The sequence below is a fragment of the Heterocephalus glaber genome, unplaced genomic scaffold (assembly GCF_053883595.1).
Source record: "Heterocephalus glaber isolate CG9 unplaced genomic scaffold, H.glaber_assembly_v1.0 deba00001608, whole genome shotgun sequence".
In the NCBI taxonomy this organism is placed as follows: domain Eukaryota; kingdom Metazoa; phylum Chordata; class Mammalia; order Rodentia; family Bathyergidae; genus Heterocephalus; species Heterocephalus glaber.
Genome location: NW_028258379.1, coordinates 27,203,712 through 27,275,800, shown reverse-complemented (window position 1 = coordinate 27,275,800; position 72,089 = coordinate 27,203,712). Strand labels below are relative to the sequence as shown.

Here is a 72,089-nt window from a genome sequence, read left to right as displayed (position 1 = left end):
AATCGCGATGATATAATGTCATCTTCTTTAAACCCCTCCCCTCCAATTCTTTATTCTATTCGAGGACATCTAATTCAATAGTATCCCTTGTAGACACTGAAAGTATGCATTTTCTTTGTGATTTATTGCATTTCCCAGTACAGAATTTTAATACATTCCACATATCAGATCTCCCTGTTTCAGTTACAAAACAGTACAGAATTGGATCAGCAACACAATTGAGACTTGTTAATGCAACAGTGATTCTATACATTGTGTAGGTCTGTTTTCCAGACTTGTGGTCATCAAAGGTGACATCACGCTCTAAAATGCAGCGGATCAACAACATCACATGAAAGGGAGTAAAGCACAGGACAAAGGTCAATGTGATGCTGATAAGTAGTTTTATGATTCTTATCTTTTCAGTGTTTTCCGTGGCTTGATTATGCCGTACAGCTTTGTAGACTTTCTGGTTGCAAATCAGGATGATAACCAAAGGTGCTACGTAGCCTGTACATGTCCTAAACAGGTTGAGGTAGATTTGCCATTTCTCCAAAGGGTATTTGTCATAACATAAAGTAAAATTAGACTTTTTTTCATTACAATATTCAATAGAGGTTTCATCTTTCCACAAAATGACAGAATTAAAGATAGATTCCATTACCCAGATGGATAGGCTGACCACGAATGCAAATTTTCTTGTCCTTAATAAAAGAAACTTCAAAGGGTAAACTACTGCTAAATATCGATCCACGGTGATGCAGGTGAGAAACGCTGTGCTGCTGTAAAAATTCAAGTACATGAAGAAAGCACTCGCTTTGCACAAGTCAGATGAGAAAGTCCAGTTGTCTTTATTCCAAGTATAATGAACCCACAGAGGGAGAGTTAATGAATATAACAAATCTGACAGCGATAAGCTGAAGAGGTAAATTCCTAGTTCATTTTCCTTCTTTGCTTGCAGAAAAGACACACACAGAGATCCAATATTGGCTGGGACACTGATTACAATCACAAAGATGTAGACGATTGGGAACAAATAATGGTCCACATCATGCTGTTCTTCAGTGCACGTGCTGTTCATTGTTTCTTTTTTAAGGTAGCAATAACATTAGTGCCTAGAAGGTAAACAGGAAAATAAGTGTTGCCTCATTGTAGTTTATTTTCAACATCAAATTTTCTCTTACTTGGAAATTTTTTCAATTTTCCTGTGCTTTCTAAAGTTCTAATTAATTCATCAATGCTTTGAAAGGGTAGTAGTACATCATACAGATTATTAGTAGTTGGAAATCAGAGCCCAGGCTCCTGGAAGTTAGCTAAAATGATCAGTTGAATTTAATGAACAGAAGTCCATGTGTTAATTCTCACAGATCATGGATACAGAACCCTCCAGGATGAACTGCGGAATGCCTTAGCTTCCCTGGAGTGTTGTCCCAATGTAATTTTCTTCACGAATCTCACAAGAGGTTGGTGCAAACATGAATAGATCTAAGGCTTTGTTTTCACAGAGATTGGTATCTTTTAAAAGTACTTTCCTTTCTGTAATGAAACATAAACTAGAACAGAATAGATGTTTATAAGATATGTAACCTCATTGCAATAATGATTTTAAGCAATCTTATTGCATTTATTGAAGATATTTTAAAATGTATTAAATTACAATGATAGTACTTAAAATGGAAAAATAATTTAACTGACTTTAATAGACAAAACCGAGCAGCGATACTTTACCTATTTCAAATAAGAATTGCCCAAGGGATGCTAGATTAGAGGGAATTATATTTCTTACCAGACACAAGCTAACATCCAAAAACTAAAGTTAAAATCATTTTAGCAGCTAATCAGAAAATTCAATTATTTAGTAAGTGCTTTCAGTGTGTGATAAACTCTATGGTCATATAATTTTAAATGTTTAATTTCAAATACAAGCTAGGTAAAAGGCACTTTCAAAATCACCTTATTACCCAGGAAAATATTTTTATTAAAAATGATAAAGTTGACTTTTAAAATATAGTAGCTTGAGAGCCTTAATACATAGACAACCCTACCTCTTCTGTTTATCTTTTGCTACCTTTGTGGGCTAACTCATTTTTGTCTTTCTTACACTTTCATAAGTAGGATATTTTCATTTCTAGGTAAAATCTTGTGATCATCAAATTCCACTTTCATTAGGTGTTTACTTTTAAAGCCATGATATCAAAAATTCACACCAGAGTGGAGTATTCATATTTCTCTGCAACTTGGAGTAGAGAAATGCTTCTGCACTCCTTTGTAAGTGGGGGCTTTTGAACATTTGGATAATTTACTTGATGGGACCTACATGGAAAACTTTGCAGGGCCATTATGCAGTACATCAGAACAATTCCCTTCTAAGTCTGATAGATTTTAAGCACAAAAGAAATTTGCCATGACAAGGTGCAGGATTCTGCTGGTAGAGCAAGTCATATACAGAGTACATATTATATCCACTCTTGAAACAAAATGGAGAACATAAATTACTAAGATCTTGTTCTGTCACCCAAAAATATAAAGGAAATTTGAAAAACAGCCTTTTAATTCAATAGAGAGCCTTCTAGGGAGGAAAAAGTTGTGATGGATAAAGGGAAGTGGGAGCTGAGATGAGGGACGGAAGTGAACACGAAAGCTCTGGATATTCTGGAGGCAAATTGGCATCTGGAGAAAGTAAGAGAGGCTCTAGATCAGAAAAAATGCAAACCTTAGTACTGTATGTAGCAGGACAGTGTCCTCTATGGTTCCACACACATTAGAATCCAGGAGCCTCTGCCTTTAGCCAAAGGTAGAAAGAAAGAAGATAAGATAAGATAAAATATCAAACCCCATTGACATTAGCAGACAGCAGAGAAAAGTTGGCAAGTCCCATATCTCAGTTTGGTTTCTGTGAGGAGCCATTAAAAAAAAAGTTCACTGAATATGCACGGCCTCTAGCAGGTCTTCACTTGGAAAGAATTTTACAGTAATCCTCTTGCTCAATTTTATTAGTCATCAAGGAAATACAAAGTAAAACCACAAGGAGATACTACTACACACCCACCAGAATAAATGGAATGGAAGTTATAAAATACCAAGTACTGGTGAGGAGGTAGAATATCTGCACTATCATATACCGTTGGCTGGAAAACTGGTATTTAGGCATACCACAAGCTTCAGCAATTCCACTTCTAGTTATATGTTCAATATAAATACACACATGTTTACTAAACAGTGTGTACTAAAATTAGTGTTCACAATAACACAATAGTGCTACTATTTGTAATATCCCACAACTAAAATGCCCATTAGGATAAATAAGTATGGTATATTTGATTTCTACATTCCAATAAAAATGAACAAATTATTTCTACACGCAATTACATGGCTAAAGCTCACAAATGTAATGCTGAGTGATAGAAAAGACAAAAACAAAAGAGTTTGTACTGATTAAAACCACAGAAGTTAATCTGTGCTGTGAGGAGCTGGATCCCAGGGAGGGGGCAGGAAATGCCGAGAAGGGCACAAGGGGAACTTCTGAGATTTTGGTAATGTTCTGTTTCTTGGTATGGGGGCTGGTTGCACGAGCCATACCCACTTTGTAAAAATATGTCAAGCTGTATACTTAGGATATATGCATTTTTTCTGCATAAATAATTGTACTACAACTAAAAAGTTAAAAAGTGGAATCTAAAGACTGTGAAAGTTGTAAAGCATTTTGACAAACAGTATCTGTTTGACATACAGATGGACCATATATGCCTTCCTAAGAAATATTACATTAATTTTTTATTATTATATAAAAAGCAATTCAGAAAAATAATACATAATCCAAATAGTTAAAGAAATTCTTCTAAAATTTAGAGGTACTGTATGAAAAACAAGTAAGTTCTAGGCACATGGAAGAAATAAACACAAATCTTCCCTTGAGAAAGGCTTTCTCACCTTAGACTTCAAAGAATCCCACAGATAGAGTTCTAACAAATATGGCTGTGTTAGAACACATTTACACATGCACGCGTGCGCGCGCACACACACACACACACAGACACTCACACAGAGAGAAATAAGCCACTATGTGTGAGACTGAGCAGGAACAAGAGAGAGGAGAACTAGATCTACAAGAGCTTTAGAGATATATTAATACATACCTAATAAGTGTATTTGATATATTTAAAGAAATAAAAGAGGGGATTGGAACACATGAGTAAGGAGCAAGAGAATATAAAAAATGACAAGGCATATTTTTAAAAGATTGAAATGGACTCTCTAGAAATAAACAACATAATAATTTAAACTTTTAAACTGAACCAACTGATTAAACCCAGCTGAAGAAAGAATTAGTGAATTGTAAGACAGAACTAAAGAACTAAGGCATAATTGTCAGTGTTAAAGAAATGGTAAAATACCAAAGGGTCATAGAGAAAAAGTGAGAAGGTTGACATATGTATAATTGAAATTCCATAAACGTAGAAAAGAGAGAGTAAGGAAAAGGCAATATTTACAAAGGTAATGGTCGAGTGTTTTCCGGAACTGATGAAGGACATAGAATCCTCAGATACCTGAAGCCTAGCAAATCTCAAATAGGATAAAAAACAAACAAAAATGGAAACCTATACCTAGATACGTTGCAATCAAATTGCACATCAGTAAAGCCAGAGAAAACAGATGGAGTACCTACAAAAGATAAAATTTAGACTGACAAAGGATTTATCACCAACAATAATAGAATCCAGAGACAGAAGACTAATATTCCCAGATGTCTAAGAAAATAAATGTCATCCTGTAGTTGTATACCCAACAGAAGCAAATTGCAAAGACCAGAGCAAAAATTAGAATATTTTCAGAGACCCTGCCACTGAGAAAATTCACTCCGCAATTTCTCACATTAGAAACTTTTAAAGAATGTAAATGAAGAAGAAAAATGACATGAGAATAAAATATGAGACTCAGAAAGGAACAGCTAAGCAGCTGATGAGTGTACCCCGTGTCCAGCTTCAGTTTACACACTTGAACCCTGAACGTTAAGACCAAGAAGAAGAAAATGAGAGAATGGGCAAGGCACTCCTTTCTTCTTTATCAGTATTACTCAATGCGTATGCATCGCTTCCTCATAAAAAAAGATTAGAAGTGTAAAATGGAAAAAATGATTTGGGAAGGTTCATAAAGTTCTCAGTGGAATGAACTGCAGCTGTGAAAGTCTCTTGCCTTGCTGAGAACAACCACAAGCCCGGACAGCTTGATGAAGCAGATACCAGATCTCTTCTCTGTTAGGCAACAGGGGCAGTAGAACCTTGTGGTTATGAGGGTGGGTTCTGGAGATGGTTTGGAAGCTTCACAGTCCTCAGGAGCTCTGTGGTTCTGTGTCTTTCTCTGCCTCTCCAAGTTCCAGCTTTCACATGTGTTAGTACCCACGTTATAGTGGTGTTGTGAGATAATACAGGGGCAAAGTGCCAAGCACATGGTAAGCCTTCACTGTATTGTAGCTGATGCTGCTGTTTCAATGACAACATCAGTAATCTGCTATCTTTTCTGGTGTTCCCTGCATTTCCTACAAGGGGATTATCTTTAGCCACCTGTTCACAGAGCATAGGAGAGGAGCCAGAGGCACTGTGTGATTTGTACAGTAACACTTCATGGATGATACCACGCACCGCCAATAACACTTGTTAATTCAATGGGTGTGGATCTAAAATTTTATGGGATATATACTTCCGATTATCCAAATATCTTTTCAAATGTCATTTTGGCTACTTTCGTCAGTGTTTGAGAAAACTGCTTTTGGAATCAGCACTGCCTAGTTTTAATTGTAATTTCTACCAAGAGGCACAGGAAGACGAGCTATGCTATGTTAAATTACATGTATTCTTAGCCAGCTCTTGGCTGGATTCGTTGGGCTATTACCCAAACAGGAGCTTATCACCAGTAAAGGAGAAAGATCTGTTCAGTAATAACCAAAGACCATACAAATAAATACAAAAGGAAACTGTTTTCCTATCATGTTATAAGAGATGCTTCCTTTCATTTTCCAGTTTAATAACCACTTATGCAAACTGTATGTTTCAGGCACTGTGATACTCACTTGTTAACAAATAACTCCTAAGTAATACTCACTGCTCCTGGAAACCTATTCTAACTTCACATCATTTCTGATGGGTGCAAAACATGTTTTAGACCGCTGTATGATGAGGAAATGGTGCCAGATAGCTCTACAGACAGGAGGTGGTAGGATTCTTCCTACACCCAAAGTGTTTTTTTTGGTACTGGGGATTGAACTTGGGTCCGTGCGCTTGCAAGGCAGGTGGCGGAACCACTGAGCTAAATCCCCGGCCCCTGGGATTCTTCCTAAACAATGCAGTTTGACAAAACACACCATTTCCTGAAGAGGATGTGGACCACAAACATTTCCCTTTTGAATAACCAGGGCTTTATCTAACTACCGGTAGTTCTAAATTTAAAAACTGCCAGCCCCTGACTACTGCTTGAAGTGGAGGAAACCATGTATCTTCCTCACTTCTCCTTTTCTGTAATGCTCTGTATTACTACATTTATATTGCCTGAACCAGATAAACCATCCCAACTGTTGCTAACAATCACACCAACATATGTTATCTATTTTAAAATTTTGTTTTGTTATCTTATACTTACCCGGCTTCTTAGACTGATGATTTTTGTCCACAGAGGTGCGTGATAAGTCTGCTTGCATCAAGAAGAGAAAGCAGCACTGCTGAGGGGACAGGAAATTGCACTCATATTTCATCACAACCAATGAGAAAGCAGCATCTTAATGGGAAGCCTCACATTATCCAAGTTTCAACAAAAAAGTCTCTTAAGTACTTTAAAAGATGTTTTATTATTTACTGTACTATAATTTTATAACTTACTTTTCCCATTGCATCTTAATTGGAAGGGCATACTGTCTATGGGCTTTACTTAATAGAATATTTACTAGGTAAATTCATTCATTTGTTCATTCCGTCAATAAATCCATCTATTATATTCTTAAAACACTGTGCCGGGAGACATATAGGGCCTGGCTATTACAGAACAGGAGCTTCTCAGCCTGTAAAGGAGAAAAAACTGTTCATTAATAACCAGGATGCAATGGCAACATTGATAAGTACCACAAGAGGTGTAAAGTAGGGTAGGATGAATAATTGGGATGTATAAGTTAGGAGAGGGTGTTGTAGACCTATCTAGTCAGGGCAACCAAGTTCTTGGGAACAATACAGAAGAAGGAGAATGGGGAAGGGGTGTTTAATGGTGAACACTGTGTGGTTTAATACCAATAAGAGGAGTGGGAAGGGTGGGTGTAAAAGTAGCTAACTTTGTAAAGTTTGTTTTTTGAGAAAGTAATGGGGTTAGATATATAATATTTGACTCTAGAACCATTTTCTCTTTTAGTTCCCCTCTGAGAACAGAAAACAGATGGCTAAAATCAATTGAATTAGCTGGCCTAGACAAATAAATAATTTTATGAAACTTGGAAACTCATTAGAGAATGATATAGATTGTTATAAAAACTCATGTAGTACTTTAACAAGTTAAAAGTTATTACTAAGTCTGTAAGCGGCTTAATGTGAAGTGAAATTAGCTCATAGAACTTCCTACTTTTGAGATATAAAGCAGTTAAACATCATTTTTGAAACCTGTCCTCCTAAACTTTTATTTGAGATGAAAGTAAGACTATTACTCTACAGAGGTGGAGTTAATTTGGAATGAGATATTTTAATTTTAAAGACTACAGGCCGAACATGCTGAGTTAGGATTTGTTAAAGGACATTAAATGTTGTTGGTGGTGGATTTTCTTTCTACCTAGAGATGGAAAAGGTGATCTTGTGATTAATCAGGACTTTTCATCTTGAAATTAATCAGGATATGTCAGAAATGTAGAGGTTTTTAATATTTCTTTTGTAGGTCTTTCAATAAGAATAATAAAAGTAATACATTTCTAAAGTACACAAGAGTTGGCAAAGTAAGTTAACAAACAGTAACTAAAAAATTTGGAATAATTTATATTGTTACTAAAATGATGAAAACTTACACAATATGAAAAATTAATAAAAATCTCAAGGCCTTATAAAAATGAAAGTAATTAATTCAGTTTATTCATGACTACAGTCCAAAATTCTCATTTTTGCTTGGTTTTGTACATCTGCATATTGGTGGTTTCTATATATTTCAAGATTTTCATAATCTCTTATCTACATAGACTATACTTCTGCTTTTAGGGAGAGAGTACTTTCATATCTGTAGCAAATATCTATATGTTTTGTTCTTCAAAACATAAAAAAGGATATAGTTAAAGAACATGAGAAACATAAACTTTCACTTCTGGTTAGATATATAAAAAAATCATAGCTGACTTATGCCAGAATGTGGCCAAATGTAAGAAATTTACATTTCATCCACAGGACTATCTAATGAATAGTTGAAAATATCAGAGCATTGAGTCACTGGGATGTTTTAACATGAAAATGAGACAAAGCCAGTTAGCAGGAACTGGGTTTTATGGGGTCAGCAATCCTGGACAGTCAGTTATCTGGTTTTCTGGAGTAAATTCGACATTCTACACTGGCCAGTGTCAGAACACTTGGGCTACACAACAGAAAAGGGGAACTGCCTGGTTCCAACTTCTCAGGGAGGAGACAGTGCAGTTTATTCTGCTGATGAAGGGTGCCTTGTGGGACATATCATCTATCTGGTACAATTTTACTAATAAATCTGCAACTAAATATGTCAAGGTAATACTGAGAAATACTCCTATATTTTCCCAGCCTATTTTATTTTTTATCCCAGCCTTACCCTTAAAAATTCAGTTTGATATTTTGTGTTTATTGCCTTGAGGAAAGGGATTATTGGGAGGAAGGAGATAAAGGGGGGGGCAAGAAGGAAGGAAAGAAAGATGAGTCTTTATTTCTTTTATTCTCTGGCTTTAGTGTCGTGATAATACTGGCTCCATAAAATCAATTTGGAAGTATTCCCCCTGCTTCAATTTTTTGAGAGTTTGAAAGGGATTGGTGGTAGCCTGGACTTTACCCTGCAGGTGAGGCACAGGCCTACTCTCTTCCCCATATAACCCAGTTCATCGGGGTATTTGACACCCATCCATCTTGGTTTCCTACAGATGGGGGACAGGTATTGTAGTCAGGATGCAGGGCTGCTTCTTCAGAGACTTACCACATTTAAGCTCTCATTACTTCCTCTCTCACAACCCTGAGCCCCACCTTTACTGAGCAGGAAATTTTCTTTATATTCTTGAGGCCCAGAAGCTTTGCTTCATCTGAACAGATTCCTCCCAAGCATATTGTCTGTACCTCACATCTTTCCATTACCTCTCATTGCCTCTACCTTTTGAAACTCTGAACTCATCCTTTCATGATAAAAGCTTTCAATAAATTAGGTGTAGAAAGAATGTACCTTAACACAATAGAGACCATATATGAGAATTTCACATGTGACATCATACTAAATTATGAAAATTTGCAAGCTTTCCCTCTAAACTCAGGAACAAGACAATGATGCTCCTTGTCATTTCTATTCAACAGACCAATGTAGTGTTAGCCAGAGCAATTAGGCAAGAGAAAGAAAAAGTATCCAAATCAGAAAGAAAAAAGTTAAATTGTCCTTTTTTTGCACATAGCATGATATTATATATCTATAGAAAATCCTAAAGATTTCATCAAAAAACTGTTAGAACTAGTATCTTTGTAGAGTCACAGGATACATAATCAGTGGCATTTCTATGTGCTGAAAATGTGCTATCTGAAAAAAAAGAAAAAAGAAATCTACAGAAGAATTCTATTTATAGTAGTATAAAGAAAGAAAGAAATTTAATCGGAGATAAAAGACCTGTAGAGGACTTCTGGGAAGATGGTGGAATGGTAAACAGCAACAAATAGACATCTCCAAGATTCGAAATCCAGACACTGGAAAATAACAACTTGGGGAAGAAAAAGAGGGAGGTGGATCCCTGGGACCCAGGAAGGATCAGAAGGGAAAATTAGAGCCCAAAGAGAAATCAAAGAGACAGACCACAGGCTGGGGAATTAGCTCAGTGGTGCTACTCATGGGGAGAGAGAGAGAGAGAGAGAGAGAGAGAGAGAGAGAGAGAGAGAGAGAGAGAGAGAGAGAGAGAGAGAAAGAGAAAGAGAAAGACAGAGAGAGAGAGAGAGAGACAGAGAGAGACCACAACACAGAAAAAGGAGGGGGCAAACTGCATTTCTCCCTGGTTCACAGTGTGAGAAAGGAGAATCAAATCAACAGAGATATAGTGAAAGCAGGTGGCTCTAGACATTTTCAGGGACGCTGTGCACTACAACAGCTAGTCAGTGACTCTAGTCCAAATGACTGCAGTGTCCCCTGGAGACAGTACTCAGTCAGATGCCATTTTAGGGAGGGGCCAATTGAACCCAGAACCCAGAGCAGCACTGGGTTGGCTGTATCTCAGGACTCCCAGTGTTAAACGCCACAGTGACTTGGTGAAGGACAACCACAGGAGATGTCCAGGGTCAAGGAGCCATGGTCAGGGCAGCAAGAGAAACTCAGAGTGCTATAAGCTAAATGCTTCAGGCTCCAACCCCACAACCAGAGGCCAGGCTCAGTCTGAAGTTCTGTGGATTTGAAAGTTCCAGAAATGTCACTCTGCCCTAAACCTACTGCTGTGTGCTGGGATTATCCAGCAAAGATCTGGGCTCTGACTGCCTCCTTTGTCTACCAGTGAGAACAGATTCATGACCTGATTTGGACACTTTCACAGAACTGTAGACCCTAGGAGATAATCTTAGGCTTGAAATCTCAGAGAAATTTCTTCTTATCTTTTCCTTTTTCTTTCTGTTCATTTGGTTTATTGTTTGCTTGTCTTTATTTTTTATTTTTTGGTGAGTGTGAACATTCGTTTTAGCTTTTTTGTTTTGTTTAGTGCTTGTTTTTGCTTTTTCCTTCTTTCTTTTCCACCTGACTCCTTCATCAGTTTCCTGAGGCTTAGATAATCTTCCTTTGTCCTTCAGCCTTGCTTCTAGTCTCTCTTCTTTTATTTTTCTATTTTTCCTCTTATCCCTTTTAAATTTTCTACCCTCGGAGTAAAATTGCTCTATCAAGTGGCTATTTACTGTATATAATTGTCTGATTTGCCTTAGAGTTTGTTATATAACTATATATCTTGTCCCTGTGCTTAAAGGCAGCAAATTAATAGTTATCACAGTTTGTCATTTTCCAGTTTGTGGTTGATGCTATTGTTATTACTGATTTTATTACTTTAGCCAAGAGACACAGTTGTTGTGATCATCTGATCTTCCTTGTATGCCAATACATAGATTGTCTGGGGGTCATATATAATACTATAGTCCAGAATAAAAGAACTGGGTGATAGGCCAAATAGATTGCAACCTTTAATCCCTAATAAATTGAAAAGGAAGGATCCTGGGACAGATCCAAAATCCAAAGCCAGCTATGCCTAGAAGACATCTCTGAAAAGTAGTCATTTCATAAAGAGGTCTCAATACTAGTAATAAAGCTACCTACCAGAAACAATTTACAAGCCTCTATGCAGAAAACAAACAAACAAACAGAAAATGAGAAAAAAAAACAACACCAAGGAATATAACAGTCAAGATTCCAGAAATTCAACACAAGAACAGAATATTAAAAGCTGTTAGAGAAAAGCTGTTAGAGAAACAAATTGCCCATAAAGCCAAACCCATCAGAATCACAGCAAACTTCTCAGCACAAACCCTTAAGTCAAGGAGATCTTGGAGTGAAGAATTTCAAGCCCTAAAAGAAAACAACCTCTAACCCAGACTGATGTACCCCATAAAATTATCTTTCAAACTTGATGGAGAAATAAGATCCTTCCATGAAAAAGAACACCTGAAGAAGTTCATGACCACCAAACCAAGATTCTAAAAAGTTCTGAAGGATATTTTATAAAAAGACAATGAAGACAACAATTCCAAGAATTCTAATAGAATGAATCTACCAGGCAAAGCAAGCAATTAAATATAAAAGAAAGAAAGAGAACCAATATCAGGAAAATAATATGACAAGGATAAGTCAGTATGTGTCAGTTATAGCCATCAACGTGAATGGTCTCAGTTCACCAATCCAAAGAAATGGATTGGCAGAATGGATCAAGAAACAAGGTCCAACAATATGCTGCATACAAGAAACATTTAATTCAAAAAGAAATTCATAGACTGAAAGTCAAAGGATGAAAAATAATACTCCATGGGATAGAAACCCAGAAAAAAGCTGAAGGGTAGCTATTCTATTTGCAGACAAAGTGGATTTCAAGACAAGACTGATCAGAAGAGACAAAGAAGGTCACTATATACTTATTAAGGGAACAAATCCAAGAGGAAGAGATAGCAATCATAAGTACATATTCACCAAATAGCGGTATACCCAACTATATAAAAGAAGCATGAATAGATATAAAAAATCATATCCAAGCACTAATGCAATTGTAATGGGGGACATCAATACCCTACTTTCACAAATAGAACACCTAGACAAAAGATCAATGATGAAATATCAAATCTGAACCAAACCTTTGAACAAATGGACTTAGTAGATAACTGCAGAGTGTTCCAGCCAACAATTACAAAATACATATTCTTCTCAGCCGCACATAGGACTTTCTCCAAAATAGACCACATAGTAGCTCATAGAACATGCCTAAGTAAATGCAAAGGAATTGAAATTATCTCATCCATATTTTCATATCATAGTGAAATGAAATTTGAAATCAATAACAAAAGAAACCACAAAACTATATAAGCACATGGAAATTAAATAGCATCCTCCCAAACAACCAATGGGTCACATATAAAATTAAAGAAGAAATTAGACCGTTTCTACAATTAAATGGTAATGCCAATACAATATACCAGAACTTATGAGACACAATAAAAACAGTCCTATGAGGGAAATTTATAGTGGTGAATTCTCACATCAGATAAGCGGAATGAGGTCAAATAAATAGCGTAATGTTGAACCCCAAGTTTCTAGAAAAACAAGAGCAAGTTAAACCCAAAGTTCATATGAGGGAGGAGTTTATAAAGATCAGGGTAGAAATTAATGCAATTGAGACTAAGAAAACAATACAAAGAAAAAAATGAATTGAAGAGTTAATTCTTTGAAAGAATAAATAAAATAGACAAACTCCTAGCCAACTTTATGAAAAAGGGAAAGAAAAGACTAAATCCACACAATTAGAAATGAAAACGGCAACATTACTACAGAACCAGCAGATCTCCAGAAAATCATCAATACCTACTTTGAGAACTTGTACTTTCATAAGATGGAAAATACAGAAGACATGAACAGACAAAAGGACTAAATATCTTCACTGGGAGAAAGATAGCCTCTTAAATAAATGATGCTGGAAAAACTGGCTTTCCACATGCCAAAAATTGAACCTAGACCCATATCTCTCATCATGCACTAAACTAAAATTGAAATGGATCAAAAATCTAAACATTAAAACAGAAACGCTTAATCACCTGAAAGACAGAATAAATAAAACTCTTGAAGACAGGTGTAGTCAAACGCTTTATGAACAAAATCTGGATTGCATAGGAAATATTACAAAGAATCTGGGATCACATCAAATTGAAAAGCTTTTGCGCAGCAAAATAAACCACTAACAGAGGGAAGACATGATTCATGGAATGGGAAAAAAATTTTTCTTGCTACTCTTCAGACAAAGGACTACCATCTAAAATATTTAAGGAACTCAAAAAAATTGGATCCCCAAATCTAAAGACCCGATCCAAAACTGAGCATCCAAAATGAATAGACATTTCTAAGATGAAGAAATGCAAACAGCAAGTAAATATATGAAAAAATGTTCAACATTACTGGTCATTCAAGAACTACAAATTAAAACAATAATGAGATTACATCTCACTTTGGAAAGAATGGCTATCATCAAGAAATCAAACAATAACAAATTCTGGGAAGGCTGTGGGGGAAAAAACCCCTTTCTCCATTGCTAGTGGGAGTGTAAATTGATACAACCACTATGGAAATCAGTGTGGAGAATACTTTAAAAACTAAAACTAGAGGTTCCATTTGACCCAGATTTTCTCCCTCTGGATATCTTCCCCAAAGCGTTAAAAGCATCACACTATGGTGATATATGCATGTTCATGTTTATATCAGCACAACTTATAACAGCTAAATCTTGGAAACAGCCCACATGTCCATCAATAGATGAATGGATAAAGAAAATGTGGTATTTATATACAATGGAGTATTACTCTGATATAAAGAAGGATAAACTTGAGTTGTTTTTAGGTTAATGGATGCATCTTGAGACAATAATCTTAAGAGAAATAAATCAGAAACAAAAGTTTAAATATCACATTGTTTCTCTAGTGTGAGAAAGCCAAAGGGTAAATAAGGAGCATAATAGAGGGTAAATATTGTGAAGTAGGAAGAACATGTTCAAATGGGAAGGGGAACAAGAAGGGGGAAGGAAAAGGGAAGGAAAGGAAAAGGAAAAAGAAACAAATGGAAAGAAATAAATGGAAATAAAGCTTTTGTAAATGGGAAGAGAAGAAGGGTTAAGGGAGGGGAGGGGAATGGGAATAAAAGAAGAATTAAAATATATTAGGTACAGGTAAAAATTCCCTACAATGTATGTGATCATTGTGTTTGACAAATATGTACTAATTTAACAAAATAAATTAAAAATAATGGATTAAAAAGATCTGTAAACTAAAAGCTATAAAACATTAATAAAAGAAATTGAAGAAGACAGACAGGAAAGAAAAAATATCCCATATTCATAGACTAAAAGAATTAATATTGTTAAAATGTCCATACAACCCAAAGAAATCTGCATATGAAATGTGACCCTTATCAAAATCCCAATAACATTTTTCATAGAAATAAGAAAAAAATAATTCTATAATTTTATGGAATTACAAGACACTGAATATGTAAAGCAATTTTGAACAAAAAGAATAGCACTGGAAGCATCGCAATACCTGACTTTAAAATCTACTAATTAGGTAATTAAAACAACATGGTACTAGCATAAAAACAGAAACACAGATAAATGGAACAGACCATGGAGACCAGAAATAAATCCAGCATTTATAGTCAACTGACTTTTGACAAAGGTACCAAGAACACACAGTGAGGAAATATGTGTAGTTTGGCAGAACTGGATATTTACACACAAAAAATTAGATTGTTTTTTCACACCATACACAAAAATAAACACAAAATGGAATAAAGTTTAAATGAAAGACTTGAAATTATACATCTACAAGAAGAAAACATAAAAGACATTGTAATGTGCAATGATTTTTGGAAGTTGACCACAAGTGTACGAGCAAAAAAATCAAAATAGGCAAATAGAATTACGTAAAATAAAAAGAATCTGCACATCCAAGTAAACAATCAGTAGAGTGAAGAGACAACCTACAGAATGAGAGAAAATATTTAAAAATATTTGCAAACCATATATCTACATGGTAATACCTTAATACATAGAAGGAACTATGCTCAATAGCAAGATAATTTTTAAAAATCTGTTTTTAAAATGGGGAGTGGACCTAAATGAGCATTTCTCAAAGGAAGGCATACAGATGCAAAAGGGCAACAGGCAAAAAAGCAAAACAAAAACAAACAAACCAGCACAACATCAGTAATCACCAGGAAAAGGAAAATTAAATGCACAATGAGATGTCATTTCATACTTTTAGAATGACTATTCCCTAAAATAAGGAAAATAAATGTTGGCAAGGATGTGGAGGGAAAGGAACCATATATACTACTGGTGGGAATATAAATTAATATAATCATTACAGAAAACTATGGAAGTTTATCAAAAAATTACAAATACCCCATCAAAATACTAATAACATTCTCCAAAAAATCTACAAAAACAATTCTAAAGTTAATATGGAAGCATACAAATCCCAGAATAGCCAAAGCACTCATGAACATAAAGAGCAATGCTGGGGATATGACAATAACAGACTTCAAAATAAACTTACAAAGCCGTAATAACAAAAATGGCATGGTACTTGCACAAAAACAGACAGACCAATGGAGTAGCATAGAGGATGCAGAAACAAACCCACACAACTACAGCCACCTGATTTTTGATAAAGGTGTCAAAAACTTTCATTGGAGAAAAGATAGCCTCTTTAAGAAATAGTGCTGGAAAAATTAGATATTCATATGGAATATTGAAAAAAGATCCCTGTCTCTCATCCTCCCCAGCAAACTACTAAAAATGGATCAAAGACCTAAATATAAGACCTGAAACTCTGAAACTGCTCAAAGAAAAATAGGGTACACAGGCACAGGCAATGACAGAAGATGTTCAACATCTTTAGTCATCAGGGGAATTCAAATAAAAACAACACTGTGATTCCATTGCAACCCAGTCAAAATGACTATTACCAAGAATATAATAAACAAAAATTCTGGTGAAGATGTAAGTAAAAAGGAATGGTTCTATACTTTTGGTGGGAATGTAAATTAGTACAGCCACTAAGTAAATAAGTATGGAGGTTCCTCAAGAAACTAAAACTAGAACTACCATATGACCCAGCTATACCACTTCTTGGTACATACCTGAAAGAATTAAAATAAGCATATTACAGTGATATCTGCATACTCATGTTTATTGTGGCAAAATTCATAAATAGCCAAAGTATGGAAACAGCCTCAGTGCCAATCAACATGAATCAAAACAATGTGTTATATATATAGGATGGAGTATCATTTGCCCATCCATAGAAAAACAATATCATGCTGTTTGCAGGGAAGTTTTCTCTCATAAGTAGAATCTAGGGGAAAAAGTAAGTTGGCATCAAAGTTTAAGGGAAACTAGAAGAGAAGAAAAAAGGAACTGGGAATGTAGAGGGAAGGGCAAAGGGAGTAATGGGGTTGGAAATGATCAAAATGTGGTAAATGCATTAAAAATATGCCAAAATGAAACTCATTGTTCAGTAACCTAATGTGCCCTAACAAAAAATTTCAAATGGAACTATCATATTGCTCCAGTTATCCCACTATATATCCAAAGGAAATAGAATTTATCTTAAATTAATAAGTCAAAGAGATATCTGCATTGTTATGTTCATTGCTGCAATATACACAATAGCCAAGCATTGAGTCAAAATGTCCATCAGAGGATGAACAGGTCAAGAGAATGTGATACACATACATAATGAAATACTATTAGGCCTTTAAAAGGATGAACGTTGTGGACATAAAGTGGACCAGGTCCGACATAGAATAATACTGCACGATCCCATTTACATGTAAATCTAGAAGAAATTGAACTCAAAAAAGTGGAAAGTACCACAGTGGTTAACAGAAGCTGTGGAAGTGGTGGTTTGGCAATGTGCCAATTAAATGATAGATATAGTGACGGAGATGAAACCCAGGGGCTCGTGCATGCTAGGCAAGTGCTCTGGTTTTAGCTGCTCCCTCAGCCGAGGTTGTGGTATTTCATTGTGCAGCCCTAGCAAACCAATGCAGATCCTGAGAGAATGTTCAACTTTAGCTTTGGCCACCAGGACTGGGCATTTAGTGAGTGTGCCTAGTCTAGGACCTGGCATATCACAGATCTTCTCAGTCCAATACAGGCAGGACCGCTTGGCATGATGACTGTGTATTCAACATGTTGCTAATCAAATTCAGATATAAAATATAACCTAGATCTTTGAAAATTCAGTATGACAAGAACACAAGATAAATGTTGAAGTCAATTATATATTGTGGTTGAGAATATTTTGGTTATTTAGGGTTAAATAAAATATATACCACCTACTTTTTAATGTGGCTACTAGAAAATTTCAAATTTAACATGTCCTTTGATTTATATTTCTGTTGGATAGGATTGTATTAGATGTTTAAAAAAATCTTTTCCGTGGTGAGACTCTCTCAACTGTCATTATCCTCATAACAAGGACCTAGAGACAGGTGGATTCTAAAATTCTTCTGTGACAGCAGTGAAAAAAAAAAGAAAAGGGAAAAGAAAAGAAAAAAAGGAAAGTATACTGATAATCGAAAGGAGACTAAACATATATATTAAAGGTGTGGCACATAAAGAGGACAAAACTTTCCACAGTTCCATTATTTGAAAAAAAATCTATTCAGTAACAATTACCAACAAAACTACAGGTGAAGAATGCAGTTTTTAAAGTAGGGAAAAGCAGACACAGAAACTGAGAATGCTTTGCAATGATCACATTAGCCCTGGATTGTAACTTGGCAGATCAGTCATGTTCTTCTGCTGAAGATTAACAGAAAACATCTTGGCTATTCTCAGCAGAAAATAGATGATTTAGAAAGAAATCAGGAAGAGGTATAGAGCTGATATAGAGGCTTCAGCACCTGGCTCATAAAATTTGCTTGAGCCAAAGGATCATGAGACAGGCATGTCACCTTTCCTCGGCATTCATGCTAGGATGGCCCTGTTGACTCCACTCTGCCTGACTCCTGAAGCCACCTCTGATGGAGGCTTTATGCCTCTACACATTCTGGACCTTGTCACAGCTCTGGTGTGATTTCTCAACTGCTGGTACATCTGGTCAACCCCAAGGTCTAAGTTGCAGGTTCAAGGAACTGTCAGAGCTTGCACTGCTGAGGGCAGGAAGAGGGAGGACCTGGCTCCTTCATTTGTCTCATGGAGGGGATCTGCTACATTGAACATGGGTTTGGATGATTACATCCCCCACTCCCCGCAAAACCAAACCAAAACAAAGGCAAAACAAATGCACCCAATTCCATGCCTTCCAATAAATAAATAAAAAAAATCAGACCAATGCCAAGTTAGTAATAAGTTAGTAATAATCCCTGGGTCACCTTAGAGATGAGAAATAAACTCAAAAGTTATGATACTGTTAAATTTCTATGTCATTCATATAACACATAGTATCATTTTTCTAAGTTCTATATGAATATTAACCTGACTAAACTACATGTTAATACATTGCCATCATCATTTCTATTTTATAGATGGGTAAACTGAAATCCAGACAAGTTCAATAATTTAGCAATAATCACTCACTAGTAGGTAATAGGAGAAAAATTTAAAGTCAAGTGCTCTGGAGCTTCAGGGTCAATATTATAACCACTACGCCTTGCTATAGTGGTTTTTATTTGTATGTACTCTTTCGAAAATGTTCGGTGAGCAACATATAATTTATTGTATGAGGTAGATTTCTGTTCCCTGAACAATTTTCATTGTCTTTGTTAACAAAAATCTTTCACATATTTTAGAGAGGATGTCACTGAACAGGATGATGTTATTAACAGTTGCAATCAAGCAATTTATAGCCACAGTTGAAAAACAAGATCAAAAGCAGATGTTGCAGGATAGATCATGCAAGGAAAATAGCTGACATCCTCTAAGCTCTGGGCGACTCCTCAAGGAATGCCTCCAACTCTTTCTTAAAATACTCCATTCATGTTATCTTCGTATGTGGACATTTGTAATATTTTAAAGTTCAAATCAAGTAATATACACAGAGTATATGGTTTAGACCTTGTGGTTAATATTTACAAATAGAAAAAAGACTTGGCCTCTCCCTTTGAATTCCTGAAGCCTACTTCAGATTTCTAGAAGCAAAGCCATTTCTTTAAGTGAGACAACAGATGATCAAACTTTTTCTACATTTTCCTTAAAAGGCAAGATCACTCATCTTTCCCAAAAGATCATCTAATTTTAATCACTTTTTTTGGCTTTAGAAAATGGAGAAATTTGTGGTAACTGAAGTATAGTTGTGATCTCAGAAAAAATTCTGATCTAAAAGGAAAACTGTCATTATTTTTAAAACTTATTTGAAATGTGATAACTGGGACACTTCTCTTAGTACCTGATCATGGTAGCCCGAAACCACAAGATGCAAGGGAAACCAAGCACATGATCACTTTTCTGGTAACCATTTCCTCTTATCTCACATGTTGAGCAAATTTTCTTTTTCAACTTTTATTTATTGTCTTTTTTATTAGAAACTTTATTGCTTAATGGTCTCCTGAGTACAGATTCGAAATTAGAAACAAAAAATATTTTTCAAGTAAACAATTACTTTGGTGTATGAGGTAATAAGAACTGGTAGTACTCGGTGGTGGGGAGGCTACTCCTTCTGTTAATGATTTTGTTTCCTCTTTTGCACATTGCACACATATTTGTGGCCTATCTTCCATGTGCAAGGTATAATGATGTGCTGCTATAGGATGAGAGAGGCTGCATACTGGTTTCAGCTCCCTAATTTTATGCGCATGATGTTTTCCCCTGTCAGTCACCTTGGCATTCCCATCTCCCCACATTAGCATGCTGTCCTTATGTGCTAATGCATGTCACAGATATTAAATTTCAGGGTTAGTGGGAAGTATAACATTCACTTGTTTTATTGTCTATGGCTTGGAACCAGGGTTGTTCCAGTTCATGCCTAAAACTTTGTGTTAGAATAGATCATGGTGAGTTCTGTGAAGTTAAATCTATAAAAGCAGAGAATTAGCAACTTGTATCATCGACTGGTGGCAGTAGGTGGCAAAGAGAAAGTTCAGATACATGCTGTACTGGAAAAATAAGAAACTGGAAAAAAACAAGTGGCCCATATATAGGGGAATTTATGACTTATTCAAATCAGTACACTTTTGAGAGTGAAGGAGCACTGTTAATAATTATGTTGGGACTACAGTTATAAACCAGGACTGCCTTTGGTAAGTCATAATAGAACTTGAGTAATTTAAAAAGAGAGAAAGAACACACATAACTATTGTCCAGTAAAAACCTAGGGAGTTCAGGAGGCCTGATGAGGTTGTTTATGGGATTGTCCAGACAGAGATTTGATCTCCTCATATAACTGTGGTCCTGAAACTTAAGTTTTATGTTTGTGGTTAAGGGACAAAACAGCGAGGTTCCAAATCAGGCTGTGCAGATGAATCCCAATGAGCTCTAAAGCCACTGTGTTTTCTCCTTGCCATTCTGGTGTCTTGGGTTTGTATGAGTACTAGTAACCAATTGCATGCTTCTGCTAAGGGGAATTTTTGGATAAGAAAACTTCCTCTGCAGCCCTTCAGAATCTCTTTACTTTGCACCAATAACAGGAGAATCAGAAATCTCAAGTCAATCCCAAATGTGGCAGAAATTGCAGGGCAATTCACAATTTCCCTATTTAGTGTTATTGGCTTGGAAGCATTTCAACTCTCAGGAAATATAGTTTACAAGGCTGTAAGCGATTCTATCTTCTCAGTGTCCTGGCTGGGCCCAAAACTTGCATAGACATAAGATTAATAGGAGAGAAGATTACAAGTTTATTCACATTTATATGGCACTCATAAGGAAATGAAGACTCAAAAATAGGGTTACAGTCAATCATATGTATACTGGATTGGACCAAAAACCAGTTAAATTGTGAAATGTAAGACAAAAGGGCTTGGGCTAGTGTATTTGATTGGAAAGAGAAGTATCTAGGGTTAGTTTACCAAGAGTTGATTGCAAAAATTACCCTGGGCTTCGACCTTCTCTCCTTGCTAAGAATGTTATTTGATGCTGAGGACATCTTTCCCATGGGAATTTCATCTTGCTTTTAAAAACAAAATGAAGGATAGAATGATCTTGCACCTGCTGTTTTTAAAACATGCTTTCATTCCAAAATAGTGTGCCAGAGCTGTGTATTTGAGTGGCATATTCTTAACTCCTTCAAGGTTATTAAATGCCTTGGCTATACACGGTAGTTAATAGAATGAATTTTTCCAGCTAATATTTGTTAAGCATGTAGTACATTCAACTAAGGTTTATTGAGTGCCTATTACCTTAATATTATCTTATTTAATCCTATGTTCTCCCATGGCTAGGAAGCTAAGTGACTCAACCAAGGTGTCAGCTGAACTTGGGCTTGGTCAGGAGCTAAAAGCCTGGTCCTCTTTCTTGCTCTGCTATAGACTGGTACGTGGTAGACGCGTCCTCGTATGTTGGGACAGGTCCATGGTAGGATCAGTCATTGCGGCCACTTCCCTTTAGCTAACACGTACAATCATGTGAGGTTAGAAGAGGAACCGAGGAGAGTACTCCGGAAGGAGACCGGATCCGTGCCAGAAGAGCCGGCAGAGAGCTTGCTCCGCCCTCGCCCTCCCGCTGCATTCTGGCGGATGCCTGGGCAGCCTGCTGCCCGGACTCAAGATGGCGGGATCGGCGTCAGCATCCTCCTGCCCTTTTCTATCATGGCGGCGGACACGCCTCCCCGGTCGCCGGAGTCATGTGACTTACACAATGGTTGACAGTTCACCTGAGGAGTCCAGGCAAACGCCGAGAGGACGTCAGGACTATGACTGCCGCCGCGGGTTCGGCGGGCCGCATGTTAGTACCCCTGCTGCTGTGCGCTCTGCTGGCGTCCAGCGGCGCCTACGTGCTCGACGACTCCGACGGGCTGGGCCGGGAGTTCGACGGCATCGGCGCGGTCAGCGGCGGCGGGGTGAGCGGCGGGGGTGCGCGGGGAATTTCGGTGCGGCCGCGTCCCGTCCCGACCAGTCCGGTCCCGTCCAGTGCAGCCCCCGCAAGCCCCCGCGGCATTGCCCCGCGTTTCGTCCGGGCACCGGGGATTGGGGTTTTAAGATGAACCCAGAGAGGGGGTTGGGTTTGATTGCTGAGGATTTCGGAGGTCCACAACCATGTGACAGGTGAAGGTCGAAGCCGGGGCTCGAGCTCAGGGAGAGTCGCCCTACTGAGGCCAGGGAGCCGGGAACCTCTGTGGTGATGGTCTAGGATTCTTTTCCATTGGGGTCAGGCTTGTCCTGCGTGTTGGGAGGCATACCTGAGAGAGTGACTGAACCCCCAAGGAGCTGTTTATGATTCTTTGAGGGAATTCCCTTGTGTGAGGAGGTGGGAAATGTTGGCCCTTCACTTTTAGGGTGCCTAAGGGTCGACGGGTGTGCTTAACATGTAGACTCTATCTTCCCAATTCTAGCTTTGTATTTCTGGAGCTAGCTTTTACAAACACGCTACTACTCAATTCTCATACTGGGTATTGAGAGACTTTTTTCCTGTTTAAAGATCTCAGGAGAAGAAGGTTTTTTTTTTTTCAGTTCCCTGGACATGCCAGCAGGTGACCTGCACGAGTGGGAGCTTTCCTCAGTGGCATGGTCGTTCTTGGCTCCTAACAGTATTTGCCCTATTTGACACTCCTAACCTTTGTATTTGTTTTGCCTCTTTTTGTTTGTAACTGTTGGGCCATTGGGGTTTATGTTGCCAGGACTTTTGATAAGAAGGTTTTTTTTTTTTTTTTTGCCTGTATCCCAGATCACATCTAGAGATGTTTTGTTTGAAAATAGTAAGGATGAACTCTTAAACTTCTGGTTTTGTTAGGTTGAGTCAGATGGAACCTGTGTCTTTAAGTTCAACTCAGAACAAGCATGAATGTTTGTTTGCAGCAGGGTAATTCGGCAGGTAGCCTGATCATGGCTGTGACCTTTCTGCTGAGGGAAAAAATCTTTTCCTTTACACTGCCTTGTTGATATTTACACTTTTGTTTTCTAATTTAAAATATTACCTACAGGTTCTGGTACATATTTCAGGGGGAACCTGTGGACTAATGAGCCACATTGGTGGGGATTTATTTTTTTACTGCTACCATTCTCCTTTTTATTATTTTTTGGTCTAAACCTGAAGTAGCCAGTATTTCATAAAGTGAGGCCCTGAGCTCTCCTTCTGATACCTTTACAAGTGATATTAAATCTAGAACAGAAACTTCCTGAAAATGGAAATCTTTGTTTATTTAGCTTAATTTAAAATTATAATGAAAAGAATAATTTCATAACCTAGAGTTGGAAACCCCTAGCTAATCTGATATGATTCCCCAACAATTATTAGTGTGCTTAAGTATAGTTCATCTTAGAAGCTCAATAAATAATAAATAAAAATGATTTCAACACTGTAATTAGCATTTCTTTTTGAACCCTTTATACCCGGCACAGTTTGTGGCAGCCAGTACTTAGAATGATCTCATTTAATTTTGATGTCCTAGGGCAGGCATTTTGGTAGTAGTTAAGAATTTGGACTTGAGAAGGTTGTCTGGACCATTCTGAGTCCTGCCACTCACAGTATTGTCTCAGCAGGTTATTTAATGTCACTTTGCTTCAGTTTTCTTTTCTGAGGATATAGTGATAACTGCCTGGTAGCATTGTGAGGATAGATGTGAAGTATTTAGGATGATGTTTGGCACATGGCTAATTTTGGTTAATGTTAAACTTTAGGGATTAGGAAAGGGGAAGTTATTTCAAGGCCTTTGAAGGAAGAAATGTCCATAAGGCTTCTTCCTGGTCTTGTAAAGTTTCAGGCCTTCTAAGTACTTAGGAATTAGAAAATTTATTGCTTGATGGTACATTTCAGTATTACTTGTATTGCTTTTCACTAATGCTTTTGGCTTTCATAGTGCTTATCGATGTGGAATAGCATAATAACATGTTGTTAGTCTAAGGCTAGAACTTTCTGTGTTCAAAAGTGTAAAGACAGCAAAATAACTCCCCAGAGGCAAAATGCACAGTTCTAATGGCATAATGTATGGCAAAAAGACTTGCTTACTAGGATCAAGAATATGTTAGTGGGCATATAAAGTGTTCATTCATTTAAAAAATACTAAGTTTGATACTTGAGCCTCTGCTAGGCAGCATGCTCTTTTGAGAACAGTATATTTTTTCCAAAAAACGATAGTGTTTACCAGTGGTGATGAACCTGTGGTGTGTATGTTCTTGTGTTTTTCTTTTAAGGCAAAACATGTTAATATATGAGTTGTTTTTTTTCCAAACTAAAACTTCAGTATTTGGGTTTAATTGCAGTGTTGGGACTTTGCCATAATAAGTGGGTTTTGGGTTTCAGCTTGGCACTCCATCTCTGAAAGGTTCTCCATCACTTGTGTATACGTTGTCTGCGGTTTATTGAGAACTTACTGGGTACCAAGAATTTTGCCAAGTTTTTCCTTACATATATTTTAGTCTTGCAGCAGCTGAGTGAATAAAATAACTCACTCTACAGTATTTTGCTCATGGTCACATACATGGCCTGTAACGGATAGAGTGAGTTTGTAAGCTCCATTTGACTTGAAGCCATTACGTTGCTTGTACCAGTGAAACAACCACAAAATAGCATTATAATACTGAGTAAATGTTCATTACAACAGCAAATGAAAATGTAACTTGAGTATGACACAGACTGTGTCCTCAAGGAACTCAGGTGAAACAGAAAAATCAAGCAGTGGGTAGGTGCAGGGTGCGAAGGATTGTGGCTGAGCTATGGACCTGGTGCCCAGGTTGGCTGGAGATGTGCTTAGATGAGTGGGGCAAGGTGGAGGACATTTCTTCCTTGGAGAGGTAGAGTTTGAGCTGACAGCTGAGGGATGAATTGGAGTTGTGTAGATGAGGACGTAGGGCATATTCCAGGCAGAAGGAAATGAAAAAGCAATTTGATATGTCTGGATTTAAGATGTATTCCAGTGATTATTTTACTGAGAAGCCAGGTCTGGATGCTGTGAGAAATTGGCCCCTCACTTCCTTGGTCCTTGGTTCTTTTTGCCCTTGATGGAAGAATTCAGTCAAGACACATAGCCCATGCAGAAGTATAGGAAGAATTGATTGTGAAGTAGATATAGAGAGAGCTATGCCTTCAAGTGAGAAGACAGGCAGTGGCACAAAGCCATCTGCCCCGAGTGTGAGGTTGAATACATTTATATGCACCCGAGAGTTACTCTTGGGGTCTGGGGAACTAGGGGAATATGATGCTTACAGCTATTTTACTTAGAAGTTACTTAGGAATTGCAAAATGGCTTTCTGTCCTTTTTAAAATGGCCAGTGTTTTCTCAAAGGCTGTGCTCATGTAAGGAACTTATCAAAGATAAATTCTTAATTTAAACCAGGTCCCAGCCCACAGCAGAAGAGTCTTTGAAAACATTTCCCTTCAGGAGGTCACTGGGGTGTAGGACGAGGGAGCCAGGAATGCAGTGTGTCTAGTTCTGGAGTTAGCCAGGTGGCAGGATTGATGAAGTGTTTGACATCTTTGTCTCTTTAAGGACTAGCAGCCCAACCCTGTTATCCCTCAGGCCCACTAATGTCTAGCTCCCTGCCTAACCATTACGGCCAAAGTGTCAGAATTAGGATCCAAATAATTAAGGGATTTGTGTGTAAATCTGAGAAATTTGAACTCTGTCTGAAAGCTGTTCAGAAAGGGGATGTCTTTGGTTTAAATAAAGTAGTTTCATAGTTATATTTGTGCTTTAAGAAGATTAATTTGAAAAGAGTACAAGATATGGAGAGTAGAAGATACTGAGGCAGGGAGGAAGCCCCGAGGCTATTCAACTGTTTAAGCAGGAGAGCAGGGCCCTGGGTTAAGTTGATGGGGTTGGAAAGTTGGAGATGGGTTTGGGAGACATTAAGGAGGCCTTGGTGACTTATAGATGGAATATTTGATGAACCATCACAGGTTCATGGTTTTGGCAGATGTTTTTTAATAAGACAGGAAATAGAGGAGGAGGACTCAATTTAGGTAAAAGTGTTCTATTTGCTTTGGATGTGCTGAACTAGATGAGATGGGCCTGCGGCTCAGTGCAGGCACTGGGGAGGCTCTGGGAGAAAGAGTAGAGATGGGCACCACCAGAATGAACTGGTAGCACCTGTGAGCGTACAGAAGGGAAGGTTGACCCCATGGCAGTGTAGGGCCAGGCTTAGGGATGTGCTATTCTTTCAGCTGAAAACCTGTCTTGATTTATTTTTCCTTTATATTGCCTCCCCTCAAACAGGTTTTTGTTTAGTTACTGGTTTTGTGATTTGTTTTTCAAGTAGTCACCTGTCACAGTCTAGGTATGACTAGTTATAATCTGTACTCTCTGCATGTATCCTTCCGTTCTTTCTAATCCCAGTCTTGTAAGAGATTCCATTTTCATATGGCCAGTGTTTCCTCAGAGGCTTTAATCATGTAAGGAACTTATAAAAGGTAAATTCTTAATTTAAATCAGGGCCTAGCCCAAGACAGGAGAGTCTTGGAAAACATTTCCCTTCCTGTCGTCACTGGGCTGTAGAATGAGGGAGCCAGGGATGCAGTATTCTGGAGTTCCCTAAGCTCAGCCTGGCATGGATCCTTGTTTGATCTTTCTTAATAATAACACAGCTTACAAAGGATGGGGAAACTAGTGCTCTTTTTAGTATTGCTGCTTACAATATTTTCCTGCAAGATGCTGAGGGGAAAAATTATTTGAGTTTCAGCCACTCATCTTAGCACGAAATATTATTGACAAATGATCTCAAGATAGAAAATTCAAACGTCATAGTAAGTGTGCAGTCATAATGTTCAACAGTAGCCTTAGCAATCCTAAATCACGGCCAACTGTTATCTTGGCGGAAGAGAACTTTTACACGTTGGCAAAAAACAGCTGTAGTTGTGCAGTGATTGGCAGAGCAAAGGCAAGCAAACAATTAACCTAGGAAATGACTTTGCACAGCTTCCTCTTGCCCAAGAACTGGCCAGGTAGGAGCATCCCAGGTGTTATGCGTTAATTATAGATTCATATTCATTTTGGGATTAATTTCATTCATACTTTTGGAAAATTGTTTTTCAGGCCACCTCCCGACTTCTAGTAAATTACCCAGAGCCCTATCGTTCTGAAATACTGGATTACCTCTTTAAGGTAATAAGAAAATAATTATTTAATGGTACAGTGATTCTATAGACACTATGTAGTGAACTTCAGCCATAGAATTTATCAGCTTCACAATTTTAGCTTTTGAAAAAAATGGCAAACTACTTTTGGAATAAGATGCTCTTTGAAGTTTTGCTTCTGTTTTCTCATCTGTAAAACCAAAGGCTGTTATTAGTGATTGTCTTGAGGGTTTATACCGTGAAGCAGTGTTTTAATACTGTTACTTGTTTCCACAGCCAAGATGAAACACAGTGTTAATACTGTTAATTTTTTTCCACAGCCAAACTTTGGTGCCTCATTGCATATTCTAAAAGTTGAAATAGGTGGTGACGGGCAAACAACAGGTAGGAGTATTTGGGCAAATAGGATTTTATTTTCCTCCAACAGTTTAATTTATAGTTAAAGTTCTGGACCATGATTTTAGAATATAAATAATATCAGCTCTTGTGAGGTTGATAGTTGCTAGTAGATTATTTCTTACTTTTTCTCTTCTACCTGTAATTATTTAAAACATTTATAATATATAGAAATAGGAATTTTTCAAAAAAGTTTTCAGACTTTTGGTTGCTTATTTAATTGAAGTAATCAATGATTAAAAAACCCCACAGTTTTGTAAAAACTGTTTACACTTGACAGAGCGTAGAGATAGTTTGGAATTATATGGAGAAGTTAAAAGAAAAAAAAGATTTTAATTTTTTATAGAACATATAAGGTGTTATTAACTTTAAAATATATGGTAAAATATAACTAATGAATATTTTAGGGATATAGCTTTTTTGTTATATTAAAAACAAAACTATTTGTATTGTATTGTATTTTCAGTGTCTCACTAAATCTCCAAATTGCCCAGGCTGGGCTCAGACTTGCAATACCCTTGTCTCAGCCTCCCAGAGTGCCGAGATTACAGACGTGAACCACTATGCCTGGCTTCAAAACTGTTTTTAACCACTAAATCTTCAATCTTCATGGTTACCATTTTGATCAGCTTTGTGTAGTATATGTCATCAAGCAGCAGTTTATAGGCCTCTGGTTTCCGGGAAGAAGAGAAATCTCTCCATGATGAGAGGGAGCTAATTACTCATACGTTAGATTGCATTATAATTAACTGTAGACTAGAATATCTTCTGAATACTTGTCTTCCTGCTAGTGAACTGGAAACAACTTTTTTTTTTGTGCCGGGGATCGAACTCAGGACCTTGCGCTTGCGAGGCAGGAGGCGGAACCACTGAACTAAATCCCTGGCCCTGGTAATAACTTTTTAACAGATGTATATCTGTGTGGTGGTGTTAGTATTTATTTAATCTGTGTAGAAAGAGCAAAATGAAAATCAAAACCAAAAGAACACCATGATAACAGAAACTTTTCCCAGTCTGTGACAAGAGGACATTTGTTTTATTGTCAAAGTCCTTTATACAGAGTTGGTAATGACTGGTCAGCTTGATCTGCTTAAGCTCAGTCAGAGGTAGAGATACATAAGCAAGCAATTCTTGTGAATTCTGATGTTTACCTTTGAGAAGAAGTGGGCCAGGTCCTTCTTGTAAGCCCCTACTTAGCAAGGACAGATGTTTTGAAGTGTGGGAACACATGAGAACTTCGTTTTCAGTTGCCTACCTCTGTGCTTGATAGTGTTACCTCAACTATCAATGAGGGTTAGTATGGAATTTTGTTATTGTTATAGAGGTGATTCATATTCTTTACTTTTTTTTTCTTGAGACTTTTACATTAAGACATTGTAGGCTCATGGTGAAGAAGTTAAAGATCAGGTCTCGGGAATTGGGGGAGACTCACAATTGTAGTTGAGAGGCTGGAAGTTGAGATAATGTGAACTTGAAGTTGGACATGGGGAATCTGAAAATCTCAGAAAGACTAAAATGCCCATGAGAATATAGTCCTAAGAATTTTCAGTTATGTGAGGTGTTAACATTTCCCATAATATAGAAAGTTTTGATTTTATTACTGGAGATCTTTATAGTGGTTAGGATAATGAAAAAAGGTGAAATAATATGCTTTGATTATCCATCTTCAAGTATATAAGGTTATTCTTATTTGCACAACTTCAGATTGGAACGAAGTACTACTTTGTGAAGTGTGTGTAAGAGGTGACAGAAATACCATCAATGGATTATTTCTTCCTTTTTCTCTCCTGTTCAGATGGCACTGAACCTTCCCACATGCACTATGCACTAGATGAGAATTATTTTCGAGGGTATGAATGGTGGTTAATGAAGGAAGCTAAGAAGAGGAACCCTCATGTATTATACTTATAGGTGATGTATTATACTTATGGCTCTTGCAGTCTCCTTTTCTTTAACTTTCAAATTCTGAATCATGTTGGTAGTGTTTCTGTTAATACTAAAATGCTAAGAATGTTGTTAATATTACCAGTATGTTAGCAGCAACAAAACATGTGCCAGGAATAATCTTTCTCTGCCTTTGTATATTGTGTTGGCTCTTTATAATATACCTGGAAGAAGTTGTTACCCTTTGTTTTATAGAAGGGTGGGGTTTAGAGAAGTTATGTCACTGACCTAAGGTCACAGATGGAAGGTTGCAAAATCAGGTTTAAAATGAATTGCATTCTGCCCTTCCCTCGTGGTGATTAAACTATGTAATTAGACAAAATCTTTCATCACAATTTGTACAAGGGCGATACTGTTTACAAACTTGTAGGTTATCTGTAGTAGTAGGCCTCATTTTTAGAAGAGTGGTATCCAAGAGCATTGTTTGTTTGTTTTTAAACCTCAGTGATGTACAAGTCATTATTCCAGGGACTGGGATATTCAACAATCCAGTCCTCAGTCCTTGCCCATATTGGGCTTAGGTTCTAGTGGAAGGATCATTGGCTAATTGCTCAAATGGTACTGTCTTCATTTCACTGTTCTGTAGCAATGCCCACAGAGCCTGTGAAGTATTTCAGACACCCAGAGTGGTGGGATATGTTCATCATTTGAAATCAGTTGGGTTTTTCAAACAGACTAAGCAAAATTAATGATCAATTTTGAGGACTTGATTTCAATTGATTTAAAAAAATTTCTTTAGCAATCAAATTAAAGGAAAAGAGTAATAATTTCTCAATTAAAAAAACTATGAGGAGTGAACATATTCTTTCAAATGGACTTTTGTGAAAGATTCCAGAAATGCTTTGCACAGTAAAAGCATTATTGAATTGGGCTCATGCTCCCCTATGGGTTGTTTCCAAGTTCAAGCCTCATTTACATTCAGAAAATCTGGCATGCTAAACTTTTTTCCCAACAAGGACTTAACACATGGTGGGCCTTTAGACTGTATTTAGCATTTGATTGTTTTCAAATGTTCCTTTATTTTAATGCCATATTTTTTATGTAATACACTTAGCTTAGCAAAATAAGCATGTTGTTTTGATTTTGATTTTTTTCTGTGGTGAATTAGATCGGCAATATATTTGACAGCTGTGGAACTATGTATTAGTGACAGAGGATTTAGAACTATAATTAGTGGCTTTCTACTATGCAGAATTTAAAATTTTACTAGTCAGGGTTATTAGAAGACTATGGACTTATTTGATATGTAGCATTTAACAAAGTTATATTGCCCTGTTGAGCCGTTGGCATTTATGTTCGTATAAAGACAAGCTTAACTTTGCCAAATTTGATGGCCTATGAATATTTTAAGTAGCCTTAGATTGTAAGAAGTTATATTCATGAAACGAGCGATTTGTGTCATACTTACCTCATAGGGATAGGTTAGCATAAGGCTTTCAGATCTCTAGATTTGACCTCAGAGAACAGAAATTTAATATTGAATGTGCCAACAGAGAGTGGGCAGGTTAAAATGTACATTCCTTCCCATTAGTAAATGTCTTTGAGAAAGGTGCTTATTGTGCTTTTTATTTCATTTTCTTGAAAGAACATTTAGAATTGTAGGGTCTGACTGCACATTTCATTGTGGTCCATAGAGTAGAAGAGATTTCAATAATTTGTGTGTGGTATATAATCTTTTATTTGGTCAGATATGTATTGCTCATTTATTTACCTGAGTATTTTTTTGGTTTGTTTTATTTTCAATAGTGTGGCTTAGTTTTGTCTACTCCCCCTTTGCCACTTTCTTCTCTCTCCAGGATTGCCATGGTCATTTCCTGGATGGCTGGGAAAAGGTTTCAACTGGCCTTATGTAAATACTAAGCTGACTGCCTACTATGTTGTGAGCTGGATTTTGGGAGCCAAACATTATCATGAATTGGACATAGATTATATTGGAGTTAGTAATATATTTATTATATGAATAATTTTGGAATTGTGTAATTTTTAAAAGTAATTTGACTCTGCAGAAGTGCCTGACCACTTTGTGTTGTGAAACTAATTTGTTCTGATGGTGTCTGATAAAAACACAAATCAACCCCATGTGACTTTTTATTACTGAACTTTACTCATCCATATCTTCCCACTTATAAAACTGTACTGAGTGCATATCATCTCCAAACTGTTTTAAATATTTTTTAAAGCCACTTAACTCAAATTTTCCTGCTTCAAAGCTTTCCCTAGTTTCTGTACTTCTTGCACAGTACTGTGTTTCCTGTCTAGTTTATGATTTTTGCTTTGTTCTATGAGCCTTCCATTATTGTCTTAAGGTAGGCATTTGCAAACTTTTTTTAAAGGGTTAGAGTACAAATATCTTGGGGTTCGTAGGTCTAAAGACAGCATAAAATATATTTTATGGTAATTATATAACCATTTAGAATGTAAACTGAAATCCACTTTTATATCTTAGGCTGTAAAAATATAGGTGGTGGCCCAGATTTAACAGGCTGGGTGAAATCTGCCTTTCCATGCCTGAAATGGTTACACAACATCTTTTAGTAATTTAAAAAGTATAAAATGTGTATTTTCAGAGCTAGTATGTTGGCAGGCTGGAGCATTATACCCTACATATGGTGCATACACATGGTGGGTCTCCATAAACATTGGTTTATTAATATGCTGTCTGCCCAAATTGAGTTTTTTGATGAAGTCATGACCTAGCTTATGAGCAAGCATGTCCTGAGCTCCTGCTGTGTTTCAGAGCACTGACTGTAATGTTCTAGGGTTACCAGAACATTTACCAAGATTTGTAAACTCTGGAGAGTAGACCCTGGAGCAGATAAACTGCAGTATCACAGGCTAAGTAGGACATGAGCATGAACCAAGGGCTGTAGCAAGGCAGAAGCATGAACTCACTTGTTTTTGCTATCCTTTTTCAAATTATAATTGAAAATTAATTTGTATTTGAGAGCTTTCTTTAATGTCAGGGCATTTTTAACCCACAGTGGGACTCAGTGTAGGATTGAATCTAATAACTTTTCATTATAGTGCAGTAATATTTAGACAGTTTTCTGGTAAATAGTGAGAAATTTATATCTCATTTAGATGCTTGATAATCACATGATAAAGAACTTCTTTGATTAAAAATTACCCCTGGATTCCAGACTCAATCTCCATTATTAATAGTCTCTTTCAACTGCAAAACTAAAGTCATAGAAGTTCTTTTTCAACCCTGAAACTCCGTGCTTTATGATTCTGAACCTGAGACTTATGCATGTTTCCTTTTATCCCTCTCATTAAGACTTTGCTTTTGTGTTCTAACACATTGTGATTTTTTTGTGTGCTTCAAAGAATTTCTTATACAGTTTCTTTATTAATACTTGACTTTCAGATATGATCATAGAGGTCTTGTCAGGATGATAGAGAAATCCTCATGTCTGTTAGTTTTCTAGTGCCTAATATAGTTCTGGCATGCATTGCACTGTCAATATTTGTTGAATGAATGTTTATGCCATTGTTGTAAATATCTGGAATAAATGACTTTTAAAAATATAGTAACCAAGTATTTGGAGATTTTTAAAGATAACATTTTAATTTAAAAAATTTATGTTGTCTTATGAGTATCTATAAATTCTGTGGGAGTGTATTCCATAAAGTAAGAAAAATGAAAAGATGTTATGAGATAAAAGATGGCATGAGAAGTGGCACCTTAATGATGACATCTACTTTCTGGTAATTGGAAACTTTCAATTTAGACTTTTTGACTTTTTGTTTTGCAGATTTGGAATGAAAGGTCATTTGATACCAGTTATATAAAGGTCTGTAAAATATAATGTCTTTCAGTCTTAAAGGTACTCATACATAATTTCTTATGGATCCACATACAGAAATTAGCAGGAAGGTTATAGTAGAAACACTGTACTTTTAGCATCACAGTTATGTATTACACTAATTGTAGCATAAAATTAAAACCTCAATAATGTTTATATTTCAGATGTTAAAGTATGATCAGCAAAGAAGTAGCATCTACATTTACAAATATTTTTGAGCTACTTTTCATATATGCTTATGTTATTTTAATTTTTACAAATCCTCATATTTTAAATACTATTATTGCTGTTTTTAAGGAGGTAAAAAGCTAAAAATAGTAATTCCTGTCATTGGAAAATAAATGGCAATTTTGCTTTTCAGGTTGAGCTATTCACTGGTTTACTTTTCAGTTACTTTTCCCTAAGTAATACAGTTTGAGTCCAATCAGAGTTAACATGTTCACTGGACTGGTGGCACATTTTAACTAATCTGTAATTGCAGAAAAGAGAAGGCATAGATTTGAGAGGGTCCATCGAGGCCAGAACCACATGACTTAGCGGTACCATTGGGGTGGTAACAGCATAGTGGTGAGTGGTGTAGACTGGATATGCAGATAGAGCAATGAAGCTGCTATAAAATTCAGGCACAAGGACTATTGGTGCAGTGTTGTGACTGCTCTGAATGTGGGGCTGATGAGAACATCAAGAGCAAAAATTAAGTTTGAAAGATAGTTTTGTGGGGTATATCAGTCTGAGTTGGAGGTTGTTTTCTTTTAGGGCTTGAACTATTTTCACTCAAACCTCTCCTTGACTTGAGGGTTTGTGTTGAGAAGTCTACTGTGATTCTGATGGCTTTTTTTATAGGTGATTTTTTCTTTTCTCTACAGCTTTTAATACACTGTTCTTGTGTTGAATTTTTGGAATATTGACTTATATGCCTTGATGCAGATTCTTTTTTATCATGGACAATTGGAGTTCTGTATTCCTCACTTATCTTTATGTCAAATTCTTTTTCCATGATTGAGAAGTTTTCTGCCATTACTTCTGTGAAGAGTTTTTTGTAATATATCATTTGCACTGTCTCCTGCTTTTTCATTGACTCTGATCAATCTTTTGTTATTCTTCTTTACATCATCTAGCAAATGTTGGATTGATTTTTCATGGTCCCTTGCTATTTTTAAGAAATCTCTCTCTTCATAATTGCTACCCACAATCCTGTCTTCTAAATTTGATATTCTGTTCTCACATTGGCTCATTCTGCTGCATATACTTTCAATGGAATTTTTAATCTCCTGGATATCTGTTTGAATTTGTTTCATGGATTCCATTTCTTTCCTATGTTGGGCATTCATGGTTTCCATCATCTTCCTAAGGTCCTCTATTTTTTTATTTGTATTTGCTCTAGAGTCACTAACCATTTCTTTCATTATGGTCACCATCTCTGTAGTTGTCTGAGAGATTATTTCTGATTTATTTTTTTTCAAGAGCCTCATTCATCTTCTTTGTTACTTCTGCTGTTACTACTTCAGAGAGTTCAGGTGGGTGGCTTTCAAATTATTCCACCTCATTGTCCCTGAGTTTGCCTTTGGTGTGTGGAAGTCTAGGGTTGTATCTTGTCATTTTCCTTTTTTTCTTTTTTAGTTTAATTCCTAGGTTGATGCTTCTAAGTTGCTAATGGCAGGTAGCTTTATTGCTAGTATTTAGAACCCTTAGGAAATGACACAGATATCTTCCAGGTGTAGCTGGCTTTTGGGTTTTAAGTCTATTGCAAGATCCTATTGGGGATGAGAAGTTGGAGCCTATTTGGCTCAGTCCCTGGTTCTTTAGCACCAGCCTATAGTATTGTTTATGACCCTTAGGCCATCTCAGTCTTGGCATACCAGAAAGAACAACAGATTAGAAGAATTATGTCACCTTGGCTAAAGTAGTGCAATTAGCAATAATAATAGCATCAAACAGAACCTAGTGGTAACTATTAATCTTCCATGTTTAACCATATGAACTATATTTGTGCTTATATAACAAAATCTAAAACAAACCAGAAAATTATATACGGTAAATATGCCCTCAAGATGGTGGTTTTTATCCTCAGGGGAAAAAATTTAAAAGGGTTTAGGGAGAAAAAACAGAGAAATAGAAGAAGAGGAAGAGATTAGAAGTAGGGCTGGAGGACAAAGGACGATTAAGTGAATTTTGGGAAACTGGTGAAGAGAAGAGGGAAAGAGAAGGAAGAAATAAAAACAAAGGGAACGGAACAACAACAAGAACAACAACAACAAAAAACTAGAAACAATGTTCTTAGTATAAAAACAAGAAGAGACAATCAAGAAAAAAAACAAAGAACCAAAAAAAAGGAGGAGAAAAAATGTGCAATTTAGGGCATGTCTCTGCTGTCACTGATAGACAGAATGGGCAGACAGAGCCCAGATCTGTGTTGATTAATCCCAGCAGGCCAGCCGTAGATTTACAGTGGGGTAGTGGATAATACCAGCTAGCCTGCACCTTTGGTTCTACTGAGGTTCAGGCTGGTTTTTGATTGTGAGGCTAGAGTCTGATTTGTAAAGCCTGCAACACTCCATGTGTTTTCTGCCATCTTGAACTTAGATACCTGCCAGCTTGAACTTGGCTCTTTGACCTGTCAATTTGAACTCGTTTCTGCCTCACCCTGACGCGGGAGCCACTAGATGGAGGCAGCCCATAGCTGCTCTGAGTTGCAAGCCCAATTGGCCTGTATCCAAGATGGCTGCCAGCCAATTGCTCTCTCTTGGTGGGTATCTGAACCTGAAATACTCACCAGCCACTGCAGTCCTCTGCATCCACTGCTCTGTTCCACTGGTGTGTTTCTCTGTGGAGGCCTGTGGGGTTGTCAGTAGTTACCATGCCTCTGGAGGTTCGAGCTGCCCCTCCCATGCAGTGAGTCAGGATCCAAGGAGAAAGCACCACTTGCCATCTCCTTCTGTGTTGAAGTCTCTCTCCTCTTTCCCCATGGGCTTCAATTCTTAAGATCCTTGTTGGGTCCTGGGGGCCCACTTCCCCCCTTCTTTTCTTCGTCACATTGCTATATTCCAGCATCTGGACACCAAATCTCTGAGAGGCTCTTTCTCTGCTGTTCACCACTCCACCATCTTCCCAGAAGTCAATTTCCTAATAAAGAGATAGAGATTCTCATTTCTATTGAATCTTGAGAGTTCATCTCTATCTACTATTAAGATCTATTTCTGCTGTTGCCAGGATGCTCTTGGACTAAATTGATTTTGTTTGAAAGTTGAATTTGGATTGCTACTTATTCTCCCCATGTTTTCTAAAATATACATCAGTTTTAAGAAACCATTCATTGTAAAATGCAGCATGGATTTAATTAAAGCTTTTATTTGCCTCCTGAAAGAGCACATCAATTGAAAATTTCTCTAGTTCAGAAAATTTAGAATGTGTAGTTTTGCTTGTCTTAATTCATTCAACTCCTATTATTGAGCATCTGACATCATATTCCAGACAATCTAAAGTACTTGGGCCTTTTGTAGCAAGACTTATTTATATCCATTAAAAAGAGTTAGTTATGCTGTGAAATCTGATTCTTTTGATTCTGAGTAAAATTATGTCCTTTTCTCTGCTCTTGTTTTACATGTAGATAATATTTATATTTTGGTATGTACTGTACCTGCTTTTTAATTTTCTAGTTGCCGCTGTTAGTTTTAGTGTCCTGATGATAATGTTTGCCACTTGAGGGTGAGGGCTCCATCTTATGCTTCTTTTAGAGCCCTGCTGGGCCCATGGATAATGCTAAGTACCAGTGAAGGTGATCATTGTTTGCTTTATCAATTTATTTTCTGTTAGAACTTAGCTTCTTTCTTTTAATTTTTGTAGAAAACAATTTTATAGGTAGATTTGATTTCCTATCTTTTGTTTTTTTAGAGTAGGAGGAATTTATTGAGAGAAAGATAGTTTCTGCCTAACAGACAGACAGAAGGGGAATAAGAAAGTGGGTTGCCCTTGGTTTCCTATCTTTTTTATAAGTGCCAAAGACTGGATAGTAAGAATGGAATATTTCTAATTTCTACCTGTAGTTTGGTACAAAATATTTAAGAATTATAATATTTCCAATAATGGCAGAATCCTTAAAGACATTGAGAAATATGTAAAGTAAAATGGTAGGTTGAAGTATTTTACCAGATGTTATGTATAATATGACCCCAATTTTATTGGTATGACTGCAGAGAAATGCAGAGAAAAACTGTAAGAAAGCATACCAAGATAATAGTTGCTGTCTTAGTGGTACTGTTCGATTATTTTTTATTTTTATTTATTTAATTTTTGGTACTGGGGATCGAACTCAGGTCCTTGTGCTTGCACAGCAGGCAGCAAAACCACTGAGCTAAATCCCTGGCCCAGTTCGATTATTTCTAACTTAACATTTCTCTCCTCTTGTTCCCTAATTTTTATGGTTAAATATAATTTTAAAGTAAGAGGGAAAAATCCCTCTAAACAACCCCTGTGAGACAAGTTTCTAATGAGAAAATATTGAAATCATCATCTAATCAGAATACTGATTTTGAAGATACTTCAGCTTTTTTCATCACAATTCAATAGCTAAACACTCTTTTGTAACTTTTCCTGTGTTGTGTGTGTCTGTCAAAAGGTATTAAGGAAGATGCTGGACTCTCAAGGTCTCCAGAGAGTGAAAATCATAGCAAGTGATAATCTGTGGGAACCTATTTCATCATCTATGCTCCATGACCCTGAACTCTTGAAGGTGATTGATGTTATTGGGTAAGGCATGCTTTAAAACTAGCAGTTTTTTGGTTGCTCTGGTGTTGACTGTGTTTTTGTTTTTGCCTCTTGCCCATTGGTAAGGTATTTACTGAACCAGTGTTTATAGCTCATAGTTCATTGCTTTCTCTTTGAAATGCTTTGTATTTGAGGATCTTTCTATGACAATGAAACTAATTAATAAGTTTTTAAAAAATATGTTAATGTTTGGGGTAATAAAATAGGACTTTATTTAGGTTAATGGCAGAGTAGTATTTAACTTTAGAAATTATGAAGGTAGTTTTGTGAAATTAGTTCCTAAGTTGGTTTGATATGCCCAATGACTATAACTTTTGCCATGCATCCCTAGAGTAGCATAGATTTGATGCTGTTGCTTATTCCATTGTTCCTTTCAGCTCTCTGGGCCTTGAACTCACTGGACTCAGCAATATTTTTTAAAGTGAATTTGTATTTTATTTGTATCAAAGTTTATAAACCTTTGAAAACCAATACCTATATGTATGGTATTTGGTCTTTTCCCTTGTGAAGACTCTGTTTGCTCTCTGAATATGCTTTTTTTTTAAATGAAAAATTTTGAAAGTATTAGAAAAATAGGTGGACTAATACAGTGAATCCAGTGTTTCAGTCTCTCAACCTGAAAAATCTAAGATCTCTTGGCCAGTTCTCCAGTTGCACGTGTCCATTCCTCTTCTTTTTCCTCCTTCCCCTCATTAATTTGAAACAATTTTCAAATGTTATTTTTTCCATAAAAATTTACATTTTAGTGAAAGATAAAATTATTGAAAGATAATTCAGTTTAGTGAAAGATAAGTTTCTTTTGCCATAAACAGTACCTTTATTATACCTAAAAATGTAATAGGTTATTGACATTATCAGAATCTACAATTATTATTTTATAATTTTATTTAGTTGAATCTGGTCCATTTAAGATTTGTTACATTGTGACTGGTTGATATTTAAGTATCTTCTAATTTTTTAAGTTGTTGGTCTTTTTTTTTCTTTTAATTTATTTGTTGAAGAAACTAGTTTGTTTTTCTTATAAAGTTTCTCACAGTTTAAATTTTACCAATTTCATCTTTACAGTTTAATTTAACATGTTCATCTGTCCTGTTCCATATTGGAAATTGGTAGAGAAATGATTAGATTAGATATGGGCTTATGTTTTCTTTTTTGGCAAGAGAAATAACATGTTTGTGTGTTTATATTTAAACATTTTACACATTAAAATTAAAATGAATTGCTTTTCTCATTGCAACTTTCATAAATAGCTCGTCTTGAGGGAAAACAAGGGTGTGTTATTTTCATTATGATTTGTTAACTATTATCATTAGAAAATGTCATTTAACACTTCATGCGTTGTTTCGTTTAATGCTTCTTGGGCTGCATTCTGTTTCATATATGATTGAGAGACTCCTGCTTCTTTTCAATTGTATTGCCTTTCACTCTACCTTTGAAGGACATTTTGTTTTAGGTGCATTGCTTGCATAGAATTAGATTTTGCTTTAAAGCTGCTTTGAAAAATCTTTGTATTTTAGTGAATAAGTTAAACTTATTTCTGTTTTTTGGTATAATGTTTATGTTCTCTGTTACCCTGATGTCTTTTGGTATTGCATGATTTATGTATTTACTAATGGAAAGTGTTTTGCTATGAGATTTGTTTTCTTTGTTCTAGTTTAAGGACATTTGGCAATGTCTGGAGATATTTTTAATTTTCATAATTAGATAGGGAGGTACTATTTGCATCTTATAGGTAGAGGCTAGGAATTCCTCTGAACATTCCTCTGATACACAGGACAGTTTCCCTATCTTATTTTTTAGAAAATTATCCAGCCCAGAATGTCAGTAGTACTGAAGTTGAGGAACTGTTTTATATTAGTAATTTATTTCTTCTTTATTTAGATATTGTCTGGTGGTTTATGAAAGCAATTTATTTGATAACTACAAATTCAGTTTATTTGATAACTACTTCCTGGCTTTCTTTCTCCTATATGGAATCTTAAATTTGCGTAATTATCTATATGGAATATTAATTTGCATAGTGTTAACCTTTGTACTCTTCTGTGGGTGTAAGCTTCTACTGTCTTGATTTGTCAGTTATAAATTGGAAGCTTTTACTTCTAGAAAGTCCTGGTTGACAGATTTGCTTGACATTTCACCTCCTTCCTTTCTAATGTTTCAGCTACATTAGTTGTACATTAGTCAGACATGTAATACATATATCCTATTTACTTTTTCTTTTACGGTAGCTCTACTATTAAATGTACTTAGTTCTCATTTTAAGAATCTTTTGCTGAAGTTCTCTCTTAGTTTCTTATAAGCTTAATATCTACTAGGTTTCTCAGAAAGTGATCATAGAAACAGTCTTTTTTTTGTTTCTTAATGTTTGTTAGTACTGCTTTTCTGTATCCTTTATCTTTGAAGGATAGTTTGGCTAGATATAATCCTTAATCAGTAACATAACTTTACTCCATTGGCTACGTACATTAAATGTTGCTTCTGAGATATCTGAATCCAGGCTTAATTTCTTTTCCTGATCAGTAATGTGGCATAATTCCCATATGTGTAGAGAGCATTTTTATTTATCTATAAAGTCTGATAGTTTATAGCATTTAGCAATCCTAGATAAATAGTATATGCCCTTTCAATTATTCTGCCCCATTATTTCTGTTTTCTTTTTAGGAGCTCCAGTAGATCTCCTTTCCATATGCCTTTATTCTGTGATTCTCACAATTTAAAAAATCTCTGTATTTCTGTTTGGTTTTCTATGATTTTATTCTTAATATTTTCTATTTCCCTTACTGTGTTTTTCTTAGTGTCTGTTTTGTGTTCTTTCTAGTTTAAATACTTTCTGTTTAAAAATTTTTTAATCTTTTAAAATGTTTTCTCTTTTTAAAAATAAGTTTCATTTTAATTTCTCATGTCCCTGTTAAAAAATTTCACTTCCTTAAAAAGTTTTTAATCAAGTACAGCATACATACATACATATATATACACCCAAATCAAATGAGTGAATTAACCACAAAATAAACACACAGATGGAACCACCACCTAGAAAATTATCAGTACACAAGAAACTTTTCCTTGGAGACTTTTCTATTCACCAGCCTCTCCTTTTGCCCCAGTTATAACTACTGTGACTTCTAACATCATAGACTAATTTTGCTTGTTTAAAAACTTTATTAAAATGGCATCTTATGGTATCTGTTATTTTGGCCAACATTATATTTGTAAGATTAACTCATGTTGCTAGATAGATGTAGGTCTTGTTAATTGATTAGTACTCAGTTATAGGAAGATACCACAGTTTATCAGTGTGTTCTTTACTAATGGCGTCAACTTCAAAGTCAAGTTTAGGTATGGTTTTTATAGATTTTAAAAAACAAAACAAGGCGAACTGGTTGTTACAATTGTGTTGGTTGACAAGAACAGTATGGGACTTTAATTAGTGGTAACAGGAAGTCAGTCACATGTTTATATGTTGTATGAGAGTTGTGATATGAAGGAAAGGCTTTTGCTGAGATTGTTTATTATGTTTTTTGGCAGCACACAAGCTGCAGAAACTACCCTGCAGGGTCAGAATGACCTAGGTGATTGCAGACTCTTGCCATGTGTTTTCCCTGATAAGGAATTTTGTGACCTCATTCAGTGTGTGTGTGTGTGTGTGTGTGTGTGTGTGTGTGTGTGGTCATTTGGATTGTTTCCAGTTCTTGTCATTGTGGTGCTCTGGACTTTTGTTCAGGAGATACTTAAGGCCTTATGGCTCCCACCTTCATGGAGAGACATACCTCCTTGCCTGCCACATTCATCGTGTGCATGGCTTAAATGGGGCTGTGTCTGTAGGTTTTTGTTGTGCATACTTTCTGGGATCTGTTTATGCTGCTGTTATTCCTATTGTTTGAGTGTTTGCTCCTTTGCTCTAAATGTTGCTCCCTCATTTAGTATGGATTCTACTTCAAACAGCTCATCTCCATGTTCAGCCTCTACCATTCCTGAGAGGATTGTTTGCCACTGTTTTCTGAAAGTAAGGGGCTCGGGTTGTATTGTCCAGTACATTAGATAGTAGCCACAGATATCTGACTGCAGGAGCTCTGGAAATGTGGCAAGTCTAAATTTAGGTGTCTTACAAGATACACACTGGCTCTTGAAAATTTGATGTTTAAAAAGTAAAATGTTAAAGCTGTTTTATATTGATTATACATTGAATGATAATTTTGGATATATTAAACAAAATATACTACTAAAGTTATTTTTTCTTCTTCCTTTTGCTTTTTAAGTTATTTATTTAGTTATTTTACTGTTGTAAAAATATTTTTCTTTTTCCTACTTACCTTTACCCTCTTTTGTAGGGCTCATTATCCTGGCACCCGTGTATCACAGCATGCAAAGCTGACTGAGAAGAAACTTTGGTCTTCTGAAGATTTTAGCACTTTAAATGGTGACGTGGGTGCAGGCTGTTGGGGACGCATATTAAATCAGAATTATGTCAATGGAAATATGACTTCGTAAGTTACTAAAAACCATTTAGAGCTTTTACAAATTTTAAAAATTACAATAAGTAGAAAGAAGTACAATAGATTTCTGTACACGCACAACCTAGATTCAATGATTCTAAACATTTTTACCTTATTTGCTTCAATTATCCCTATATCCAAACCTACTTTACATCAAATCTATACCTACTTTTCTGTATTACTTATATATTAAGTAATGTTGGGTTTTATTGACATGTAATTTATATAGTAAAATACATGAAGTAACCTGAATCTTGAAAAGCTGCATGTATTTTGTTTAACAGTTATAAATTACTTTATATGTCATGACACTGCACCCTAAACATTTTATTGCATGTCTTCAAAGCATAAGGATATTTTCCTACGTGATTATAATGCCATTTATATATATATATATATATATGAGCTTTTAAAAATATTTCTCATACCAGTCTATATTTAGATTTTTCCAATTGTCCTTCAAAATGTCATTTATAGCCCCCTCTTTTTTTTTTTTTTTTAAAGAAAGACATAGTCAAACACGTGCATTGCATTTAGAAGTTACAGCCCTTGGGCTCTGCAAAAGTTTTCAATTAGCACCTTGGATAAACCTCACTGGCTATGATACTGCCACAGTGCAAAACGTGGGCTGGGGATATATCTCAATAGCAGACTACTTGCCTAGGACATGAGAGGCACTCTGGGTTTAACCCCCAGTACCATGGGAAAAATTTATGGCCCTCAAGTCTTTTTAAAATGTACAGTAGCTTCCTTCTTCACCACTTTGTGTGTGTGTGTGATAGTGACCTTTCAAAAAGACTAGACCAGTTGTCTTATGAACTAACCACTTCAGTTTGCCTGACTGACTTCTTATGGCATCTATTAATTTGTTGAGCTGTTTACAAAGCAGATGTTCTTAAGGTAGAACAACTTGTTATTTCTAAGAGATGCCTTTCTGGAATGCTTTTACAACACATTAATTGTTATTAGATTCAAGTTAACCTTCTAAAGCAATGATAGAGCAAAGGTAAACTGATACATATATTTTTGTAATGTTAATGCATGTTGACCTATATGTTATGAAATTTCCATTTCGTTTTGAAAGAAAAGATGCTTATCATGTCCTTGTTCTTATTAAGATGATGTATATTCATGGTGGAGAATTTAGAAACTCTAAAAAATAAATACCAAAAAAGAAACAAAATCACTTATAATCTTACTATCCAGAAGTAATTGTCTCTAAAATGTTGGTATCTGTCATATTTTTCATTTACATGTATATATTTTTAATACAAAATTGAGACCATACTATATAATCTGTTAAGAAGCTGCTTAATATGGCCTTATGAAGTTTTCCTCAGATTGAAGTATATTTCTATTTCATCATTTTTCATGCGTATGTATATCCTGTTACATAAAGCAATATTTTTCAAATTTGCCTTGCCTTAAGAAGCACTCGAGTTGCTTGTGATGCTGATTCCTAGGCAGCTGCCCAGACTTAACCAAACCATAGGGAAGGCATTTGGGATTTTGTCTGTTTAGTCAGTACTGCAGGTGATTCTGATGCCACCAAAGTTTGGGAAACAGCAATGTAGAAAATACATCTCTGAACAGCTTCCTTTTCCTACAAGTGAAAGCTGTTTTTAATTAATATAAACTGAAAGCATCAATTGTGTACAACTGTTTTTGTATACAGGTGTAATTATTTCTTAGGGTGTATTCTTAGAAATGGAATATCTGGGGAACAGGTATACGGACTTTGAATGTTTTTATACATGTTTTAGAAAATGCTTGCCAGAAAGCTTGTCTCCATTTGTACTTCTACCACTAGCTAGAGAGGACACCAGACATCTTGCAAATTGAGCAAAATCATGAGAACTCTTATCATGTTTACTGATAGTTATTTTTGAAAATAGGGACTATTGTTTCTACTTTGTGTTGAGGGAATTAGAAGCCTTTGATTTGCTAAGAATACTTGATTGATTTTTTATGGTAGATGAGGACTGATCAGAAAAATGAAATTCTGTGAGTAAGCTGTTTGTTTTATAGCTGTGAGGCATACAGATATGAGAACTTGTTGTTTGTGCTTGGATTTTCTGAGAATGATAGAGTTGCAATCTTAGGTTCAGTATCTGCTGTGGACTATTAGGGCCAAAAAGGAGACCACCAAGCCAATGCAATTACTACTTGTAACTGAAGCAAAATTATAGAAGACTTTGCTTCATACTCTTCCTACACAGTAGTATAATTAATCCTCACAACAACTTAGTGACTAGGTAGGTACAATTACTATCCTCATTTTACAGATGAGGAAACTGAGGTCCAGAGAGGTTAAGTAGTGGAACCATGATTTGAACCCACGCAGTCTACTCTAAGAGTTTTCATTTGTAAAACTGCAGCAGTTCAAAGTCAAGTTCCTAAAATTATGTCATGAAACTGGGGCATTAAGAACTCTGACTTGTCGAAAGAAAAGCAGGTATGGATTAAGCTTCTATTTGATCAAATTTGTAACATGTCTGGTATTGATAGGGTGTCATTCATCTTCTGGCTATAGCACGTTACATTAAAAAAAGACATCTGTATGTTTTTCATTATGTGAGTCACCATTAAAAATTTTTAGATGTGTATGATACTGGTTTTTGTTTCTTGTTTTTTTTTTTTTTTTACAATGTGAGTGATCCTAAGGCAACTTATGTTTTCTCATTTTGAATGGTCATTTTGTGGTCATTTACATATCTAATTATGATATGGACTTTTTACTCTAGGCTTTTAGACCTTTACATTTTTATCACAAATTGTTTCAGTGTTTCTTTTTTATCAAACAAATCTTTCAGCACAATTGCTTGGAATTTGGTGGCTAGTTACTATGAAGAATTGCCTTTTGGGCGGTGTGGATTGATGACTGCCCAGGAGCCATGGAGTGGGCACTATGTTGTAGAATCTCCTATCTGGGTATCAGGTACAGTACAGATTCCATCTCTCCCATAATTCCTAAGAGACAAAACGGAAAACACATAGAAGAGATTATACAAACTGTGTGTGTGTGTCCGTATTTTAAGTGTGTTTCTATTTTAAGTGAGATTTGCCCAAGTTTTAGAAGAATATTTTTGTCTAACTAGACTACTCTCTGTGTTTCATACTTGATTATTCTAAGACCAGGCCCTTAGAAAATAGTAGGAAAGGAAGAAGATAGGAGGAGGGACACGAGGTTTCTAGTGATGAGATAGAAATAATCACCTACATTTGTCACAGATTAGGATAATTGCCAACAAAATGGTGTATCTGTAAAGATTCATTCCAACACCTAACTCAGAGTATCTAAAAGTCTTGAAATTTGTCTTGGAGATACTTTATTCTTTAATACTAGCACAGTTTTATTGATTAGAGGAGTGAGCTAACAAAATTAAGACTCATGATGACAAATATTAAATGATTCACAAATATAGTTATTAAATCATTAAATAATGAAGTAATTATAAGTATTATGTGAAATTTCATGACTTTAGATTGTTGCTTTAATCTATTGGTATGCATTGTTAAAAGCTAATTTTCAGAAAATAATAAAATCATGACTCATATAGATAAAAATGAGCACATGCTGAAGATTTTGTGTTACTGATGTGATATGAAAGAACCAGGTAGATGTTAGAACTAATTCAAAGAAAAAGTTGGCACAGCACAAATTTGAGGGAGTAAAGAAATTTGAGATGAATTGTAAATGGAGACAAACTGAGTTTCCTATAAGGGGGAGGAAATCAATTGAATGTCTGTGGGTTAGACAAGGCAATTTACGTAGCTCAAAGACAAGGGTATAAATACATTCGTTTTCATTGAAACACAGAATATTTTCAGCAGTATCATGCATTAGTCACAAGGGAAGTTGAGATCATACAATGGATGACGTAGTTTCACTTTTTCATGAAGTGATATAACCATGTTAATAATTGATGTAATTTAAATAAAATTTTAAAGCCTGTCATTTATTTATTTATTTTTTGGTACTGGGGATCGAACTAGGGACCTTGTGTTTGCGAGGCAGGCGGTGGAACCACTGAGCTAAATCTCCAGCCCAGCCTGTCATTTATTAATATTGAAAAATTTCCTGCTTTTTTGGTAAAATATTAACTACTTATGACTATTTTGTTTTAAAATAATAATCTTTTTTAAAAAAAATTCTTTACAGGTAAAATGCTAACATTTTGAGAAAAAAATTATGAATTCTGAGTGAACTTGTCTTAATTTTAAACCCATATTTTGGTAATGTTTTTTAGTCCTCCTCAGAGAGATTTGTAATCAAATTAATTATGTCATCATGACATTATTCTAAACTCCTTAAATTGTTCTTCCAAATATATAGAAAAGTTGAGTGACGTGTATCAGTTAACCTCTTAAGAGTTGAAACTGTTGGTCCCACTTACCTAGGTGAACTGGCATGTAATACACTCTTCTGATTTATTTTACTGTCATTCAAAGAACCTTCCTGTAGTTACAACATTTAACTAGGTTGATTATTTGAAAATTGAAATATGAGTATCGCCTCAATGTTCATCCACTTAGCTATAAATATCTCTAATTTCTCATTTTTTATGGCTGAGTAGTACTCTATTTTATAAAAAAAACACATTTTCTTTATCCAGTCTCCAGTTGATGGGCATTTGGGCTGTTTTAAGTGAAATAAATAGGACACACATGTATAAATACCAAATAGTTTCTGTGGTGTGAGAAACTAAAAGTGTAAATAAGGACTAAAATGTACAATAGGTAATGTGAAATAGGAGGAAAAGGGGCAAAGGGGAAGGAAGTGGGAGGGCTAGGGGAAAGGATAGAAGGGAATGGGATTAATATGAGAAAATGGAAAAATAAGAACAAAATCTTTGTAAATAGGGAGGAATGGAGGGGTTGAAGGGAGGGCTGGGCAAGGGTGAAAAATAAGAACCAAGAGAGATTATGTAAAGGTGCAAATTTCCAATGATGAATGTCATTATACTGTATACCTAAAATGTACCAATGATTAGAGTGAATAATTGATAATGCAAAATAGGAAGAAAAGGTCCAAAGGGGTAGGGGTAATGGGAGGGGCAGGGGAAAGGAAAGAAGGGAAAGGAAAAATGCTGAGAAATGGAAAAAATGGAAATAAAGTCTTTGTAAATAGGGAAGGGTGGAGGGTGTGGAGGGAGGGCTAGGAATGGGGAAAAAAATAAGAACCAAGATGCATTATGTAAAGGTACAATTCCCAATGAGAAATGTAATTGTGTTGTATACCTAAAATGTACCAATAAAAGAATTTAACAAAAAAAAAATTGAAATATGAGCTTGGCAGTTGTTTTCTTCCAGTATAGAAAATAGCTTGTTAGAGTCTGTCAGATTGGAAATTGGTAGATAGGTTTTTTTTAAACCTTATCATTACCATTTTTATCTCATCTTATTTATCTTATCTCCTTCTCTCTTTGTCTCCCTTTCTTCTGTAGCTCATACAGCTCAGTTTACTCAACCAGGTTGGTATTACCTGAAGACAGTTGGCCATTTAGAGAGAGGAGGAAGCTATGTAGCTCTGACTGATGGCTTAGGTAACCTCACTATCATCATTGAAACTATGGTAAATTTTTGTTATTGATATTTGATTAATTCACTTCTTTAGTATTGGAAACATAGCATAGTACAAAACAGAACACACTTATCTTTTGGTTTTACACACAGACACACACACACACACATATGCACGTGTCTTACAGCTTTTCTTTTAAAATTTTAGCCATGAGCCAGTAAAATGCAGCAATACAACTCACTGGTTTATCTAAAATAGTCAGCTCTCATCTTTACTCTGCTTATATTTCTGGCAAATGGGGCAAAGTCAGGTTAGCTGTTTACAAATATGAGTGGAGAAGACCTTCAGGACTTTGCCTTGCTTGCACTGATATATAATCTCATGGAAACCATGGCTGTTTCCATTTTCATCACAAGTACAGTAGTTGCTTTGGGGGGATTTTAGACTGTTGAAAAAAGGGGCTCTAAAGTTCAAGTAGCTCTGAGACTGCAGCAGGAAGGGAAGAAGTCTGACAGGTAAAAAGAGACATGAAGAAGGAAAGGGCTTGGAGTGGGGCATACTAAGGATTTAGGGGAATAAGCAGAAGATTAATGGTGACAGAAGCAGGAAGAAGGAGCAGAAGCAAATGCCACGGTCATAGATGTGTCAGTTTGGAGAGATCTTGAGCTTCTTCAAGAGGTCGGTGAAGTTCAAATGAGGAAGGTAGACAGAGCTGGTAGCATGTGTAGTCAACAGGGGTTTGAGAAGAGAGTTTCAGGTGACTAAGTAGTTCCTGTGGGAGAAGTAAGATCCAATCCATCTAACCCAGAAGCCTCAAAAATATATGTATCTCCTATCGGCTTCTGAACATCAGCCTACAATTGGGCTAACTCCTGACCATAGAGCTCTTAAGAATATTTTTTAAATACTTAAAAAAATTGAGACTATCTTATTATCAGGTTTCAGCAAGGACAAACAGTAAATATTGCAGGTAGTGTTCACCTTTTTTAAAATCAAAGATATTTGATAGGTGAGTTGGAATCAAATTAAGCCTTTTATGACTTAACATGAACCAAAGAGGACTTTTTCACAAAAGTAGGCAAAAAGAAGTAGCTCTCCCATGACTCGGGACCACTCCCAAAGACAGCAAAAGAAAGAATGACAGATATTCTCCTACCTACAGCTGGCAACAGTCATTACACTAACAGCAAAAGGGGCTCAACTCACATTTTGGACTGGCCATATTCTTGGGTACCCCACAACCTGTATTTGGATGTGTGCATAAACACAAGTGACAACTACATACTTTTCACAGGCAAAATGTCAAGCTAAGTTCATATCCAAATGGAAACAAACACAAGAGCAGTTATCCCAGGGAGGGAAAGGATCTCTAACTAATTGGTACCCAAAACCCAGTTCACACAAGAGTCAAATCAAAGCCTTTTTTTCCTGCTAATCTGAATGTGGACAGGTGAGGACAAGGAGTGTTATGTTGTGTTTTGTTTTACCAGCATTACATCGCCAGCAGTGTGTGAGGGTGTGAGGTAGTATTTTATTGTACTGTACTTTGGTTTGTATTTTTCTAGTGATCAATGATGTTGAATCTCTTTTCATGGACTTATTGGTTAAGTATATATCTTCTTTTGGAGAAATGTTGATTTATACCCATCACTGATTTTTAAAATTGGGATATTTGTGTTTTTATTGCTGAGTTGCAAGGGTTCTGTGTGTGTGTGTGTGTGTGTGTGTATGTATATATATGTATGTATCTTCTGTATAAAAGTCTCCTATTGGATATATTGACATATGATTTTTAGATAATGGTCTCCCATTCTGTGGTTTGTCTTTCACATTCTTATGGTGCCCTTTGGAGTGAAAAAGTTTAAAATTTTGGATAAAGTCCAGTTTATTTTTTTCTTTCTTGTGCTTTTAGTATTCTGTTGCAGAAACCACCACCTAATCCAAGGTTATGAAGATTTATATCTGTTTTCCTCTAATAGCCTTTATAGTTTAAAATCTTGCATTTAGATGTTTGATCTATGTTATTTCTTAATGGGTGTTAGATATTTGTCAAACTTCACTCTTTTGCATGTAGGTATTCAAATGTTACTACATCATTTATTGAAAAGACTGTTCTTTCCTTTTGAATTGTGTGGCACTCTAATTAAAAATAAATTTGAGAGTTTATTTATGGAATCTCCAATCTGTTCCATTGGCCTGTATATCTGTTCTTAGATGAATGCTATACTGTCTTAATTACTGTAGTCTGTGTTCAATTTTGGAATCAGAAATGTGAGTCTTCCAACTTTGTTTTTTGTAAAGATTGTTTGGCTATTCTAGGTCCCTTGCATTTCCAAATTAATTTTAGAATCAACTTGCCAGTTTCTGCAAAGGGGTCAACCAGGATTTGGTAGGGATTTTGCTTAATCTGTGGATTAATTTGGCGAGTATCGGCCATTCTAACATATCAAATATTGGGCTGGGGATCTAGCTCAGTGGCACCATGCCTGCCTGGAAAGCACAAGGTTTGATCCCTGGTACCAGAAAACAAAACAAAACAAATAACATCATATATTTGTTCCAGTGCATGAATATAGGATGTCTTTCCATTCATTTTGTCTTAATTTCCTTCTATATTTTGTAGTTTTAAGTAAATGTACCTTATGCTTTTTGTTAATGTTATTATTCCTAAGTATTTTATTCTTTTTGGTGATGTTACAGTAGTCTTAATTTCATTCTCAAATTTGTTATTGCTGTGTACAGAAATCAAATTGATTTTATATTGACCTTATATTTAACAAGTTTGCTGTGTTCATTTATTGGTTTGAATAGCTTTTTTACAATATTACGAGAGAATTTTCTATGTGAGTGTGTCACCTACGTATAAAAATAGTTTTATTTCTTCTTTTCCATTCGAGATGCTTTTCTTTTTCATTTTCTAATTGTCCTTCCTAATATCTTTAGTACAATGTTAAATGGAAATAGTGAGACTGCGTATCATTTTCCCGTTTCTGATTTTTAAGAGAAACACCATTAAGTATAATGCTAGCTGTGTTTTGTTTTTTTGTAAATGATGAAAATTTCACATTGAGGAACTTTCCTTCTAAGTTTGAGGAGTCTTTTAAATGCTGTCTGTGTCTATTAAAATGCTTCTGTGATTTTGGCATCTATTCTAATAAGATGGTATAATACATTGCATAAGTTTTGTGTATGGAAGCACTCATGAATTCCTGAGATAAATCCTACTTTATGATCATGTATAATCCTTTTTATTTTTTGCTGGATTTGGAATATTTTATGATGATTTTGTGCCTATTCATAAGAAATATTAGTCTGTAGTTATATTATTGTCGAATGGTTCATCTTTTTTGTCTCATATTATTTTGGGATTTTCTTGCTAGTTGTAAATATATTTATAACCGTTATATTTTTCTGATGGATTGATGTATTCATTATAAAATGCTCCTACCTCTAGTTTTAGTTTTCCTTTTTTTTTAAAATATGTCTTGTCTGCTATTATCCTAGCCACTATGAGTTTCTGTGGTTTCTGTTATATCTTTCTCATTTTTACTTTCAGTCTACTTGTTTCTTTGAATCTGAAGTATGTCTCCTTTCAGTAGCATATGTTGGCTCTTGCTGCTTTAAAAGAAAATCTAATCTTTTGATTGGATTATTCAATCCACTGTTAACATTGATAAGGTTGGACTTAGAGCTGTCTTCTTAGTTTCCGTTTTCTGTATATTTTGTTTATTTCTGGGTTCTTCCTTTACTGTTCTCTGTTGCATTAAGTGAATACTTTTGGATGTGACATTTTAGTTACTTTAATGATTTTTTTCACTATATTTTTGTGAGTTTTTTTTTGATTTAGTGTCGGTCCTACAGTTTATCATATACATCTTATCAGAATCACTTCAGATTTAAACTAACTGAATTCAGTGAGATATGGGAAAATTGTTTTTATGTTGCTCTAGTCCCTTTTCTTATTTTGTTCTTTTATTATCGTACTTGTCATACTTACATATGTTACAAACCTATCAAAGCATTGTTAAATTATTACTTTACCTATAAATTTATATATTTTAAACAGAGAAGGAAACAAGTGTATATTTATACTATATTTGTTTTCTTAGTTATCATTCTTTTCATTTATTTCTATGGATTTGAGTTATAATCTAGTGTTACTTTCTTCTTCCAAACATAATTTTTCTTCCTTCTGAGTCCTTTTTGTTGCTATTGGCAGTGGTATTCGACATCTGTATCTTGTAATCCCAACAATATAGTTATATATATAATGTCTTATAAACTGCTTTCAAAATCTGTTATGAGTGGAAGGGAGAAGAAATACACACTTTTAATTATCTTTTATAATTCCATAATTGCCATTACCAATATGTTTTGTTTGTGGATTTGAATTGCTGTCTGGCGTCACTTGCTTTCATTTTGAAGTACTCCTTTTACTATTTTGTGAGAGTTTTGTCTGGTTTCAAAACATTTTTTTTTTCCTGTCACTCATTTCTGTTTTAACCTAATATGTTAAAATGTATTTTGTGTGACTTGAATGTTTTTTAATTTATTAAAACTTCTGTGGATAAGAATATGGTGTTCTTTGGTCAGTGCTCCATGTGCATTTGAAAAGAATGCTCATGGGCCAGGGATTTAGCTCAGTGGTTTGTCTGTGTGCTGCACAAGCAAGGACCCGAGTTCGATCCCTGGTGCCCCCCCCAAAAAAAAGAAAAAAAAGAAAAGAATGTGCATTCGACTGTTGCTGGATAGAGTGATCTGTAGATGTCAATCAAGGCGATTTACTTGACAGTGTTGTTCAAATCACATCCTTACTGATTTTCTGTTTAGTTGTACTGTCAACTACTGACAGGGCAATATTGAAATATCAAATTATGAGAGTAATTTTTTAATTGTCTGCAAAGCTTAGGATAGAACCTTCTATTGTATGTGCTCTGTGATTGTTGAATCCTCTGAAGTAGGAATTATGTCTCACACCTATCTTGAAGATTTCAGCCTATAACAGTGGCTATTTAGTAAAAGATGACAGCATTATGAGAACTATTTAAGATATGTTTTCAGTGAAAATATCTAAGCTATTTTTTTTTGTTTGATGTATTTTACTTGGGAAACAAAAATTAATTCTGAGAGTGACTGTCTCTGGACTTTAGCTATGAATTCAGAGTTTAATTCACTTGAAAAGTCACTGAGATTTGCTTTGAGTAGGCACATAACAATATATGTTCATTAAAGTTATATTAGAAAAGGTCTTAAAATTTGAAGTATATTCATATTCATTACCTAATGTATAGCATTTGTGTTAATTTTGAGGCATTTATTATATAAACTTTTCCCTCCTAAAGTAGCTTGCATATCATTTGGTTAATGACATGGCTTTTTTTTTGTCTCCTTAGAGTCACAAACATTCCAAATGTATTCGACCATTTCTTCCTTTTTATAATGTGTCAGCACAATTGGCTACCTTTACTCTTAAGGGATCTTTTGTAAGTACAAATATATACCTTTATTTTGATTTGAGTATTTATATGTTCTGTCACAGGCCCACAGCTCTTAAGTAAAGTCTTATATTAGGAACTACTAACAATTTGCCGATGAGTGGACACCTTCCCTGGTGTCTTCTGACTTTTGTAATCAGAAGACAGTAGGAAGTAGAGCTCTCTGTGGCTTTGAGGAACACTTATGAAACACACTTACAAAAAAATTATTCTTGATGGTCTAAACATTAAGGAACTTTCAAGTATTGCTCTGGAGAATATTCTACACTGATAAAACAAAAAGATAAAACCCCCAAACTGCTAGATTCTTGCTATTTTCTACTTCTTGTTATATTTCAGTTAAGAAGATGCAGTATCCTTTCTTCTTACTAATGTCATAAGAATTGTTTTTTATACCAGAGAATTCTTAAAAAGACTTTAGAGGTTGAATAATGAATATTTTTGAAGCAATGACCATAAAATCTCTTTTTTAACATTTTTCAGAATATTTTAGTGTTTGTAGGAAATAAAATTTTTGCTTGAACAATGTCTTCCTACTTCCCAAAATTTTGCTATTTAAAGTTTGAGATGATTCTTTTGGTAAATAGAAATAGAGTAGGCATTGTCATTGCTCATCCTGACTGGAAATGCTTTTGGAATCCTTGGAGAGAATGTTATAAATCACTCAATCATGTTTTCTTGTATTTTTTCCCCAGGGTGAAATACCAGAGCTACAGATGTGGTATACCAAACTCGGGAAACCATCTGAGAGAGTTCTTTTTAAACAACTGGATTCTCTATGGGTAGTTTAAAAATAAATTTCTATATTTTAGTCACTACTATAGCAAAGCAGTAAAAAGGAATAGAAATTTGATTAATGAATTAAGGATTTTTAGTTTTGGAGGATTTTATGGCTGAACCATAACAGAGATACATTTGCCCTCCCTCACTTTTTTTTAATGTAGAACTTCTTTTATGGCATTATAGAAGACGATCTGTTTGTAGGTGTGTTTTTTTTTTTTTTTTTTTTTTTTTTTGGTACCGGGGATCAAACTTGGGACCTTGTGCTGGTGAGGCAGGCGGTGGAACCACTGAGCTAAATCCCCGGCCTTGTTTGTAGATGTGTTTTTCTCTTAGACACTAGTTTGTCTTGGTGCATGGTGCTGTCACCTGGCTGCCCAAGTGAGAAATTCAAGTCTTACTCGATACTCTCTCTCACTCACCCTCTGTATTCTACTGGTGATCAATACAGACAGTTCCGTCATCATATATTTCTTTTACTCAGTCCCTTTTCATTCCACCGCAGCTTCCTGTTTTGGTTCCTCATTATCCTCTCCTGGATTTCACAAACTACTTCCCATTTTTCCAGCCTCAAGCCTGACTCCCTGAAGACCAGCCATCATACTTCTACCAGATGTGATCCGTCTGAAATGTGGATCTGATTGTTGTCAATACCTTGTTCAGAAGACATCAGTAATTTTGTGCTGTTAGTTCACATTCTGTAGTATAGCACATGGCCCTCATTACCCCTCATAAGGTGGAAGACAGCTTTCCTTCCTAGATACATGGCTTATTAAACTGTCCTCTCCACACTCACTAAACTTTATGCATTTTTCAAAGCAGTTTTCAAGTGCATTTTCCTTCTGTTAGAATGGTTTCTCTTTATATCTTTGTCATCTCTTAAAACTCATTTTCTGTGTCACTTCCTCTGAAGCTTCTGCCCCTGTCTCTCCCATCTTAGCACATGGCTGGCCACCTAGGAGTATGTGCTGAATACCTTTCCCACTACATTGCACACCTTGCCTTATTGAGCTTTATAGCCCAGTAGCCTACTCAGGAAAGGCTCTTTTTCAAAGAATGAGTTGTCTCAAGCTAGCATATTACTTCTGACACAAATCTGCTACTTTTTCTGATAATTATTAGTGTTCAAGTAATTAGTCACCATTGATAACTAAACACCCACTACATATTAAGTTATAAAAAGAGAACATTATATTGTTTAATCCTCCCAGAAACCCTATAATATATGTATTTTTTCCCTTCATTTTATTGATGAGGGGGAAAAGTTAAAGAGATTAGGTTGCCAAGATCATAAATGTAACATAACCCTAACTTGCTAATTGAAATATCAGAACATAGAATGAACAGGGGTTTTTTCTCAATTGTAGGAGATTTTCTGTGGTTAGAAGTTGAGTCAACAGTGAGATTTCATGGATTTTTCTCCCTTTGAAAAGTCCTGCAAGAGAAATAAGCAAGTCTCTTAGCATGAAGTGAATGTATATATATATATATGTTTTAAAGAGCTTACAGTATAATGGGAAAGAACAGGCTAATAGAAATAGACAATGGGATCATCTAGTCCTTCCCTCCATGAAGTGGAAGTCTTAAAAAATCCTTTCTACAGTGGAGTTTTATAAAAATACTTAAGAAGAAAAAGATCTAAAGGACCCTGTTGGTGTGTCTTTGACAAGTATTTAGAAACCCTAATAGAAATGAGTTGGGCTTTTAAGTTTCCTTTTTAAGAGCTGTTTTTCTCTAGCCAGGATGAGCCATAGCACATGGCCTTGACCACACTGGTGTCTCCTCTTTCAGCTCCCTGACTGCAATGGCACCTTCACCCTGGAGCTGCAAGAGGATGAGCTGATTACGCTTACAACCCTCACCACAGGTCGCAAAGGAAGCTACCCCCTGCCTCCCAAATCCCGGCCTTTCCCACGTGTCTATACGGATAATTTCAGTGTTGGTAAGTATTTTTCACTAACATGTAATGCAGTCTGGACCTTCCACAGCAGTAGAAGGTCCGTTTCCATCAGTGGGACTGGATACATGATGGGGAGGCTGTAGAAGCGCCCTCACTTAGCTCTTACATCTCTTTGTGATCAAAGGAGACCTATTTTTTAAATTACTTTAAGGTAAATATCAACTTGTGGGCCCTTCATTTTTCTTTTCTCTTTTCCTTTTTGTTTTGTTCTTTTTGAGACAGAGTCTCACTATGTAATTTAGGTTGGCCTCCAACTTGCTGTGTAGCCCAGGCTGGCCTCAAACTCCAGATTCTCTTGGCTCTGTTTTCCAAGTTGCTGGAGTTACAGTCATGCCCCACCATGCCTGGCTAGGACCCCGTATTTTCTAATGCTAGAAAAAACATAGAGTTCATTGTCACAATGAAAGTTAATTGGAACTTCTTTTCAGTGAAATTTAAGATTTGTATCCCTTACTGGCATTCTCCTTTTGTGTGGAGATTAAGCCACATTACTTTGTTGTCTTTCCATGGTGCTAGTGAATTGGGTGCTGAGAGGTAGTTGTGTGATATATGGATAACCCAACTCATTATGTACCTATGAACTGTGGCTGGGAGTTTTATACTACAGCTTTCCTGGAGGTTAGGAATATCTATGCTAAAGTTGTTAGAAAAGCTTTGATTATAGATAATTTAGATAAACCATTAGAAAAAAGTGAGAAAACATGGTCATTGTGGTTGTATTTCTAGATTATTTAGCAAGCAACAAAATTTGTGATTCGCAAGTGATGTTATATAGGATCACTTGCCTCAGAGACAGATCAGGTGGCTTTGTAATCTGCTCCTAAAGTTTGTAGTCATAGGGAGAGTAAATAGGAGGGGACTGGTATTGCTAGAGAGCAACTTTAATCTTCTTTGGGGTGTAGGGTGGGAAGGATTATTCCATCAAGATTAGAGACTCCAGCCCATCCTTCCCAACCACTGCTACAGGGTGTCAGCTCCCTTTCCCAGGAAATGATCTTCCAGAGATTGGCATATAAAGCCCAGCTGTACTGGAGTCTCCTCAACTGTTTGAAGATAGAATGTTATAATAATGGGAAAAGATTAGACGATACAGAAATCAATCTGTTAGACCTAAACTCTAAACCTTGGTTATAAGTATTATTTATGTATGTAAAACAATTCAAAGTATTTCAAAATACACCCTAAGATATCAAAGAGATATTTTGTAAGAATTTGATACTAAACAGATCATTTATTGTATTCTGAACAGATTACCCATTTTTTAGTGAAGCTCCGAATTTTGCTGACCAGACTGGTGTATTTGAGTATTACATGAACCCTGAAGACCCTGGCGAGCATCGCTTCACTCTACGCCAGGTTCTCAATCAGCGACCTATTACTTGGGCTGCAGATGCTTCCAGCCCAATCAGCATTATAGGAGACTACCAGTGGTGTGTAAGATTGATGTCCTCAGTGTATGTCTGGCTGAAGTAGCCTTGTAGTGTTGTCAGGCACATTCTGAAGCAGAGAGTTTTCCAGAGTCCTTCTCGTGTAAGAATGCAATCCACATGTAATAATTGTTGAGTATCCTAGCTGGTGACCACAAATCAGCACATTGTTTTGCTGCCTTAATGTCCTGCCTTCACATTTACCCAATTAAATAGCTATTATTATAATACAAGAAATTTGATTTTTATGTAAATATTGAGGATTTGTGACCCAATTATAGTTTGGTATTTATTTACAGATTGTTTGAGTGTGTTTGTTTTTTGGAGAGTTGATTTGTTGATCTGGTTTTGCCACCTGCTGGATCAATAATAGAATTACACTCTTAGCTTTCATAGAAAATCTATTTACCAGGTAATAGGAGATGGCAGTAGCAAAAAGCAAATCAGCTTTAGTTGGCTAGCGATTTCAACTCTTTTCTGTAGATATTTAGTAAAGAGACAAGTTATACTTCTCTTATTCACTTAAAATGTAATACCAAATCTTCACTTTTCACTTCAACTCAGTTATGAAACTTCAGTGTGCTGACTTAGGGCATTTTCCGTTTTTTCTCTAATAACTAGTATAATTTCACTGTGGAAATACACACATGCAGACATACGCACATATGTACGCACACACAAGCATTTAAAGATAATAATTCCTAGCCACCACACAGCCATATCGCAAGCTTGGAAAATGGGGCAAGGATGAGACAATTAATATGGAAAGATTCTTGAATTGCGTATCTGTCAAATGCTACAGAAAATTTTTCCCTTTTGTTTTATTTATTTGTTTGTGTTCTGAGATTAGGTCCCTTATGTTACCCAGACTACATTGAACTCACCATCCTCCTACCTCAGCCTCCATCTTTTTCCTGAACGTATTGCTTCACTCTCAGTTATAAAGCCTTATTTGAGTCCCAAGCTTTGACATAAGTCTTGAGAAACTCAGTTATCCAGAGTGGCTGAAGTCTTTATGGCACCTTGGAATGTTACTGTGGCAGAATGAAGAATTCTTTGGTAATTTAGGTGGATTGTGGTAGCTTGTCTTCTTACAAAACAGAAATATTGCTTATCACACTCTCTAAGGGAGACACTTTACCTGGGCATTGTGATCATGGCAGTGAAGTGTGTGACTTCTTCATTTGTGACGAACAGTCTTGTAAGACGGGGGACTGGGTTTAAGGGTCAAACCATGGGCCTCATTATTTTGATCATCAGTATGAAATCCAGCCACCATAGAAAACCTTTACCTTTTCTATGACAACCCCATCCTCTGGTCCTCTGAACATTGTAGAGAACTCTCTCTAAACTTAAGCTTTCTGTATTCTTCAGATATCTGTTCTGAGACACCAGAACAATCGAAATGCCCCTTAATTGTAGGAAAGAGATGAGATATAGCACTGCCCAAAGACTTACAGCTACAAAGGAAGTCCTTACCTGTTTAAAGATTTGACATTTCTTAAATTGTAATATTCAATCTTGAACATGATCTGTTGCAGAGTGCAAAGGGTGAGGAAGTGAGGAAGAGGGAGATGAGGGGAGTGTTGATAGAGAAGAGTGATACATTCTGAGACAAGGAACCGGGACATAGCAGTGATTCATATAGAAAGGACTGCTTTTAGGACTTCTTGAACCTCATTTCCCCATGATCTTCCATTGTCCAGGAATATGTGTCTCTTTTCAGTTCCATACTGCTATGTGGACTTCTGAGATCCTTTTTAGTTTGGTCTCTTGTATTTATTCTGTTGTTTCCCAATATTTCATCCTTTGTTTGAGGCAGCCACATCTGCTCAGAGATCCATACAGCCCCATGTTCATTTAAACATTGTCTTCTTCCTAAGGTAGGAAAGGGAAGATTGAGTTAGTTTATCTGTAGTGCTATATTAGAAAATCAGTTCTTAAGTATGTACAGTACTAGTATGTAGTTCACGGAAGTGTGTTGTGTAGTGAACCTTCTCTCCTGTACTTAACTTCTGTTGAGTACCAGAACAGTAATTTGACTATACTGAGGCTACTTGAGGATTTCTATTATGTTAGTAAGCTCTACTTACAATGTGAAAAAAATCTTAAAATTATCTTTCCTTGCGTGCAACTTGAACGCTCCATCCTTTTGATCAACTTTTCTTAATATATTGGGTGTTTCTTGTTCCCTCAGCATAATTGAGAGATTATTGCTGTGGAAAAATAAATGATGTTTTTATTCTATTTCATTTATTATTTATGAAATTGCCTGGCAAGTTCTGATGCAAGAATCAACTTACTCTGGAAAAAGGGATAAGTTTCATTTTCTATTATTCCAGCTGTAAATAGAATAAGTTTATGGTACTGACAGTATTTGTTACACCTCCAAACTTCTGATGAGCCAGAAAAGAGGTAGGTGATTTACATAACAATGCTAATCCTTAGTGGCTTCTTGGTGTAATAGTTTACAGAGAGAAAAGCTCCCTCTGATGTCAGAGGAGAGAGACTGGGCTTGAGTTCCTTAGTATTGGATCTTCCTGTAAAGCAGCCCAGCTCTGATTAGGTAATTAATTGTGAATCTTCCTGATTGTGTGCCTATTATAAGTGCCCCATCTGTCTGTCTGTCTGTCTCTCTCTCTATCTTCCTTTACATAGTAAAATTCTACTATGCAAAATTCTCTAAGAAGAAACTCTGAGGAATGTGAAGTTCATACAATTCTAGATCCAATATTGCCCTACCCAATTTCCAAAATACATTTCTTTGTAATCTTACTTTAGATAAATTACTAGCTTTATTACTTGGTGGTATTCAAGTGTTATTTTCTTTTCACGAGCAGTTAGATGTTGAATAGGAAGTGAATGTTTTTCAGAGGTCATGTTGGTTTGGGGTAGTTTTATTGTCCCAGAAAGAAAATGTTATATCTGATAGTGTATTTAAAAGGAAACACAGAGGTGAGCTCATTGTCAAAGCTCTGATAGTCCCTGGTTTGCTGAATCTTTCCCCCGCTTTGACACACTCTTGTGAGTGAGGGAGCCTAGAACCAAAGGTTTATTGTCTCAGTATAGACCGAGAAGTGCGGGACAGGCAACATCAGCATCACTTGGTAAGCAGTTAGACCCGCACATTCAGGGGTCACCCCAGATTGATTGACTGGGTGCTTAGAGGGAGTGGGGTGGAAGGTGTGCTTAACAGGTCTTAATTGCTCAGGTCTGTAAAGCCCTGCTGCAGAAGCAACGTGGAGTTGACACTCTCTTTACAGAGAAAGAATTTAGATCTTATTTTGAGGTGTTTTTAAGTCTTGTTAGGTTTAAATGTAAAAATTGGCTCCAAAGTAGCTAATGTTTACCAGAGGCCTCTGGTGTTGCCTCAGTACTTCTGTTCATTTTGGCTGTCTATTTTTAATTGGGTCTTTTGTTTTGGTGGTGGTGTAATTTTTTTGAATTCTTTATATATTCTCTATATTAGTTCTCTGTTCGAGGTGTAGCAGGTAATGATTTTCTTCCCATTCTGTAGGTTGTCTCTTCCCTCTGTTGGTTGTTTCCCTTGTTGTGTTATTTCTTGTGCAATTTGGGTTCAGTTCAGAAAGGCCTTGCTTATGCCTATGACTTCAAAAGTTTCACTTTATTAGGTTGAACACCTGTTAAGTCTATTTGTTCAAAGGTGTGTGCAACTCAACCCTACTATTTCTTTGTTGATTCTCTCTGATAATGTTATGGAGGTCCCCACTATGATTGTGTTCATGTTGATCTGATTTTTTATGTCCAATAGTGTTTGTTTTATGCAGTTGGGTGTGTTGGTATTTGGTGCATATATATTTATAGTTGTTACCTCTTCCTGTTGAATTGTTCCCGTAACCAATATGTAGTGACCTTTTCCTCTTCTGATTAGTTTTGGCTTGAAGTCTTTCTCGTTTGAAAATAGGTTAGCTACTCCTGCTTGCTTTTCAGCTTCTGTTACTTGGAATATTATTTTCTATCGTTTGGGTTTTAGTTTATGAAGTTTTTTGGATTAAATGTGTCTATGGTATGCAACATACCATTGGTTTTAGATCTTTAATTCAGTCTACTGATCTGTTTTTTGATTAGGGATCTGAGATGATTTACATTGACCGTTATTACTGATAAGTATTGACATTCCTCTCACTGCAGTTTTTTTTAATGTTGCTGACTCCTTTCTTTTTTCCTTTTGCTTAACTGTTAACTCTGTTTTATATATTCATTCCATTAGTTATTTTGGTGTTGTTAACTTCATTATCTCAGCCTAGGATATGCTTGAAAATTTTTTAGTGTGCTGATTTGGTAGTCATGAATTTCTTGAGGTTCTTTGGCATGGAAAGTTCTCATCAATTTTGAAAGATAGTTTTGCAGAATATATTAGTCTAGGTTGAAAGTTGTTTTCTTTTAGTGTGCTTGAAACACATCGAGCTTTCCTGGCCTTCAAGATTTGTGTTGAAAAGTGTGATCTAATGGGTTTACTTTTATAAGTGATTTGTTGATTTTCTCTAATAGCTTTTAAGATTTTGTAATTGTATCAGACTTCTGAGATTTTGACTATGATGTTTCATGGAGAAGTTCTTTTCTGATTGTACCTATTTGGGACTCTATATACCTTGCTTATCTGTATATTGAATTCTTCCCTCATACTTGGAAAGTCTTTATTATTTCTGTGAAAAGATATTTTTTAATACCATTCATGCCACCTTCTAACTTTTATTCCAGTTAATCGTATGTTAATCTTCTTTGAGTCATCTAGCAGCTGTTGGATACACCCCCCATGATCTCCTGGTATTTTGAGGTATCTCTGGGATGTGGTCACCTGTATCAGCCCTGTCTTCTAGTTCTGATGCTGTCTTCTCACATTGGTCACTTCTGCTGCCCATACTTTCAATAGAATTCTTTTAGAATTAAAATTTCAATATAATTTTTTTGGAACCTTTTCATAGACTCTAATTCTTTACTGAATTGGTTATTTATGTTTTAAATCATTTTGGTTAGCTCAGCTACCTTTTTATTTGTGTATTCTTTAAGATCACCACTCATTTTGTTTACTAAATCTGTTATCTGTTTAATTATATCATCTTTCAGCTCCCAGAGGACTTTATTAATCTACTTTGCCTTTTAAAAAAAAATCAGTTTGTATAATTCAGCCATTTGTTTTGTTTTGTTTTGTTTGGTACTGGGGATCGAACTCAGGACCTTGTGCTTGCAAGGCAGGCAGTGGCACCACTAAATCCTCAGCCCCATTTGTTTTTTTAATTTACTTCCCATCAATTCCCCTTGTATCTGCTTTGGGTGATTTGAGAGTTTTTGGAGGCCTTTTGTTGTGTATTTTTCTCATGTTTCTATTGTTTTGTTTTGTTTTGTTTTTCTTGTGCTGAGGGTTGAGGATCAATTAGAGTTGAAAGATTTCATTGCTAGCATGGAAGTCTCTTTAGTGTCTGCTTTTAAGTGATGTGATGTTGGCTTTGTTTGTGTTTTACTGTTTATCTACTTCTTCATTTTAGTTGGATCAGACCTGGTATCTGTGTCACAAGGAGAGAATCCCTGCCAGTTTTATCAGCATCAGCAGATCCAGCTATACATCAGTCATGCACATCACATACATTAAAACTTCTTTATTTTTTATCAATTTCACTCTCTTATTAGTGGCCCATACAGACTGTAATATACTTCTACTGACAGGTAGACTGGGATGTGGAGGAAGGGGGAAAGTAAAAAGGAGGAGGATAAGTCAGTAAGAAGAGAAAGAGCAAAAAGAAATATCAGTAGATGAACAACAGACAAGAGATTGGACATTATTGAAATTATTTTTATAAGGAGCAAAGGACTAGTGTTGAAGGAGTTTGAAAGAATATTTGTGGGAGTGGGAAAATCTACATAGTGAGAGGGAAATACAGTTGGGGATTGGGAATTGAGAATTGGGAATTGAGAATGTGACAAGTTGTTTTATTGTAAAGAGACAAGTGTACTCTTGAGTTTATAAATAGTAAATATTATTGTCTTGTAACTTATTAAAAGAAGTAACAAAGTGAGTTAAGTCACATAAACCTTACGATTGTCATCAATGAAAATTCTTGAATCTTATTTATGCTGTAAGCTCAAGCCTTGCAAATAACTTTCCTGCCTCATTTAGAAGTTTGGAAGCATTTGCTATGATGTGGCTTATTTGCAGAGTCTAATTTAAGAGTACTAATCATCTGTTTTATTCTGCAGGACCAATCTGACGGTAAGCTGTGATGTCTACATAGAGAACCCTGAGAAGGGAGGTGTATTCATTGCAGGAAGAGTAAATAAAGGTGGACTCTTGGTTAGAGTTGCCCAGGGAGTTTTCTTCTGGATTTTTACAAATGGATTGTACAGAGTTACAGGCGATCTAGGTAAGTGACTTTTTAAAAAAATAGCACACGACTTACTATGTGATATGTTACTTTGGGCATTTGCTTTTTATTGGTGGGAGCGATAAAAGAGCTGCATGCCAAGATGCTTGTACATCTAATTGGGAAGAGATTTAACATATGTAAGCAAGTACCAAACAATTCAGAATTATGGTAATTTAGTGCTTATAGAGATGTGCAGCTCAGTAAATGAAAACATGATTATGCAAAGTGTTTTAGGTATCGTTGGGTGAGCATAGGATTTGAGTGAGGTGATGATCAGATGGAGAGAATCCTGAGGGAATGCCATGATAAAAGCAGACTGTAAGAGTTGCTATTGTGCTTATGGAAATACAAGGAAAGGGACTGATATGTTTAAAATGGAGAAACTCTTTGTTAATTTACTTAAAACTTGGAAAGAATTTGATTATTTTCATTCATCTTGATAGCATTTTTCCTGTTAGAACTGCACTTACTGTAGAGCAGGTGCTTAGAGCATGCTGAAGTTAAACTGCTTCCAGTTCCCTTTGGGTTTAGTGCCCACCCCTTTGTTGAAGCTAGACATTTCTGGTGGTGACTTTTCTTCATTCTCAGTCACTTGAGCTTCACCTTACATTAATTTAAAAAATTTTCTCCTTCTTATAGTTTGCTTTTCTTTGCCTTGGCTGTAAAATAAAACAGTCACACCTCAGTTCACAAATGCTTTTGTTTGCAAACAGTTTGGTTTGCAAACAAACATTTGGCATAGTTTTGTTTTTGTTTGCAGACTGCATGAGGAGACAAACATGACTGTGACATCTCTCCCACACAAACACAAATGTGGCCATCTTTTCCAAAATCATAGAACAAATTAAGTTCACGAACCAAAGTACTACTGTACAAAATAAAGAAGAATAGGTGGTATGGACATTAGAGTAGGAATTGCGTACCTATAGCATAACCGATCTACAGTGTATCTCATTGATTTTTCCAAAACAAAACAGAGAGCCAGAGGTTAATTGATTTACCCAGTCTTAAAAACTAGTTAGTGGCTGGGGATTTAGCTCAGTGGTTCCAGTGCCTGGCTCGCAAGCACAAGGACCCGAGTTCGATCCCTGGTACCAAAACCAAAAAAACCCAAAAACCCCCCCAAAACTAGTTAGTGGCAGAATTAGAACTAGGATGTAAATCTATATATTCAGTCCCTACTGTTCTGTGTTTCAGACTGCCTGTTTGATAACTCTTCCTGGCTTTTGCTCAGGTATTTAAGTACAGTGAATCTAAAAATTAACTCATCCTTTTCTCTAAGTTATCACTATTACCATATAAGCCATTATACCAGCTGGAAATCTTACAGAAGTCTTGAACTACTTGCTGTTACTGTCTGTGTTCAGTCCAAGCAAGTATTAAGTGTACTCTGAAGTTCAGACACTAACTCATTATACTACGGTTAGTTTTTAGCTTTGTCTCACTAGTTCTGTTATGAACTTACATGTAGTTTATGGTTCAGAATGGGAGCACAATAAATGCTATGTACATGGTTATGGAACATGTGATAGAATTTTAAATCATTTATAGAGCTGGCAAGGAAGGGATGGTTCTTTATTAAGGCTGACTTTACTATATACAAATGCCACCTTAGAACCCCCACTGATATGATTCTGTGATTTAGATTTTAAAAAGCATCTATTAGGATGATCGTTTGTGTTACAGGTGGATGGATCATATATTCTTCAGGATATGTTGAAGTGACAGCAAAAAAATGGTACACACTTACGTTAACAATTGAGGTGAGTGTTGCTGATCAGAATGCCTGGAGAAAAGCGTTCTTGTACCTTTGTAGAATTTTGTGTTATAAAACAAGTGGGGGAAAATATGTTAAATAATGACAAGAGTCAGAGAGACTGCATCATGAGACCAGCAATACACTGTCCATAGAATGAAGATGCCTCAGTAACCTGCATAACTAGAGTTCACTTTGTCAGACCATTATTTTTAAGTTTTCCTTTTGTCTTTTAAACTGAGGAATAATTGGTAACATCAGTAATTGAACTATAGTACAGTTAGTACAGTATTTTTCCAGTTATTTTTCTCACAGTAGTCATCGAAGGCCCTGGTTGATTATGAGTTACTGATTGAGACTGTTTCTAAAGGGTGCTACATGGGGAACTTCTGTGTAATATGCTGCTCTCTCCCAACACAGTCCTCTCAGAATCTTGTTCAGATTGTGATAGAAATTAAAGCAAAATTCAAATAACTTTTGAATTTATTTTCTCTTTCTACTCAACGACCCAAAATGCCAATACTCATTTTTCAGGCATTAATAGTATGTATTGAAGATCTGATTGGGATGTAACATAACAACCTGTTTTAATTCTTTACATCCTACTTGGTGTGTTATTTATTGTGTATATGTTTGTGTGTCTCCTTTGAGAATATAAACTCCATAAAAGCAAGACATTGTCTTGTTTCTCTTAAATTCCCAGGGCATGGAATATATTTCCTGCATAAATGAAATAAAACATTTTCCCATCCAGAATATCACAAAGAAATACCCTTATGAAGATTAAATAAGATAATATACTTGAAAGTTTGGTACAATATCTGATGTGATAAGCACTTAATGAATCGAGTTAATATTCCAGGAGCAGAGCCTTTGGAACCAGACACACCGGCATTCATAGTTCCTTCCTGTTACTGAGACTTTCAGCAAGTGATTTTATGTCTCTTAGATTCTATTTCTTTATCTGTAAAATGGAGATAACTTCTGTGCAGTTGTTTTAGGTTTAAGTGTTTCATTCTTTTATTCAATACATTTTTATTAAGCACCTATATATGCACTTTCCTGGGTGCTAGGGACATGTCTTTGAAGAAGACAAACAGATTCCTGCTTTCACAGAGCACATATTCTTCTAGGACTGGGGTTGACAAACTTTTTCTGCAAAGGACCAGATGGTAAATCTCTGCGATTCCAATTGCAGCTGCTCAGCTGTGTTGTTTTAATGAGAAAGCAGAGACATGTGAGAGGTAAATGAGTGGATGTTCTTGTTTTCCAATGAAATTGTACTTCAAATAGGTGGCTGGCCTGAGGACTATAGTTTGTTCTAAGACAAGTAAATAAATAATGATGAAGAAAAGTGGTATGATGAGGTGATGCTCTGATTCTCTTAACTAGGGGTTGAGGGGAGGGTGTTTGAGTTTAGACCTGAGATGGGAAGAACAACCTGAATAGGCCTCAGAGCTCCTGCAGAAGGTGAGCAATGCCGGCCTCCTGTAAGGAGCAGCTAACAAGCTGGGATGGCTGGAGCCTGGGGAGCAGAGGGGCAGGGCAGGGATGAAGCACTGTTAGGCAGGTTGTATGCTTTATACAGTTTGTGTATGTGAGTCCTTTGGCTCAGTGTAAGTGCAGAAGATACTCAGTAAGCACTTTCAGAGCTGAAGACAGCCATGCAGGTGTGTAGCAATAGTAATGACTCTGTATTTGAAATTGGGTAGCTTCAAGATTCAAGTCTTAGCTCTGCTGGCAAATATATCTGGGTCTTTGAGCTTTAATCTTGTTAAAACTCAGCATCTCTACTCATAAAAGAGAAGAACCAAATTATGGCCCATTGCATTATAATTTTAAGACAAAACTTTTTTGGGGCCTAGTACTTTGAATCTCCAGCCATTCACCTTTTAAAAATAGCTAGTTTTCAGTGTTCAGGTGGAGTGGGTGTGCTGTGAGTATATGCTCATAGTGAGACACAGTAACGATGCACTGCTCACTGTGTGTCAGACACTGAACCAAATAGAATTGCAACCTTTTGAGGAATACAAATTTCTTTCTTCTTTTGTCAGTGACCAGTTAATCGCACCATATGGATACTCTCCTCCTTCCACACCTTCTAGCCCTGCCCCATCATCATTTTAATTGATGGTTACTATTTTTCTTTTCTTTGGTACTGGGGATTGAACTCCGGTCCTTGTGCTTGCGAGGCAGGCAGCGGAACCACTGAGCTAAATCCGAAGCCCATCTGTGTTTCTAACTTAAGGATAGGAGTTCTGTATGGCTTTGTAGTGATATGGCTATAAATGGGAACAGAACAGTAAAACTAAGGCTGGTCACTTCTCTTTTGGCTGGGTGAAGGGTCTTTAATGGAGTTCTTAAATAGTGAGGAGTCCAACGTTTGGCCTTAATATAGTCATATCCAATGAGTGGATGCTTGTTAGCCACAGGCCTGTATGTGCAACTCATAAAAATAACGAACTTCTTCTTTTTAAAATTTCAGTGAGCTTTTATCTAAAACTATAATAATGTTAGCAAATGTATTGCATTTTTGTAGGTTTTACATTTTGGTGGAGCATAAGGAAATATTGGAGTATTTCTTATATCATGGGAACTATTTAAATAGGTAGTTCCTATTAGATCTCCCAGAAAAATTTTCCTGTATTTAAAACTTTTGCTTACACTCGCAGAATTTTGTTTCACAGTGGTAAGTCTTGAGTAAGAAAGACATTTACGCCACTACTTAAGTAGACCATACATTGTTAAAAAACAAACTTCAGAGGATCATTTCTATGTATGTTCAAGAGATGTGTTTCTCTCTACTCTAGGGTAATTTATCCTCTGGCAAGTTGAATGGCAAGGTTCTGTGGGAAAATATTCATGTGAAATACCCGAAGAATGGCTGGGCTGCGATTGGAACTCGCTCATTTGAATTTGCACAGTTTGACAACTTTCATGTGGAAGTCTCACACTAATGCAGAGTGTTCAGAACACTCTTGATTTTCTTCCTATTTGATTTGGTTCAGAGCCAGTTCTTGTGTTATGGATTGATAGATGAGCCTTTGGAGGTTAAAAACAAGGAAGAATATATAGGAAGAAAAATATAGTTTTGCTTGATCCTGAGATTGCATTAGCAATAATTCCAAAGGGAATGTACATTGTTAACATCATGCAGTGTGGCTCATAAAATTCAAACTCTCCATTGGTCCTGTGGCTATGACTGACCTCATGGAGATGTATTTATGAGTGCTCTCCATGTGTCCAAGTGAATTCATGTCCTTATCATAGGATGATGCTACCATAGAAGCTGAATAACATGAAGTGCTGCATTTGAAAACTACTTCAACATGCTATCCTTACACACTTAACAGTTTTAAAAGAATTTTTAAGATGATGGTTTTGAATGATGAATAGGATGATTTGAAAAATGCTTCTTTAATAAACTACCTCTAATGTTATTTCTGCAGTAATAAATTATAGTAAATTAATTGGATTATTTGTATTCTTTAATTTGTTTGATTCCAACTTTTAGTCTTGTAACACTTGGAACTCTGTGAATATCTCCCTGGGTAGCTGGAAGAATGAGGAATTTCATTGTAGCCAGTGCTGTAAGTGGGTCTGGAGATGAGGTTGTTGCAGGTTTCTTGGGTCTCATTTCACTGTGACTTTTGTGGTTTGCCTTCACATGTTGCCCTGGGAATAGATCAGACAGCTAATGAATGCTTTTATCTCCTTATATGCAGCAGGAGGGGAACACACTTAGCTTCTACCAGCTCATAGAATTGGATCATCTAATGTTTTGTATGGTTAAGATGCATTTTTTACATCCCCAATGTGTGTGTGTGTGTGTGTGTGTGTGTGTGTGTGTGTGTATTTACATATAAGCATGTTTCTCATTAGTGTGGTTTATATCCGAGCATTAACATAGTTCCTAGGAGCAAATCAATTATTCATTTGATTAATTGTAGAATTCTTTAAAGAGGAATAATTACTCAGGACCTAGTTCTAGTACTTAGGAATTTGTAATGGTGTAACTAACATAGGTGAAGCTACAATGAAGTGTTGCATTGTTTTTAAAGACAAGATGCTAATTACTAGAATAAATCAGATTATAGAGAAAAATTTTAAATTAAAACCAACTCCAAGGGATTTTTGATTCAGATCTCTAAATATTTTTTAAAAACTAACATATATGTATAAATTATGTACAATAGAATGTTCCCACTTTAAGCGTACAGTTCAGTGAGTTTTGATAAATGGATATGCCCACACAGCCAACATTCTAGTTAGGTATTAAATATTTCCATCGCTCCAGAAAGTTCTTTTGTTTAACTATATAACCAATTCTTCTCACTCCCAATCTCAGGCCACTATTGTTGTGATTCCAATCATTGTTAGTTTTCTTTTTTCCAAGCATAAAAATGGCATCATATGTAGCATATGTGAATTTCTTACATACTCAGCATAATGTTTTTGAGGTTTGTCATGTTGTTTGTGTCAGTGGCTTACTTTATTATTTTGGAAGAATATTCCATTGTATGGATTTACTACACTTTGGGTTTTCTCTTACAAAGAAAGATGACTATCAGCATTTTCACACAAATCTTTAGGTGGACATATATTTTTATTTTTTCTGGCTTAATATTGAGGAGTAAAATTGCTGGGTCTTATGTTAACTTTATTATAAGAAATCACCAACTCTTTTCTAAAACTGATAATATGATTTTGTACTCCCACCAGCATTTGAGAGTTTCAGTTACTCCATATTCTTGTCAATGCTTCATCTTATCATTCTTTCTAATTTTATTTTTAAATTGTGATTGTATAGTAGTTATATTTCTCTAATGATTAAAGATGGTGAGTGTCTTTTCATGGGCTTCATTGGCCATTCATGTAATTTGCTTCATGAAATAAATTTCTGTCCACGTTTTTCTCATTTAAAAATTATGCTATCTTTTCACTGAGTTGGAAAGAGCTCTTTAGATATTCCGAATACAGATTTTTTTAAAATCAAAGTTTTACAAATTATTTTCTTTTTTTTCTTATTTTTGCAAAGAACTTGTTGGAATTTTGATTGTTATATGCATCTAAGTACAGGTCAGTTTGGAGAGAACTGATGTCACTAACAAGGACTTTTCAGTCTATGAGCGGTTATGTCTCTTCATGCATGTAAGGTCTATAATTTCAATAATTGTCGAGGTACAAATCTTGAACATATTTTTGAAAATTTATCCTTAATTTTTTTTTTTTTGGTACAGGGGATCGTACTCAGGACCTTGCGCTTGGCAGGCAAGGCGCGGTGCCGCTGAGCTAAATTACCGGTTCTCTTTAAATATTTTGTTACGATGCTATTGTAAATTGTTTTATTTCTTTTTTCAATTGTTTGCTCAGATATAGAAATAGTTTTTATATAGTGGGCTGCAGTCCTTCTGCTTTACAAAATTAACGTTTTCTAGCATTTTTTTCTTTTAAAAATTCTTTAGGATTTTCCACGTATACATTTATGCCAAGTGATGGTTGAGTGATTGTATCAGTTTGAGAAGTTGTTAAGAGAAGCTTAGTTAAATCAACCCAGCATTTCCAGGCCCTAGGGCATGGGAGATCCACCCTAGGGCTGCTTCTGGCCTGGATGGTATAAGGGAGAAATGAGAAAGGATGTGGCTGCTTCTGTTCCTTTGGAGGAGCTTCCGGGTTTCCCTTGGGCATCATCTCCTTCCTTGCCAGGCAGACTCTTGGACTTCCAGTGCAGACTTCAGCCTTCTGGCCTGGACTCGTCCACCTTCCTTCTGGTGT

The 72,089-nt window shown here is 36.0% G+C and overlaps 2 protein-coding genes across 2 annotated transcripts in view; one reads left to right on the top strand and one right to left on the bottom strand.

Moving 5' to 3' along the window:
- The window catches only part of Gpr65 (G protein-coupled receptor 65), a 6,834-nt gene extending 141 nt beyond the window's left edge, over positions 1-6,693 (bottom strand). The window contains exons 1-2 of the mRNA XM_004837096.3: positions 6,613-6,693; positions 1-1,094 (exon numbers count right to left, since the gene is read on the bottom strand). The exon at positions 1-1,094 is cut by the window's left edge and continues 141 nt beyond it. Coding sequence (XP_004837153.1) covers positions 56-1,060 — 1,005 coding nt within the window. The 5' untranslated portion in view covers positions 1,061-1,094; positions 6,613-6,693 and the 3' untranslated portion in view covers positions 1-55. The remainder of the gene's footprint in view (positions 1,095-6,612) is intronic.
- A 15,544-nt stretch (positions 6,694-22,237) lies between these two features.
- On the top strand, positions 22,238-69,785 carry Galc (galactosylceramidase). The gene is made up of 17 exons (XM_087195449.1): positions 22,238-22,418; positions 27,546-27,614; positions 27,907-27,970; positions 29,778-29,889; positions 31,721-31,862; positions 33,682-33,720; positions 38,348-38,478; positions 42,825-42,980; positions 45,803-45,927; positions 48,437-48,564; positions 53,907-53,996; positions 54,704-54,790; positions 56,580-56,730; positions 57,998-58,178; positions 64,392-64,555; positions 66,245-66,321; positions 69,125-69,785. Exons 1-17 carry the CDS (start codon positions 22,272-22,274, stop codon positions 69,269-69,271), a joined length of 2,010 nt encoding a protein of 669 aa, XP_087051575.1. The 5' UTR covers positions 22,238-22,271; the 3' UTR covers positions 69,272-69,785.
- Positions 69,786-72,089: the final 2,304 nt, after the last annotated feature.

Bases quoted from the DNA above. Each gene is read 5' to 3' on its own strand.
- Galc (XM_087195449.1), top strand. From the start codon at position 22,272: ATGACTGCCGCCGCGGGTTCGGCGGGCCGCATGTTAGTACCCCTGCTG. The intron at 45,928-48,436 runs GTACAGTACAGA...TTTCTTCTGTAG, and splicing joins ATCTCCTATCTGGGTATCAG to CTCATACAGCTCAGTTTACT. The intron at 53,997-54,703 runs GTAAGTACAAAT...TTTTTTCCCCAG, and splicing joins TTACTCTTAAGGGATCTTTT to GGTGAAATACCAGAGCTACA.